The 63,532-nt window shown below is 45.6% G+C and overlaps 3 protein-coding genes across 5 annotated transcripts; 1 reads left to right on the top strand and 2 right to left on the bottom strand.

The window, feature by feature from the left end:
* The first annotated feature begins 17,359 nt into the window (after positions 1–17,359).
* On the top strand, positions 17,360–22,136 carry LOC310882660 (homeobox protein NANOG). 2 transcript variants are annotated; one of them, XM_083801691.1, is made up of 5 exons: positions 17,360–17,498; positions 18,547–18,662; positions 18,838–19,106; positions 19,837–19,926; positions 20,374–22,136. In XM_083801691.1, the coding sequence occupies exons 2-5, from the start codon at positions 18,581–18,583 to the stop codon at positions 20,788–20,790; spliced, it is 858 nt and encodes a 285-aa protein (XP_083657817.1). In that variant the 5' UTR covers positions 17,360–17,498; positions 18,547–18,580; the 3' UTR covers positions 20,791–22,136. The 2 variants fall into 2 exon arrangements, with proteins under 2 accessions (XP_083657817.1, XP_083657816.1); XM_083801690.1 differs by having other exon boundaries at positions 17,386–17,498; positions 18,411–18,662.
* Positions 21,430–32,019, bottom strand: LOC310882666 (homeobox protein NANOG-like). 2 transcript variants are annotated; one of them, XM_083801710.1, is made up of 4 exons: positions 31,682–32,019; positions 28,927–29,201; positions 27,803–27,892; positions 21,430–27,329 (listed from the first exon to the last, which is right to left on the bottom strand). In XM_083801710.1, the coding sequence occupies exons 1-4, from the start codon at positions 31,860–31,862 to the stop codon at positions 27,051–27,053; spliced, it is 825 nt and encodes a 274-aa protein (XP_083657836.1). In that variant the 5' UTR covers positions 31,863–32,019; the 3' UTR covers positions 21,430–27,050. The 2 variants fall into 2 exon arrangements, with proteins under 2 accessions (XP_083657836.1, XP_083657835.1); XM_083801709.1 differs by having other exon boundaries at positions 21,430–27,334; positions 31,682–32,016.
* Positions 32,020–49,627: 17,608 nt separating this feature from the next.
* LOC310882645 (solute carrier family 2, facilitated glucose transporter member 3) lies at positions 49,628–60,542 on the bottom strand. The gene is made up of 10 exons (XM_083801667.1): positions 60,392–60,542; positions 57,533–57,628; positions 55,924–56,084; positions 55,416–55,656; positions 55,064–55,226; positions 54,227–54,414; positions 53,739–53,843; positions 53,232–53,333; positions 52,787–52,990; positions 49,628–52,343 (listed from the first exon to the last, which is right to left on the bottom strand). Exons 1-10 carry the CDS (start codon positions 60,404–60,406, stop codon positions 52,122–52,124), a joined length of 1,497 nt encoding a protein of 498 aa, XP_083657793.1. The 5' UTR covers positions 60,407–60,542; the 3' UTR covers positions 49,628–52,121.
* Between the last annotated feature and the right edge of the window lie 2,990 nt (positions 60,543–63,532).

The raw sequence follows: 63,532 nt of genomic DNA, 5'->3' as shown, positions 1-63,532 counted from the left end.
ATAAACCAGTCTTTAAACCACAGAGTATATCTATTTATTTTCTCAATGTAAACTCTGTGTATATAAAACCACAGAAACTATCTATGCTGGTTGCTTTATCAGATTTTCTATTGAATTTATGTAAAAGTAACATTTAGCTTTGTTTGTTTAATTATGGTAAAGGAATAATATTTTTATTCTATATGATTCCATTATTATGTCATTAAATAAACAACGGAGAGAGACAAGAGGGGAATCACAGGCTTGAATTTTACTTTTTCTCATTTGAGGTGCTAAAAGAGATGTATTTTTTCTATTTCTGTTATGTTATTTGGAAGTTAGTGCTTATTAGCTTATTTTAAGCTTGTTGATCATCAAGAAACACAAACGCATATATGTAACATAATATAACACACACATATATGTATGTGTGTGTATATATACAGGGAACATAGTGACAGTGTCTGAAGTTCTGAAGAAAATAGATTGAACTCAATATACAAGCCAAATCCATTCATCTAGTTCTTGCAGAAGGTCTATGCATCATTTTGGAAAGCATCATTACAACATATTGTAGAGATTTGTAGAGATCTGATTTATGCAAAAGTATTTCTAGCTGTTACCATCTGATTATAACATATAGACAAGGAAAATTTTTCAAGTCTTACTTAAACTCCTGCCTGTGTCTTTACTATAAAATATTGCACTTTGGCTAAGCTATTGCAATGGGTGTCCCATGCATATTTGCAATGACATAAACACATTTCTTTAGAACAATCTTGCATCACAGTAATCTTCGAGCTATAAACACCTTAAAGATATGTTTAGACAAGTGAAATTTGTTGTGTGACCAACTTAATACAATATTAACAAAGGTCTACATTGTTATAAATATTTGCTACAGATGTAACTTACTATTTTTTGAAAAGTATATTAAGTGAAGTTAAACAGGTCTAGCAGAAGGACAGACAAGAAATTTACAATACATCATAAAATATTTTGACACTATAGAAATACACAGAATCCCAGCAACTATTCATTCACTTTTCTCCTCAACCCAGGTAAGAAAATGCTTAAAATGAATTGTGTGTTTACAGATAAATTGCCCAAAGTCATGCAATCATTTTCATTTTTTATTTTTATTGCTATTAAAAACAGTCCTTGCTGTTCAGCATTGTTATATACAACAGGTATAAATAGAACCTAACTAAAAGAATAAATAAATAAATAAATAAATAAATAAATAAATAAATAAAGTTAAGCACTTAGTAGCTGGTTCCTTGACACAAATTTGAGGTAAAATTAGGATTTAGTAAATCCAAGAAATAGTCCCAAGCCCTTTTACTTTTCTTTCTAAATTTAGTCCATTAATCTCACAAAGATGGACTTGCAACACTTTCAGAATTTAGGAGCTAGAGAGAAATACACCAAATATAAATACTGACAACATTTGAGAGGTGAATTGCACCCAAAAATGTTTAGAAGATTTGGGGGAGAAAATGGTAGAGGGATGACAGCCATACGTAACTACCTTCTTTTTTTTGCCATTAATATACAACAGCTATATAATTGTGTACTAAACCTTGAGAACATCTTAACTGATTACAATTATATTTTAAAATGTATTTTTTATACTTTCACAATTGTCCCATCATTGATAACTTGAACAAGAATGTAATGAATTTATTTTATAATATTCTAATTTTGTGAAAACAGCTCCTAAATTAAATAGAATAAACTGCACTTTTACAGGTATTTAATAATTTTCCTTCCTTTCCCTAGCACTTTTTATTACACAACATTTAAAGTTCTACTCATTGTAAGATAATAGTAGTAATTATGATAATATCTAAAATGTATATTTTTCCTCCACTGCTAATGCTTTGCAAAGCTGATGTATTAGAACTTTTTTTTCTGTATTGGACAGAAAATGTCCGATCTGACATTTACTGTTAATGTTGTGGCACAGCAGCCTTTTCAAGAGCCACAACCGGTTAAGCAGGGAAAAGGCACTTTCAGATGCTCTTGTTCCCCAGCATTGGGGTGAGCCATCTCCTGCCTTTGCCCTTCCCTGCCCTGCCTTTACCCATCTTCATGAGTGTCATTTGTTCCTTTCCTTGCGATGCCTCCTGTGCCAGCTTTAAGCCTTGCCCAGTGACAAGGCAGGGCAGCAGGCAGGGGCTTCCCCAGCACATCCAGACCTTGGTGCAGCCCCTCGCAGGCACAGGCAGCGCCCAGCACAATTACTTTTGGAAGCAGGGCTCCTCCGCAGTTGGGCTGGCACAAGCAGCGTGCTCACCCTTCCAGAAGCAAGCCAGACACTTTGCACAGATATAAAGCACACCCTTGGAGCAGCAAAGCAAGGGATCCCCTTCTTGTGGAGCAATGACAGCACAGAGCTGAATCTGAGATTTTCTGCCAGTAATCTTTTTACCCTCAGCTTTTTCTTGTAGGTCTTCCTTCCCCGTGAGCTCTCTGGCACTGCTCTTTGCTTTAGGTGCTCTCCTTTCTGTTTCTGTTCTTGCAGGGCGAAGCTCCACACTCAGCCCGTGACAGAGAACGCCCGCAGGCTCAGCTCGGGATGATGTAAGAGGAAAGGCAAAAAACACTTTGACCTCAGTTGCTCCCAAGTCGCAACAAGACTTTTATGCACCTGCCCTTACCAGCACTTCTTCCTCTCCCTGTAGAGGGTGAGTGAGAGCTGATACATGTTCCTGGTTAAAAACATAATAACTGGAGTGTCTCTTTGCAGCCCACTTGTAAGTTTGAAAGGGATGGCAACACTTAATTGGCAGGAAATGTGATTTATTTTTCTGTTCAGAAATACCCTCCAAGTTTTGGAAGGGCAAAGGCAGGAGATGGCTGACCCCAATGTTGGGGAACAAGAGAATCTGAAAGTGCCTTTTCCCTGCTTAACGGGTTGTGGCTCTTGAAAAGGCAGCTGTTGAATATGGCACACCCAACTTTCCTCTGAAGCACCTGAAGCTGTGGGAACAAAGTGGAAACCTCACATACAGCAGGATCTCTCGATGCTCTCAGAGCTTTGCCAAGGTTAAAATGCTCAGAAATACCCCTGATGAGTGAGTAAACTCATAAGTTACCAGCAAAGCTTAAACATCTTCCCTGCCAAATCCAGAAAGATGAGAGTTCCTCCTCTGGAGGAAGAAAGACGACCATGTGTTGGGTGCCTTGCAGAAGATATAATATCCAAGGATTCGATCTCTAACAGACCATGTCTGCTCTATTGGGTCTCGTGCTTAAGGACTGAGAAGCTCTGATAAAACCTGTAACTTATAATTGGGAAAGGTAAACTGTATGCGGATCACAGGATGGAAGGTCGAGATCCTGACCAGAGACCACTGTACATTGAGACAGCGACCCACAAAACAGTCAGCCTGAGTAGGTGCGGGTCTGTTCTGCACTGCACAAATCCTGTTGCTGCAGGGCAGCCTCAGGCAGGCCGTGGTAACAGGACAGCCTGCAGGCAGAGCCCACCTGGCACTGGCCTTGCCTTTACCTGAGGTGTTCTTATGTGCACTTCCTTTAGGAACAGAGGTGTTTTGGTTTGGTTTTGGTTTCATGTAAGAAAAATATTAACTCGAATGACCAAAATGTGGGAGCCTTCCTTCACCGATATGAACTGTACAGCATGCCATGGGAAAATCCATCCAGGATCTGTGCTACACAAACACGGGGTGCCCGGCATCTGAACCTTTACTCACTGCTTATATGCTTCTTTTTTCTGTGTTAAACAGCAGTTTTATTAAGCTATTTGTTGTTGGGCCTTTGTTACTTAGCTCCAGAAAGCTATGCCGCACTCTGCGCTGGCAGCACTCCATGGTCCAGGAGAATAGGGTCACCTCAGGCTCAACCCTGCTTGGACCCACAGAGCCAGCTTTGGCCTATTACAGTGACAGAGCTCCAGGTCCCTACATGAACTGGTCTTGTTGTTTAGTTTATTGGTTGTTGTGCTTTTTTTGTTTGGTTGTTTTGTTTTGTTTTCCCATTACTTGGGGTATTGCAAAACTGCATGAGTTGGCAGGATGAGGATTTTGATCTCCGTTTCTCATTTTACGAAGTACCTGAACAAAATTGCTGAGCCCTGTCTTTTCTGAGGGATAAGTGCTTTCAGTGCTTTCTGAGTAGAAAAGAACTTCATCCCTTAGCTCTGGATGTCATCTGGAGGAGACTTAGCAAGAAGGCTAAGGATGATGGTGGTTATTCTGGTGCTGGGGATGTGCTCTGACCATTCTAGGTGGACCCTAACTAAGACCAAGTGGGGCTGTGGGAATGGTTTCAGAGCGGAATGAAAATTTTGTGGCATGGTGTCTGAAGTTCCCATTTGGTTTAAGGCTATTTTGTGATCAGTCTGAGGCCACAAGAGAGAGGAAACTTCCAGGAACAATGACATTCTCACCATAGGGAGGATACCTTGTGAAGAAAAGAGGTAGGCTACTGTGGCTTTTTTTTTTCTTCAGTATTCCTGTGAGAAACCAAATAGCCAGCAATCAGCAATCAGTCTCCTGTTTTGGTTTGGTTTTATTACTATTTGTTTGTGTTTGTTTATATGGGTGTGATCATCTTTAAGGGAAAGATAACCCCAGGAGAATGTCACTAACATGGGTGCATGATGTTGTTCAGTGTGTGCTCTGTCACTCACTGAAATCACTTGCAGGCCAGTCTCACTTTTGAGAATTTGTTGGGTCTTCCCACCTCCAAGCCCCAGTTCTGGTGCCTGTGATCTGAGCCCACCCTGCCTTGGGACTTTGCCTTTGGCATCATTATATGAGATTTCCAAAATCCAACCCAACAAACCTGTACCTATATCTGTCCCCACAGCACCTCAGTCCTTTCAGAGCAGCAGCAGTTTCAGAAATCCCTTAGTAGGCACACACAAACATTGTAACAACAGTAATTTCCTGGGATTAGTCAATTTGCCTCTTCCTCTCACTCACATTCTCTACATCATGCAATCAACATTAGTAAATGTGATAAAGGTATAGAACTGTAACACAGATTGAAATACAGGAATATTATAGTTCTAAGGTCAGGCTCTCTTACAGTCTTCCAAAGATTGCTTTTCTTTCTCCAGGTTTCACAATCTCCTATGTACTGTAACAGCAACATGGTGATCTGGATGAGAAAAGAGATGCTTTTGCTGTGTTGTGACAGGTTCACTTCATTTTGCCAAGCCACAGGTTAACCTCTGCTGAGCAAGCTGCCAACAACTGACCAGATGTTGAGAGCTTCTAGTTTCCAAACACCCGGAGCTTGAACTACCTCATCCTGCCACTGCAGTGTTCTAGGACCAGATGAAAATGACTTGTTGCACTTCTGAAATAGCATTATCCCTCTGAAATAGTATTACCCCTCCCCACACACAGCTGGATGGCTTTATTTAAAGCCATATCCTGGGATGGTGGTTGCCTTCAGAAACAGCCAGACCCTTCCTGGGAAGCAGCCCAAACATTTGCTCTGTGCATCCTTGCAATGCACAGCATGAGCCATGCTCAGTACCACCTGGAACACCAACGTCTTGCATTCAGGGCATATTGCTGGCACATAATCACAGCTGGGGGGAGTCAGCAGAGCCCTGTTGGGATGTGGCTGTGGGCCCACACCTGAGCTAGAACAAATCTGTGGCACCAAATGATGACCAACAGAATTGCCTTTGTCTGGCACTAATGTTGTAGCCTCACAGGAGTCTGATGAGGTTATAGAGGAAGCAGATTAAGTAATTAGAGTTGTAGACACTAGGACAGAAGAAAACTGATGATATGATTGATTTGATTGATATGCTCACAGTCATTTTGCCTTTTGAGCACTCTGTCCGTATTTGTTATTTGGTTTAGAAAGACTGGATACCACAATGAAAAACATTATGTGAGATCATCAGCAGGTAGGTAAATTAAACAGTAATACAAAACATCTTGTTCTGACTGCTTAGCCATGGAACATATGAGTCAGAGTGTTTAATGATTTAATTTAATTTATCTCATTAAATATGATGCTATTTATATTTGTTGTTATTACTCAATGAAATGGAAACCATAATATAACTGCATTTCTGTGCCTGATTTACATTTTTGAAGAGCTTACAGGGTATGAGGGAACATTTCCTATGCACATATTGGATGTTGGTCTCCCAATAGCTGTGGCTTTCTGTCCCCATCTTTTGCTTGTGACTGTGAAGGAGCCTTTATCAAATCCCAGAGCTGAATAGGACAGGAGAAGGTGTACAAGAAAACAAAAGTCATGAAAATCAGTGTATCACAAAACTACAACATTCCTTAGCACATCTCTCTCTAGCACCTCAGATGTTGTTTGCCTTTGCTGCCAGGTTGTTTACCTTCTTTACAACCCAGCTCCTCTAACTTCAGACTTCTGTCACAGTCACTGATCCGATATTATATATACATCCAGGCTCCTGGGACAAAGAACAGGAGGGACAGTTCAGAGCTTGAAAAGCAGAAGGCAAAAAAGTACCCCAGGAAAATTGCTGATTCCCTTTTATCAAGCTTGTTTCCTTGTTTTGTAGGGCAAATGCTGCCCTGGTGATTTTCAGACAATTGAATACTGGGGGCACACAGTTTCGATTTTGAAAGGTAGTGTCTGAGGGAAGAAAAAGGGAATGGGGAAGGTAATTTCCTCACTTGAAACCTAACCGTTGCAATAGGATAAAAGATTTCCCTTTCTCCTCAAGAGAGATCTCTCTTTCCTGCATCATCCATGTGCCATCCAGACACCCCTCAGTGGTAGCTGTCTCTGATCTCTGTCCCAAGGTCAGTCTTGGATCTCTGTGTCTCCAGAAGGAAAATTCAAGCTGCAGCAGTAAATAGCAGATGAGTGAAAGGAGATAGGGGGATAGAGATGTTCTCTAGGGCATGGTGGCTGTGCAAGGTGTGGTAGGGCCAAGGGCTTTGGCACAAGACCATGGTGAGGGAAAGAATCTCAATTCATGTGAAATGTCCTGAGAGACAGAGAACAAAGAAACATCCTTTCCTCCCTCTCACCATAGCTTGTCCTGGGTCTTTAGCCATAGGAAGATACAACATGAGAGCTTTTTCTTGACTTCAAGAGACAAACTGTGTCTATACTGAGATTTTGTACTGATGGCCAAATGAGAAGGAGCAGGGTGAGCTGTGAAATGGGATCAAGCCCAAATCCCAAACCAACAACCAAAGTTGCTTTTTGGGAAAATTGCGTCATGTCTTTGTAAGTAGTTAGAAGCAGGATGGCTCCACTTACTAAAGCACAAATTGTTCATAGGGCTGCAACAGGACTGTTATTATCCCTGGCTGTTTGTTACTGCTGTTCCACCCTGCTAGTTACCACCCTTGCACTGGTCTTCCTAGGAAGGACAGGACAAATGATCCTTTCTGTAAATTTTTTAATGTTTAAATCTAACCCACACAGTTCTGCAAGTGCTTGGACAGCAGCTCTGCAAAGGAACAGATGGATATTGGCCATAAATAACCAGGCTCACAAGCAAACCAAAAAGGGAAGAGGCAATATGATACAAAAAAAACATAACAATCTTGGGAAGTTTCATTTTTCCAGAAATACCTTTCCTGGCATGAGTTCAACTAAGCTCGAAGACAGCTAGCTGAAATTAGTAGTTCTGTTTCCTGAAAAGCATCACCACGATGACCTGGGTTTAGTTTCACTCACTCACAACTGAAACAGGGTCCCCTCCTTCCCTTCCCTCTCAAAAATTCAGTGACTTCTCACCTGCATACTGTGCTATCCTCTAAAAGAGCTCATAGTTTGTGGCATTCAGCTGAGATGTCATAGGATTGATTACCTAATTAATCTCCTTCTTTTCAGCCTGGAGAAGCTTTCCCAAGGGGAGGGACATGGGGAGTGAAAACCAAAACTTTCTGCAGAAACCTCTTGCAACCTTTCCCCATGTAAAGCCAAATGATGATAGCTCTCATTCCTTCATGCACTGCTGTGTCTCCAAGCTAGATAAACAAGTATCATAGAAACTGATGAAGGAAATCATATAATGAAGGAAGTGAAACAGTCATGATGGAAAAAAAAATCAGAAGACCGTTTAAAATGGGAGGCCACCTGGAGAGCAGAATGAACAGGAAAACGTATGAGAGAAGTAAAAGTAAATGAGATGACAAGAATAAACAGCAAAATCTGAGGGGATATCAGAAATAGGCCAAGCACAGAAAGGTGCTTCTGGAATTTCACAGTTGACCCTGTCTGTGTGAGGGGAAGAAGATGCTCGGTATGCCAATGTTTGAGACTTGCTTATTTCATGTGCAGAGAAGAAGGAGCACAGGAGCATGATATGTGGTGGAGGGGAAGGAAATCTTTCTCCCAGCTTAGCTGAGGGCTTTAGTCTTGTTCAGGTTCACAGTAGCTTCTGGATGTCCTGTGAAGATATCTGAAAACGTCCTCTCAGGAATAGCTTTCAGCAGCCAATCCTGTTGTGAATGAATAGGCAAAATGAGAGAAGAACAAAGGAAGGAAGCTCATGGCTCTGAATTCCTCGTGATTTTATTCATGTGAGAACACTCAAGAATTCTATGAGAGAAATACTCAGTGTTCCTTCTACCTAGAGGAGATGGACTTCATCATTTGGATGATGTTTCATTTGTCCTGTCCCTCAGCTGCAGCTCAGCTCTTGTTTAGAGGCCTTGGAAAGAGTCATTTGTGTGTTGGAAGGGAGGCCCAAGTTTGCAAAAGACCTTTCCAGTTCAGGCCTGTCTCACTCTATCAGTATGGAGCAGCCATTACGGAGATCTGTGTCCTTGGTGCCTTGCTGTGGTGTTCATAGCAAACCAGTGACCAAGAGGAATTTCTCTGTCACTGGGGCAGGGAGCAAGTATGGAGAGCATCCTTAGAAGGAAGGTGAAATGGTGAGACCTCAGGCACCTCTGCCACTGTGATTGTTTAGTAAATATAGCTCTTCTCTGTGAAGTTACCAGCTTGAGATCTCCTGGAGACTGCCATTCAGAAATGGGAGAAAGGAGACATGGAGCAACATCACCCCACCCCCCAGTGTTTCTCAGCCCCTTGTCTCATGAGATGCTGAGGCATTAAAAGTGAGCCCCTCAGCCCCTGGGCCTTTTGTGAAGGAAGTGACGGGCATGTTTTTTCACTACATGCCAGGCAGGTGGGTCATCCACCTTTTTTCAGCCTTGAGCCCAGCTCCGAGTGGCTCCATGATTATAATAAGATCTCTGCACCCATGCTCACACTGTGCCACCTTGCACTGCTCATGAGGCGCAAAGAGGAAGAGGATACCCTACCTCCATTTCGTCTGGCTGCTTCTGCCTTTTCCAGTCCCTCAACTTTTCTCTCCTCATGCCATCATTTCTCTCTCCCACGGCCACAGACAAGCCAAGCAGAAGCCTCCTCCCACCCCTCCAGTAGAGGCAGGGGGAGAGGAATGAGGAGGTGAAGCAGCACCCTGGAACGTGAGATGTGTGACGAGATTTCAGCAAGCTATCCTGTCCTGTGGAGAGCAGGCAATTACCCTAATCCAACTTGTTTCTTCACTGGTTCCATTCCCAAAGCCCTCTGCCTCGGTTTCCTGACAAGTGAAAGCATTAGCTGTTACCCCCTGCTACATGCTCTGCCGAGGGTGGGCAGCGAGGTGGACCTGTTTGTGGGAGGTGGTTGATTACTGCTGTTTTGTTGTTGTTGTTGTCAGATATACTGAGGATATGTTGTGTTATTTTCAATCTTTCCACTAACCTGATAATTTAGGTCACACCAAGTTAGACCATGGCTACATCATTTTGCCACAGAACTGCCCAATGCAAGTGGATTGCCTTGCAACTTGCTTGCAGTTGGAACTCCACTCATTCAGGTTACTGCCAGAGTATCTAACCAGAACCTCAGATGGGTTTTGCAGCTTCTTACCTTGACATTGCCCAAACTCCGTCATTATAAGTAACCAAGACACAGTGTTAAGTGCTGGCTTGCTGATGTACCCTAGAACTATGATTGCTGTGATAAGGTAAGTTCTTCCGCTGAGAATGAACGCTGCCCGGAGCTGAGTCTGCTGACCGTGGTGATTTTACTCAGGTGGGCAGCTGAGCTCCACCACAACTGTTCTCTCACTCCCCCTCCTCAAAGGGGAAGGGAGAGAAAAATACGATGCAAAGGGCTCAAGGGTTGAGATAAGGACAGGGAGATCACTCAACAACTACCATGATGGGCAAAACAGACTCAGCATATCCAGCCAATCCTTACCAACCGAGTGGTCCATCCATCAAATTCATATCTCTCCAATTTAGAGACAAGAATATCATGGGAGCCAGTTTCAAATGCTTTGCACAAGTCCAGGTAGATGATGTCAGTTTCTCTTCCCTTATCCCCCAGTGCTGTAACCCCATTATAGAAGGCCTCCACATTTTTCTGGCAAAATCTGCCCTTAATGAAGCCATGTTGGCTGTCAGCAATCCTATCCTTATTTTCCATGTGCCTTAGCATAGTTTGAGGGAGGATCTGATCCATGATCTTTCCAGGAACAGAGGCAGACTGACTGGCCTGTAGTTCCTAGGTCTTCCTTTTTTCCTTTTGAAAATGGGGATTATATTTCACCTCTTTCAGTCAGCAGGAACTTCAGTGGACAGCCACGACTTTTCAAATATGATGGATAGTGGCTTAGCAACTACATCTGCCAGTTCCCTCAGGACCTGTGGATGTGTCTCATCAGGTCCCATGGACTTGCGCACTTTCAGGTTCCTTAGATGGTCTCATACCTGACCTTCTCCTACAGTGGGTGGTTCATCATTCTTCCAGTCCCTGCCTTTGCCTTCTGGGGCCCAGGCCAGATCAATCATCTACAGCACAGAGACAAGGCTGCAGAGTGTTTCTCCACGCCCTGTTGACTTGTTTTTCTTTATATATTGCCCACATCTTGTAACTGATGCTGCCCCCTGCTTGCCAAAATCACTGTCCAGTTCATGGTCTCCCCAATGCAAACAGCAGCCTCGGATCAGCACAAAGAGATTCCTCAAAGCTCTGGAGTCAGCAGTTGTCATCAGCTGGCATCAGCAGTTCCACTTCACTGATACAGGGACACCCTCTAATCCTGTGAAGATCTAGTAGAACAGGAGGCAGAATTGTCTCAGGCATCAGAGTAAGGCAACACATGGCTCAAATACATACAGCTGTGAACACATTATGAACAAGCCCCCTGACCAATCCAACTAACCCAAAGTGAAACCCCCATAACATCTGCAATTATTTCCCTGCAGATAGGTTAAGAAAGAGACAAAGAACAGCATGTGGCAGATCTGAGTCAGGGCACCGGAAAATGCTCAGACACCATAATGATGAAGGCAATCTAGGAACCTAGACAAAATAGACTAGTTTTCTGTTCTCTTTCTCTTTTTTCCTCTCCTCTACTTAATGTGGTCCACCTCTTTCTCATTGTGACTGACTTTATTTATTTGTCTAGGAATTCATGTTTCTATTGCATTTAAATAAGGGGTCAGATTATGCACTTACAAGAAAAATGTCAAACCTCTAAAAGCCAGTAAAGTCGACGTAAAACTGCCTTTGACTATCATAGGGCCAAAATCCTTCCTTGTTGAGGAATTATCCCAGTTACAGAGGGAACAAGAATCAGCACATGGTCAGCCAGGCTAATTAATCCCCTCTCTTTTGGTTTTAACTTCAGCAGGTTGAAACTAGATGCTCACGTGTTTTCTCCACATAAGAGATTTTAAAGCGAGGAAGAGAAAGTTATATAGAACAGCCTGATTCTCAACATTTTCATTTCCTCCTGTTTCATGATGCTAGGAGACTGCTGTTCAGTAGGCTGCCAGCAGACCTTGGCATTTCCATGACTGCGTCATTCAGCACTGTGAGGGTCATGTTTAGGTGCTCCAAGTGGCTGTCTCAAGTCATCGGGGTGTCAATACCTGAAAGACACATTCAGGGGACAGGTGTTGAATCCTGTGGTTGGTGTACCCCTATTCTGTGGGGATCAAATCACAGAGAAGGAGTGCTCCAGTTGCTCATACAACAGGAGCAGACCTTAATCACCAGGCTTTGCTAGGAACATGCTAGCGAATAGGTTGCTCTGGCTGCAGGGCACCACCACTGCCTTGTCCTCATAGTAGGTGCAGCTGGTGGACAGATCAGAGATCAAACCTCCAGATGGGGCCAGCACATGGGTTTGCAGAGCAGGTGGATACTGATAGAAACTGAAATCTTCAGTGGTTTGTGTTAACGTGCTGTCTGTGAACTGCAGTGACTGAGGAGAGATGAACTACATCCTGCTCGACCATTTTTGCTGCAGAAGCGGGGATTACTGGCAGCTGCAGTAAGTGAAGACAGACAGCTGAGGTGTTAACCACGTCAGAGGGCCCTGCTGGATCCCAAGTCAACACCTGTATGTTTGCACCAAAAACATGCAACACTCTGCAAGGTTATTTTGCATCTGCAGGTGCTTTAACACTATTAATAGATTGTTTTCAACTATAGTGAATCAATTCAGTCATGAGTGGGGTTAAGAGAAGGTGTTCCCAGGCCTGTCTTATCCCCAGTTTGCATGCAGTACACAACTGAGGTTAGAACTGGAATTTTTTGTAAGATGTTGTTCCCAACAGTCACGGCTGCTCCTCCTCCTACTTCATGGCTAAATTGTGCCAGGGAAGCATTATTATATTGTCACAGCTCAGTCTGAGCGTTTGCGGGTCTTTTGCCACAATTTTGTGGCTTTTCCTGATCTTATAGACAGGGAAGAGACCCAGTCAATAATGCAGTCTCTGTGATTATTTCTTTGCTGTCCACAAAGATGTGCTTTCGCTGCCTGGTGCGAGCTATTTCTCCCTAGACAATCGGAAGGAAATGAACAACAAATACTTTTTACTTTTATACCACTAGCTGATGTCAATACTATGCCCTGCTCCGCAGCCTCCAACCTCCACTGGATTCAATTCCTAGACAAATGACATCCAGTGGAAAAAAAAAAAAAAAAAAGAAAGAAAAAAAAAGAAAAGAAAGAAAAAAAAGAAAAGAAAGAAAAAAAAAAGAAAAAAAAGCTACTGCCTCTCACTGTTCTTTTCTTTGTCTCTTTTTCTTTCCATCTCAGTCACGTCGGCCACCTAAATATTGTTAAACAAAAGCAGATAAATCTCTTTCTTCCGTCAGTCCCAGACAAAATCCACTTGCAGATCCCGTTCCACAGCACTGGGTTTCACGGGTTACCATTCAGATGTAGAGTGGGTGCCAGCCAGGGAGCCTCAGGCTCTAACACTTGCTAATCACTCATGAATGCATGTGCAACAGCCAGTCTTGGAGGAAAGCAGAGGGTGGACTGGTGGGGGTAAGGGTCAGGTAATGGGGGAGTCCCTGTCGCAACCTGTGATAGATTTGAAAGAGCAGCACCCTTTTCAGTCATCCCAACATTAATTGTAATCAGACACTCGTCTCATAGGTGATCTGCTCTTCTGGGGACTTTCTGGAGCTTAAAAAATCTAGATGCCGCAGAATGGGCACAGTGACACACTTGAGAAGTATGTGCTAACTAGAAGAGTGTGGTTCATGAGATGTATTAGGAACACAAAATTACTCACAGGCTGTGTGTCCATTTATGGCCTGCATGTATAATTGCAGTCATCCACTTGGCACATGATCCTCATTAGTTCTGTTCTGATATACCTTAACAATTGTGAAAAACATGGGATCAGCCTCAGGTGAAAGATGTGGAAGAAAACAGGTGCCACAATACACAGGGAACTCAAGAGAGCCTTCAACACATGTGATCTATCTAACATTTCAGTGTCCTGCTGACTGTAGGCTCCCACTAGCTATGGATTTTTGGAGACTCCCCACTGAGTAGGTTGTTTGAAATTGTTCCTATCAGAAAGGGGAAGAAGAGTAAAGAAACCTCAGGGAGAAAAGCTTCTGTTTCATTTCAAAGTGGAGTGTGTTTGGGGGAAAAAATGCAAACTGCGTGGTATGGAGCATCCTTTGGGAGGTGACTCATTTTGAAATTACATAGGGCCTTTGTACGATGAAAAACACAGGACTTGGTATTCCCCTCTAGTGGTGGAAACGGCAGAAACTCAAAGAAAGCAAGCATATGAAGACAGTGATCTCTATGCCATTTGTTTTTAATAAGAGGACATCTAACTGAGCCTATAAGAACAACTGCACTATCACTAAAAGGAAGAGGTGTGAATTTGATCAGAGAGCCCCTTTGGAAGGTTTTTGCCCAACAGTCTCTTCACATTCCCCAGGACTGTGCAACCCTGGCTCCAAGCTGTGGGGCTCTCAGTTCTTCTTCCATTGGGCAGACTATTCTATATTCCAGTTTATAGGCACCGATAGGGAATGCTTCCTGAAACAAGTACTTACAACTACACAGTTTCAACATCGTGTGCACGGCAGGCATGGGCACAAGAAAGGGCCGGTAAAGAAGGAATAGGCCCATCATACCTTAGAAATCTGGGTTGGCACACTAGCCTTCTTACCGCCTGATTTTGAAACTCAGGTTTTCCTGCCCGTGCAGGGAGTCAGTTGGTTTTATGCCGTGGCTCCTCTGTCCCAGCCTGCCTCTCCACAGCTAACAAAGGGCCACATCATCCAGTAATTCTCAGGTGCTTGAGAGACTGGGTTGCCAATGCAAAGGAGAAGCTTTGTCCTTTTCTTGACCTGCTCCCCTAAAGAGCCAAGAGAAAGGAAAACCGTATTGTAATATGAATGAGGGTCTAATTTTTGTTATTCTTTCTTGGCTGCCTTCCCTTCCACAAACGCGGCATCTTGAGCCCAGACTGTGAGCTGTGAGCAAGCCACGGGGGGGCAGGCTGTCTGGAGCCAAGGGCTCGGTGAGTACCGAGGGCTGCAGGGCAGGATTATTTTTCCAAAGTTTAACTTGAGGAGAGTTCAATGTAAAAAAATGTCATAGGTGCCTGCTCGCAAGGAAAGCCAGACAAGCTCAGCAGAATACAAGGGAGGGATTTCTACCTGCCTCCCCCTACCAAGCACATGCCTGACTGGGGATGATGGCACCCAGAGAAATCTGAGGAGGAACAGGGCTCAGGCCGTGGTCCCGTTACCACTGCCAGCTTGCTGAACACCAAGAATGTGAGCAGAACAATACAGGAACTCTCAGTGACACTTCACAGTATTCACCAAAACACAACTGTCCCACGTTTAAGCTAGCAACAGGAGGACAGAAGAGTACCTATCCTATATAAAATTTGAGACTACCTCTACCAGTATAACATTAACCTGCTGGTGAAAATGAGCTTAGCAGTGCTCTGAGGTAGGAAATCATGGCATTTCTGATCCAGTGGTATAAGATCCAGAGCTGGATATACACTACCAGTCAGCTGCTGCTTCCCCAGCTCCCATATATGTTTGTATCACTTCGGTGCGAGCTTGAGCTCCAGCCCTCTGAAGGCAGAGATTGCACTGACACTAACAGGGGATCCCTCAAAGGGGAACTGGCAGGATGAAAACATCTTCCAGCCATGGTCCTGTCTCACGTGTGCTTAGGCCAAGAGGCCAAGACTGCTTTTAGACCTGAGGTTCTATCTCTACTCTGGAAGGACTATGGAAAAGGCTCATTAGGACATGCTTCAGCCCAGTGACTGGCTACATTCACTTCCACATGCATAATAAAGCAACTTACGCTTACTTGACAAAAGCTCCATATTTGGCACATAATAAATTGAGGACTGCCAAAGTGGGCAGCGGCCACAGGATGAAGAGGGAGGGGGTCACAACTTTCAGCTTAAAAACGAATTGCTGCTGCTACTTCACCCTGTTGGGAAGAATAGGACTAAACCAGATCTGTATCATGTTGCTGTTCCAGCTGAAAACAGCAACAAAAAGAAACATGAGTGGAAACATGCTTATGTTCTAGGAGTCATTCTCAACAGGTATTTTTTAAATACACGTCAACTCTACATATTCATGGGTAGTATATCCAATTTGCAGGCTGATGTTGTCACATGGCAAATGTCCCAAACCTTTGGCAGCTTCTCAAACATCTACATCTTGCTTCCTATAACATCCTATGTGCTTGTGAGACTTACAGATTTACCTTCCCAAGGCATTTTTATGTATACAATTTATTTGGGGGAAAACAACTGGATTTCTTTTCATTAAAAAAAAAAAAACTGTCTTTAGATGGTATAATTTTATACACTCACACAAGCTTAATTTCTCCCACAAAGACATTTCAAAAGATATGTCTGATAATCTGATAAGAGGTATGGTTAGGGGAAAGAGCAAACTGATGTCACTAGAGGGGGACATATGGAACAGAAAATAAATTGGGTAGTTCAAGCATAAAAAAAGGGGGGGAATGGAAGACAAAGGAGATGAGAAAATCAAAAGATGAACAAAGACAAATGGAAAAGGATGGGTGAATCAAATTAGTTCTATGCAGACTACAAAGCAGGTCTGTCTCTGGGAGAGAAACAGCTCAACACCAAAAAATTGCAAACCGTGAGCAGTTCAGCTGCATTTCGCAACACACACACACCAAGGGAAGATGGGATCTGATGGTGGAGGTAGTGTTACTCCATCCGTAAAACGTTAGTCCTTCTGCTGTGGGTGTTCCTAGACAAGCTGTGTCACTTCTCTTGACTCAGTCTGCAGCCTGTGAGATGGCCAAGAGTGCTTCCTGGAACCTCTCAGCGTTGGGCACCATTGTCTCCAGCCAGGTGTCCTTGTCAATAAATACCAGAATAGTGTTTATAATTCCGCTTGATGTGCACTGTAGAGGCAAACATGGAGCTCCTCAAACTGTCATTGCCAAGAGACAATCAAACAAGTGATTTGGCTTGCAAATACAGCTCCCTTGACCACAGAATCCTGTGCTTTTCTCTGTCTTTGCAATGGGCTGTTGCAATGAAGTCAAACACTACCTTGCAGGTAGCACACATATCTCCGGGGAAGCCCTGTTAGCACAGGGACCATGCAGACCAGTGGCTATCACTTCCATAATATACCATTGCACGACAATTCTTCATGTCTGACAGAGAAACCCTTTCTGTGCATGCATTGGCTGATTATTGCCCATGGCAATAAGCAAGCAACCTCCATGAAACCCACAGCCTAGAGCTGCAAGAACAGGGCAAGAGCCCAAGAGCAGCAAAGATCCCAGAGCTTGCACTGCTTGCTTCAGGGTAAGAAACTGACTGTATTTTATTCCTCTTACCCAATTATAGTCACTTTTCCCTGTATTCCCAATCATCTCTCTACCCAAATCCTGTCCATTAAATTACAATTAATTAGGAGGTTATCAAAAAATGGGCCCAACAAGGCCTCCTCCAGGTGAGCAGCTCTGCAAAGGCACCCCACTGTGAGCTCCTCAAGGTAAGCTCATCAGCCCCAGCAATTCCCAGCAGCTGCCCAGTAGCGCAAGAGAAAGTGGGCTTAGAGTAACACCTGGGGCTCGTTTCTCATGATGACTCAGCTGGGGTGGAGGAGATATATGGAAGGAAAGGAGGCCCATTTCTATTATCTCTAGAAGATTATTAACAGTGTACTAGCCTAGCAACTATTCCCCCTTCCTTTGGGTACAGGTAGGTGCCTGTGTCCTGTTTCTTTCACTGGGCAAGATGGGGAATTTGATGCGTCATGTGCCTTCACTTCTACCTCTCCCTGGAGGTTTTCCAGGTTTTTATAGTTCCTGGGCAATGAGATCATCCCGATAAACTTTTGATTTCCCTAAAGGAAGTGATAATAGTTTATTTGTGGGGTGGTGTTTGTTGTTGTTGGGGTAGGAAGGAGGAAGTAGCTTAGTTTCCCTGAGCAGACTGTAGGCCTTGGCTTTAAGTGTTTAAGACCTATAAGACTCTTTTATAGGTGTACAGCCCTCAGCTCCATAATTCCCATCTTTTCCTGGTGTGTAGTAAAACCAAACTTTTTTATAAGCTCTGACTTCTTTAAAAAGCTAGGAAAAAAAAAATGGCAAATGGCTGAGGAAAGCAGCTTGAGAAGTACCACATCTGTGTCCCTGCAAGACGGGCCGGCCTGCCCCAGCCTTGGGTCAGCAGCTGGAAGAGCTGGGGAGCGGTTCATCTTTCCTCGGGCCCCCTTCCCCGCAGTACAGGGTGGGCGCTCAGGAGAGTCGCCCCCTCCCCTGCCCCCAGCCCGCATTGACCGGCGGGGGGGCGGAGTGCTTATCTGCCGGCCGCGATGGCTGCGATCTGCAATGCAGACGCGAACGTGCCCCGGGGGAGGCTCCGGCCTCCCCTCCATTCTTCCCGCTCGGGTGGGGGCCGCTGGGGAGGCGTAGGTGGGGAGAAGGAGTGTGAAACGTGGGGGCGGGGGCGCCTGCCCTGCCCTGCCCGACCGGGCCGTCGGGCCCCGAAGGTGGGCGCAGGGTCCCCGCAGGGAGGGCTGCGCTGCCCCCGTCCCTCAGCGCCCCCAGAGCCACTCCCCCGCAATCAACCGGCTTTTAACATGACAATGGCCGTGACCGTCCCTTCCAGCCGAGGCCGGCCTGGGGAGGACATAAAGCACCCCCCGGCCCCGCCTAATGGGGTATCTGCGCGCTGGGGGTGCCGGCCCGGCCATGAGCGCCCACCTGGCCATGCCGCCTTACCCGCCCCACGCCGGCGCCCTCAGGTACGGCCACTACTGCTGGCCCTCCGCCGGCAGCATGGACGGCGCGGCCGCCGAGGAGGCCCCGGCGGCGGACCTGCTCTCCCTGCCCGCCGAGCAGAGGACGCCCAGTCACCCAGGTACGGCCGGGGGGGCGGCCCCGGGGTCCGCCGGGGGCTGCCTGCTTCGGGCGGGGGCCGGGCAAGGCCTCCGCGTCCCGGCAGGGCACCCCTCGCTCCCCGGCATCCGTGACCCTTTCGGGAAGGTGGAGGTCGAATTTTAAGCGCGACTGCTCACTGCTTCTTTCCTCCCCAGATGCCTCTCCAGCTTCCTCCAGCTCTGGGACGCTCGTCCAGTACACCCCGGACTCTGCCACCAGCCCCACCGCGGAGCGCCCGTCTCCCCATCCCAGTTTCCAGAAGGCCAAGGAGAAAGGTGAGGGCGGAGCGAAGAAGGCCAAGAGCCGCACAGCCTTCTCCCAGGAGCAGCTGCAAACCCTGCACCAGCGGTTCCAGGCCCAGAAGTACCTCAGCCCCCACCAGATCCGGGAGCTGGCAGTGGCCCTGGGGCTCACCTACAAGCAGGTGAACATCTTGCTCTGAGCAGCTAAGTTGCACCCCCGTTGTGGAGTGATCTTGCTAGCGCAACCAATTGTTGTTTTGTTGGTTTTCTTTTTTTTTTTTCCTCTTAGATCCCCAGAGGAGTGTTTTTAATTATCTTACTTATCTGATTGCTTATATGAGAGAGTAGAGGGTGTGAAAACTTATGACTCAGTCTTCCTCTTAGTTCCTGCACTATCCACCCACTGTGTGCAGGTGTTCGGAAGCAGAGGGCAGTGCCATTTAGTCAGGTTACTGCTCTGTATGAATGTATGTTGCAATATGAAAACACAGATACTTGGCACCGCTCTTCTTATACGGAGTGGCACCCTCAGTCTTTAAGAGGTGGTCTTTTCCTTGCTATCTACTCACGTGTGACTGAGGCCGTGAGTCATTACTGAATCAGCACTGATCTTGTCACAGCAGTGAGGTGCTGCTGCTGCTGTACAAGCAATGTTTCGGCAGTTGTCTTGTCTGGCCTGTCTTTCAGGAAGGGTTTTTGGTATGTTGAGCATGAAAGATCCCATGCTGACCTGAGCGGTAAGTGTGCTAGTCTCAGTTTTGCATCTACTGATGCATAAAGTTAGCTGCTGAAACTATGCACTGTATTAGGACCCAAGCAGAAACTATTGTAGAAACTAACACATCTTTAGGATACGTACTGAGATTCAAATAAGAAAGAACATCAGAAATTCAATGTCCTCTTCACTTCTAGGTGAAAACATGGTTTCAGAACCAACGGATGAAGTTTAAACGTTGCCAGAAGGAGAGTCAGTGGGTGGAAAAAGGGATGTATCTGCCGCAGGTGAGAGAATCGCCCCTTCCCTGTGCTTTATTTCCACCAGTCAGGGATCCTCTGTTCTGTGTTGAAAAGTGCATCATGTCTAAGACAGTTGTATTTCTCATCTTTACAGCACAGGTTTACAGGTTTTACAGCAGCATCTATTCTAAGCCTGCCCTGGCAACTGACATAACTTTATCCACTTATTTCCAGGTTAAGAATTGGCCGGAGAGGGCCACCAAGGCCTACTCATGCTGTTTTTATTCCCAGCATGGCGTTCCCAGACATGTTGGTTTGGGGATTTCTAACTTTAGATCTTATGATCTCCGCTATTATATATCTATAGTGAGGATGATGTGGACTGAAAATAACCGATTTTGGAAAGGGTGGAAAGGAGGACACATCTAGAACAATGGGCACAGTTGGTGTGCCTGCTCTTAACTACTGAACAGCTGTCTCTGTCTCTCCTAGAATGGGTTTCATCAAGCTTCATACCTGGATATGACCCCCACGTTTCACCAGGGATTCCCCGTTGGTGCCAACAGAAACCTTCAGGCTGTGACCAACGTGCACCAAAATTACAGCAGTGGCCAGACTTATGGGAATGGGCAGAGCCTGTACCCATTCATGGCTGTGGAGGACGAAGGGTTCTTCGGAAAAGGTGGGACAAGCTGCAACACCCAGCAAGCCATGGGTTTATTAACTCAGCAGATGAACTTCTATCATGGCTACCCTACCAATGTGGATTATGATGGCCTGCAGTCAGAAGACAACTACAGCTTCCAGAGTACCTCTGATAGTATCACACAGTTCTCAAGCTCTCCTGTACGGCATCAGTACCAGGCCCCTTGGCATACCCTGGGGACCCAGAGTGGTTATGAGTCTTAGACTAAAGTGTTTTTTTTCCCTCTTCCTGTTTTCTGTCATGGGGTTTCTAGGGTCTTGACTCAGAGATCCAGTTTTTATTCCTTTCTTTTGCCCCTCCTCAATTCCTGCTTTTACTCCTGGTGGGGCTTAGCACCCTGCTGTGTTTGGCTTCTTTTCTGTTTAAAAGAATTTGTCTGTGCATAGTTAACCCTTGGCTAAGGGTGTTTCGTGTGTAGATGGACAAAACTGCATTCATGGAGGGGAACGTGCAATGCTACAGCCAGGAGCAGTGGAGATGGTGAAGGTTAATGTTTACTGTCCAAGACCTACTCTGCTGCCTCTTTAGTCAGTGATTCTCTGATCCTTGCCCTGTGTTTTGCAGCAGGATTTTGCTGGAGAAGACTCTTCTTGCACTTCTGCAAGAAATACCCACTGTAACCCAGCATCTATCTTGCTGTCTTGCCTTCGTTTTTTTGATACCTCAGACAGCTCATAAGTTCATCTGGCTCCTCTCATCACTGAAAAGCTAAAAGATCATCTGATTTCAGATGGCTTTGATCCAAAGTTACTTTTCCTTTCCTCCTCCTGGAGAGGTCAGCACCTGTCTATTCCTTGCCTGGTACCTTCCTGTGTACATTAGGGCAATTGAGAGGAGGAGTAAAAGAAAGAAAAGTGGAGAAGAATATTTCCCATAGTTGAAATGGAAATTTCCTCCATAGTTTCCAGAGCTGCTAACTTCTTTGTGCCTGTCAAATCATTCACAATGGATCTCTGGGACTGTTCCTATGCAGTTTAGATCTTGCCTTCCTTAATCTTTCTGCTGAGATACTGTTGGTTTGTCCCAACCTGAATATCGCAGCAGAGGGTATCCGAAAGTGCTATTTCTGTTTGAGGTGGTAAGAACAGTTTACTTACCTGTATGTCATGGTTCACTAGCACTTCATGAACACAGTGACAATACCATGGCAGTTTTCTCAGGGGTAGAGATGGCCAGCTACTTAAAGGCATGCTAGGTGGTAGAATTGTAGAAGCCTGTCTGCCACTGCCCAAGAATACAAAATGAGCTGGCAAGAGTAAATTGTAAAAGCATAAATAACTTTTGGTATTTTTTGTCACTAATGCACATTTTTTACTGCAATCCTGTGTTTTAGCGTATGCATGAGGATTGTGTGTCATAGCTAAACTCACTGCAAAGGAGATGAATATTTGTTGTGTTCCAGTTTCATTTTACTAAGTGTATTTTCTTGCAGTGATCTTGAGCATGTTCTTATGGTATATGCATGTTGTCTTTTATTACTTTGCATCTGCTTAATGTTTTTATAAACTTGTTTGAATTGAAAATAAATGACTTTATTTTAATGCCTAAACAGTGTTGCCAGCTTGCATCTTTCACCAGAACAGCATTTTAAGGGAATGGTGGTTCCTTTCCTCTGGAAGCACTGAGGAAAGGAGGGAAAAATCCTGTTGTTTCTCCCAGAAGAAGTAGGAACCAGCAGCTGCTTAAAGGGAATAGGTCACAGGAGTCATCAGCCTTGACTTCAATAAGCAGGTGTGTTGCCTAGTGCAAGGGGGATTCCAGGAGTAGGCAACTGGGTTGCTAGCAATGATTAAGAGTAACTTTAGGTATGAGGGATACTCAGTTCAGTTGGGAGTTAGAAAATGCATTTGGAGACTTGATATCTGCCTGCTTCTGCTGCTCCAGGTATGGTCTAGAAGTATTTCCTTATTCAGACTGCAGCCCTCTGGGGATTCCTGTCCAAACCTTATGCATACCAAACTAATATTTTTTTTATAGAAGTAACTGAATCCTGCCTCCAGCACTGAAACAAAACTTGCTTCCTTCCCCTCTTTGCCTCAAGACTATTTCTTGCTCCTTAGCAACTGGGAGCTGGTACACATGGGGCTCTTGCACTGGAGCAGTGTTAGCAGCTGGCAGTTTAGAGGCTCATTGACCCTCTTCCTGCTCAGTGAGTTTCAGCTGGCTGTTGAGCATTACTTTTCCTACATGACTATTAGCTCAAACATGTGCAAAACCATCTGTGGCTGAGGTATGCAAGCTTCCATGGACAGTAGTGCTAAGGGGGGAAAAAAGCACTGGTCTGTCTTCAAACCCTTATGTTACTGCTGTATTAGGATAGGCAAACTCCTGTTAATGGCCATAGTTTAAACTAGCAAAAGCGGTCTGTTTGGGTTCAATTCCAGGCTCCTTAATTTACAATATACCACCGATGCTTTTCATCTGCCTGAAGGGTAGTTCAATATGTATTTCCACTGAGCACAGGAGGGTAAAATGGCAGCTGACTGCTCAGACTGCCACAGGTCCTTGGCTGCGTAGAACCCGCTTGTTTGTATGGGTGCCAAAGCATGTGTAATTTCCTTTTGCAGTGCTGTAAATCTCTGCTTCCAGGGCATAAAGTAGAATATGTGCAGGAAGGTGAGGGATTGGATGTCTGAGGCTGTAGGGAAATAAAGGCTGAGTTGTATGTGTATGAGCTGCTGACCTTCAACAGCAGAAAAAGGCAAATCTGGCCAGCAAGGAGAAATGGCAGGCTTATACCACTCCCTGTATTACACAACAGATCCTTCCAATTCTGACTTGAGTCTTGTTTTCTAGCATGTTTAAGATGAACTCTGGACACTGCTCTGGTAACAGTGTGAATTTCAATGATAGCATTGCTTGAAAAAGCAGACCTGAACCATGCATCTATAGAAGTCCTAGCTACCATGTATTTCATCTTTATTTTTTAAGGTGCAAACCTAAGGTCTAAGAAATATACAAGATACACAAGTCTTTGTAGAAAGATAACAGCAGATGCTTGCTACAAATTACCTGTAGTGTTTTAGTATGTTTTTCCTCCATGTTTCTGCCCCAAGGGTAAGGAGGTGAGGGTGCTAGTAGACAAATAATCGCTAGTAGATGTCCTGCAGAAATAGGTGAGATTGTTCTCAGCACACCTATTGCTTAAATAGCTCTGGGGCTGGTTGCTCTGCATGCTGTGGTTTTGTTACTGCATTTACCATGGAATTGTTCTGCAGAAATGGAATGTTCCTTCATGGGTACGTTCTTCCCTTGGTTGCTCACCCCCCAGGCTGCGTGCAGGTTTGGCAAGTGCATGTAGTTGCAGAGCTAGAGGGAAGATGCAAAGTGGCTGTTGGAATTCTGGAATGTGGGCTGGGAAGGACCCAGGATCGGGTAGCTGTGGAATGACACTGGACTTGGTCTTTTCATGCTGCTGGAGGTCTGTTACCTTGACATGCTTGAGTTACCCCAACTTGTGAAACAGCTGCACAGGTAATTGCAGCACTACTACCAAAAGTAGTGGAGATATAACTAATCCCTCGAGACTGGTATTTCCTAACAGGTTTATAGTAGCTCTTCAAAGGAAGTAAGTGCATATCAAAAAAAGCCTTATCTTTGTGGGATGCATTACATCTCTGCTAGCGCTGCCGCAGCTTCTTGTGGCTGTGCTGTTTAAACGTGACTTCTGCAAACATGATTTGCTTGCCAGCAAATCTTACTAGGATCAAGCTGTAAGCTCACATGGAGTGTTGAGAACAATCTCACCTGTTTCTGCAGGACATCTAACAACAAATATCTGGCTGCTGGCATCTTCACCTCCTTGTGAAGTTTGATATGTATTACAGCATCTGGGAGTAAGCTGCACTTTCAGTATCTCTGTAGTGCCAATGCTCCAGTTTGTTGAACCCCATCCAAACTGAACAAACTAAATCTAGTGCAAGCTGTGTAGGCTAGGTTTTATCTCCTAATTTACTTGGTCCCAGCCTTAGCTGTCCTATAGGCAAAATACCAAGTAGGTAGTGTGGTGCAAGCAACCTCATTCCTTGCTCTCTCTGTCAATGTGGCCTGCAGCTATGTTTTACAAGCTACATATTTCTTCTGAGTGGCCCATGAGCAAGGGCTCACAGCCCTGGTTATCTCTGCAGCGCAGATAAAATGTGTGACCTTTAATAGGTTCTTCCCTACAGGCATTAGTAAGTGTTATATTTAGTCATCCAACTGCCCTGCATGACTCAAATGCTGAGCTACCATAACTTTGGAAATTTTCAGTAAAGCATTGGCCCACATCTCTTGCTTGGCCCATCATAAGTAGCCAAAAGCATCTTAACCAATACTGGGCACGTCAAGAGGCACAAAGGACCCAAAATCATGGCACTGGACTTAAAAGCTTTTCCTTTCTTGTAAGGGCCATAAAAGCTTTTCCTTTCTTGTAAGGGCCATGTTACCTTTATGCCTCCAGGGTTTTGAAGAGCACTCTTGTGTCATACCTGTGGATTTCTTTCATAAAAAAAAGACTAGAATTAATTTCTCATGTTTAATGGAAGTTCTGCTGCTCATGCACAGGGCACGTCTCTAGCAGCTGGGCTGTATCTGAATCACTAAATCTTTTAAATATCACAACACTGGCCCTGCTGCCTGGGGTGAGCACTAAGATGCAGGTGAGTGAACCATTGCTAGAACCAAACCAAAAGTGAACCATTGCTAGATAATGAGGAAAGACTCAACTTTTTCACCTACAACTGCGTTTATTAGGATGGTATGGAAAGGTTCCAGATCATATTCATGTTAGTACCATCGGGCTAGCTGCAAAGGAGCTGATAATTGATGTTATTGTACTGTGCCCTGAGATGTTAACCAGCATCTTAATGCTGGTTTTCAGTTAAGCAGACCCAATTGATCCCCACCCTTCTGATGGTGTAGTGGTTGAAAGAACAAGTCTTTCTCGAGCATAAGCAATTGGTGGGAGCAGGACAGATGTGGGGTGTGGGACTGTGCTTCAAAATGAAATGAAATGAAATGATCTGAGTCAAAATCGATCTTCCAGAAGGCCCTATTTTTCCCAATTCATCCAGTTTACAGTACAGCCCTATAAACAGTGTAGCTGTACAACTCAAAGGGTCAGAGAGTGGCTACATGACGGAATGGGGGTAGGAACAAACAACCGTGAGGCATAGAAAAGCAAAACAGCAGATGGCCACACATATTATTCCAGTGTCAGACAACAAGTACTTTCATCTTATACTTATTTTCTTAACCGTGACAGCTATTTCACATTAAGATAAAGTCATTTTCATCAGAGTCTGAGAGAAAACCTTTGACTCAGGGAAGTAGGACCCTGCTATTAAACATACTTTGATACATACATCCGTTTTTAGATACTTTGATATCTATGTGGTATTAAAGTTAGAAATGATGGTACCACAGCGTCTTAGTCTGGTCCCATTATGAAATATTGCTGGGTAGGGAAGATTTTTAAAGTAGGTGGGGGTTACCATTCTGGCCCTTTGACTCTAGATATCTGGTCTTGCCAAGAGCTATGAAGCTGATCCACTGATAAAAAAGGAAAAATATCTGTTTGTAGTTTCAGATTCAAATCAGTAATAACAATAGAATATGGTTGCTATGGCTATTTATTCTGCATCTGGGTTTCACTGCCTGGATATAATGAGAAAAAAAAATGCAGAAAAACACATAATCCACCTGAAAAAGTATTTTATTTGCCAATTAAACGCACTTTTATTTTTTCTCAAGAGGAGATAAGGAAAGATAGAAGAATGAGCTTATTTGTCATTTTGATGCTTATAAGATCATCTCAATACCCCCTCTGCAAGCAACCTGTCAAATCTCCCTTCATTATACATTTCTTCACTTCTGTGACTTGTGGCTAACCTACAGAACTGGTGGTCTAACCATCAGATGGATGCCTGTTGCGTGACAACAGCTTATCCACTGTCAATGAAAAGTGTGTGACTAGCACCTCTACATACAGCCCGTGTCTTTGTGTGTTATGTATATACAGCTGTACAGTGATGTGTGTACATGAGGTCCCCAAAGGAATCTTTGCCTACTCTGAGATAAGGTTCTGAGGTCCATAATTTGGAAGATCTAGGAGACAGTCTAGTCAGCCAGACCTTGGGCATATCAGGTAAGGGAATTTGGCTATATTTGCCAATAAAGAAGGGTGTGTGCATGTGTATGTGTAAAGGCATATGAACGAAGGGCTGTATGTACACTTATGTGCTAGCACCTGTGTGTCTGGGCATGCCTGCAGGCAAACATTTGGATGCCAAAATTGGTTCTAGTTACATGATGCCCCTGAGTTGGAGATTACATGAATAATGAAGGAAGAGATGAGAATAAGATTTGCTTGCAAGGTGCCCAAGTTCCCCACATGCACAATGCTTAGGAATGATAGAGATGGTAGCCAGCAGTGGTTGGGAATGATGCCCCCATGGGGGCTGAGTGGTGAAAGTTATAGCCATCACCTGTCTTCGTGCCCGGATATTCCACACTGCCAGGACAGCTGTGATAAAAGTCTACTTTGTGCTGGGCAATGAAGCCCACTGTCTGCTGGACGCTGCAGGTGCCCCCGCCTTTGCCAAAGACTCCTCCATCCTCGCTGGTCACAATCGTGTAAGCATTCTGCCCTGCTCCGTAGTGCTGGCAGGGAGAAGGCATTGTTTGGATGTTGCTGGCTGCATTGATCGGGTAGCCCTGGTGGAATTTGGGGTGCACATCCAGGTAAGTACTTGGTTGGAAGCTGTTCTGAAAAGGAAAGACAGTGAATCAAAACACAACATCTTACACTGGTGTCCACACACCTGACACAGAATCACAGAATCATAGAATGCTTTGGGTTGGAAGGAATCTTAAAAATCATCTAGTTCCAACCCCCCTGCCATGGGCACAGATACCTTCCACTAGAGGGACTTCTGTCCCTTCACATTTCACATTGTTTCTTGATCAGCAGCAGTGGGATGGCAGGGCAAGAAGAACCATATCCACATCCATAGTTCAGGAATGGATACACAGTCAAATGCAATATTTAATATGCAATATTTAAGGAATACAATCATTCTCTGGAAGCATGTAAGTTGCATAGTCAGCCCATTGCCAGGATACCAACAGAACGTTGGAGAGTCATGCCAAGTCTGTGCCTCTGTGCTGAACAAATCAGAAGGCATGGTATGCTGTACCGGTACCTATACGGTTACATTGTCCACGTGTTCTTACTTGTGTGAGGCACTGAGCCCGAGCAGTCCACAGGATATGCTTCTGGCACCTTTTCAGCTTCATCCTCCTGTTCTGGAACCAAGTCTTCACCTAGATGGGGAAGGAAGAGCAGAGAAAATATCAGCAGAGAAGAGGGAGTAGTGACTGTTATCAGATTTACAAGCAACAAAGAATCAGGGGAGACTGGTCAGATGGCATAGATATATGGGGAGCAGCGGACAAAGCCCTTTAAGTGTTCCCTGGGGTTATTGCTAAGGGAGATGTCCGTCTAGCAGCCTCAGCAGGTGGCTAGTGCATCTGCATGTGGGGAGGGGGTGGAGGGGGCAGCATTATAGCCCCCTGACAGTTACAGTTGTGACATACAAACTCTGCAGCCACAGACAGCAATGACTGCTGCAAATTAGACCCACCCTGGTCTCCGTAAGCCCCCTGCACTGCAGGAAAAATTCTGAAACACAGTTTCTGCAGGAAACCAGTGTATACTTGTGAGCAAAGTGAAACACTTGCTTCTTGTATCCTGTAGTTTCTGGAATTCAAAGCTCCTAGCTAGGGTGAATTCCAGACCATTTTTCCCCAGGGCTGTGTCTGGGCTCTGAGAGCAGCCATTGCAAGGATGTTGATTGAAGGAAATAGCAGACTGTCCCACCAGCCCTGTCCCTGACAGAACCAGTTCGGTATGTGGGTGCCTGTGTGTGCATACACAGTGCATATATAAATATTTTAGTCACAGGGCATCCAGGGACATCCAGGCCATTGTGCCTAGTTCTGATATCCAAATTCCAGGCAGATTTTGGAGTTGTAACTTCATGTAATTATATGATTACATGGTTTGTTTGTAGCAAACAGCGTATTGATAACTGCATTTGTAATTCTACTGCAAGTGTTGGCAAGAGTCCCCTTAAGTGACCCCTCACTGGGGAGGCCCAGGTCAGATGCCACTGACTCTCCTGTCCCCCAGAAGTGCTTCATGTATCTGGGGACAACTAGGCAGGGCAGTGACCGGTATGTAGCACCTTTGCCTCTGCCCTCTGCTGGCGACTTGCTTTTCCATCCTGCCACTGCTTTATGTGACTATTCAGCCACTGTGTAACAGACAGACCATGGGTCAAAGCCTCTGTGTTCACCTGCTGGTAGGTGAGCCCCAGGGCCACTGCCAGCTCCCGGATCTGGTGGGGGCTGAGGTACTTCTGGGCCTGGAACCGCTGGTGCAGGGTTTGCAGCTGCTCCTGGGAGAAGGCTGTGCGGCTCTTGCCTTTCTTGACTGTCCCCATGACATCATCTCTGCCTTTCTGAGACCTAGCAGTAGGCTGTGGGGATGAGGATGCTGAATGTGGACTGGTGGCTGAGTCTGGCATGAACTGGCTGAAATTACCAGAACTGGAAGAAGGCGGGGAAACTTCTAGAAATAAAAAAGACAATGGCAGAAGTTATATAAGACATAATGTACAGCTGAATGGGTATGAGCACATTCCCTACGTGTTATGGCATGAGATCACTACTCCTTGTCCACCTGAAAGAGGCCTTCTTCAAGCAGAGGCCTGTGTCACACTTCTACCTTCATGGATCTGTGAGACCAGACAAGCCTACTGACAGTGAACAGTTTTCCAGCCCAGACTTCCAGGATGTCCATGGTTCCCTTTCATCAGGTGAAAAAGCCGGAGCACGGAAGAAAGAATGCTGCACATTGGCTCACAGTGTAATTATCCTCCTTCAAAAGGCCCCAGTAATTTCTCAGATTCAGGTGGGTTTAAAGAAGTCTAGTCACGACTGTAGATAGAGATTTGGGTTGGTAACTGGCCTCCCCAAAACTGTCTGCCCAGGAATCTCAAGGCACTTCATAGGCAAAGAAATCTCCGTTCCCAAGGTGTATGTTCGGGCAGAACAGGCAATGCTTACTGCAAGGGGGGGTTACAGGTGGAGAGTATCAGAGCCAGACCTTGGATATCATATCACTCCAGTGGCTCCCACTGACAGACTGTCTCAGTGCTGGAAACAAATGTACAGATGAAGATATTTGGTAGGGAGCCCTATGTCAAGAACGAAGGAGAGAGATTTGACACGGAGATGGGGTAGGAGAAAGGAAAAGTGGGTGTGTGAGACAGGGGAGAAGACTCAGAAACCCTGTATTGGAGACATTGGGGACAAAATTCAAAAGTGCAGAGGAAGCTGTCTAAGCCCCTTCCCATTTGTCCTGTTAAAAGTCCTAAGGGGGTCTCTGCTGAAGGACAAAGCTAAGATAAAGATCTAAAGGAAAAACTTCCTAAACAAGCCGGGCCACTTTTCTAGACAAAAGCTTCCAAGATGCAAATTCATTCAGGCTGCCTGAATAGGAAAATGTTAACAAGAGAGATTACCCCCAGCATCTTTCTGTCAGGTGCCTGGTTGCTGAGGCCTGTGACAGGCTGAGATCTTCTCGAGACAATCCTGACTGGCTGTGATGCCAGTCTTCCCCCTTCCCATACCTGCAAGGATAAGTCTGTCCATTTTGCCTTCCTCCAGCAACTCCTCTACAAACCCTTCTGCATACCACATACCCTCTCTTCCTACTGACATTTCTGGAGAGAGGAGCTGCAGTGAATTTGCAGTGCAGTTTTCAGTACGCAGCCTCTGTCTACTGACCCCAGTAGCTCCCGGTCTCCTTCCTAGCCATCTTGAGAGCTGTAACTTCGGATCCCATTGAGACATCCTCCTCATCCTCCTGAGCACACATCCAACCCAAACCGCTGATACCCTCCCGAGGAATGGGCTCCTTGGCCTAAGCTGAGGGGTTACTAAGCAACACTAAAAATTTTCTGGGCTCCAGAAGGGAGGGCCGTGTCTGTGGTATCTTTTCCCTTCTTGCTCTCCTGACAGAGACACAAGCTGTCCTCCCAGGGCCTGCCATTCCACAAACAGCTGTGGAACAGACACAAACACAAAAACTTAAGACAGGCACAACTTCCACAAGCCCTTGGCTTATGTAGGCCTTTGCTTCCAGACCTGGGCTCTCTCTGAAGAAAGAAAGGAGAGTGAAGGAGAGTGTTTGAACCCAAGTAGCCACTAGAACCTCTGCCCAAGGCTGTAGCTCTCCGTGGCATCTGACAGCTCGAAACAGGCACTCTGAAAACTCGCTCCTCTCTTCCCTCTCACCCATTGCAAGAGTGTTACCCTGTTGACCATACAGTGGGGCTGGGTGAAGATCTGATTTTATCAGACTTTTATCAGCTATTCTGTTGCCACTCACCAGGGTGGGAAAGGAACAGAAAGAATAGAAAATGCCACTGAGGTGGAGCGAGCCTGGAACTTTTTTCAGAGAGGGAGAGCTAAAGAGACAAGAGCACAGGAAGGTGAGGGGAATAGAGAGAGGAAAATGACAAACTGAAAGAAATGGAGAGGAACAACATTTGGTGTGAAGGGACCAGATTTCCTGGCACAGTGATTCAGACCGTGACTTGGCAAAGAACAAGCTTAATGAGCACATGAAGGGCACAAGGATTTTGTAAGAGGCCAGGGGACTCCCTTAGCACAGCTACCTTTGGGATGTGTTACTCCAAAGCACATGACAGCATTTGTCTAAAAAGAGGCCCAGATATTCCTTCCCTGATAGGCACAAACTAACACGAAACCATGCCTTTGCACTGTCTTAGCCCGGAGCACAGAACTGCCTGTACCTGGAGTCCCTGGTGAGGTTTAGGAAACCAGTTCACAGACACCAATGAAATAACACTGCGTAAAGGTGAAGTGACAGCCAAAGGCCATCCTTCTCACCTGCCACACGGCTTTTTGCCCAGCTCACGTATAAGAAATCCAAGGCAAGGAGAGAGAAAAAAAAAATCTGCTCAAAGTGGTTAAGCAAGTGGCTGAAGTGGGGCCACAGGTATCCTGACAGAAGCGTCTTACCTGTTGCCTGCCTGTGCTCTCCTGCCTCCGGAGACGGACTGACACCGGCCGCTGCCGCTGGCCCAGCCGAGGCGGGGACATGTCCTGCCTCCCCTGCCGAGCTCCAGCACAACTCCAGGTACCCCATGCCGGACCCGCCGGGGTAAGCCTGGTAGGGGGGCAGAGCCAGCTGAGCACACATGGGGGGGCAGGTGGAGGGGTGGTTCCCCTGCCTCCCAATAGATGCCACCTCCACTTAGGGGGCAGGTGTCACCGGCAAGCTGCCGTAGCCCCGAAGTATAGACAGGCAGATGCCTTTATAGCTCACTATCCCCTGCCTGGGACCGCAATATCTATCGTCGTCGGCTTCTCGAGGCCCTTTGTCATGCTAAAGAGGGCTGATTGGTGGGGTGGGGACAGAACAAGGCAGAGGGAGGGGGAGGAGGGGGCACACATGGCATCAGGGCTAAAATATGTCCCCTATGAATTCTTCCCATTCTGCAGGTCCCTCAGTCACACCTGAGCAGGTCTGTGATCCAGAGCCCCAGAAAACCCCCTCCTGTTTGATTCTTTGGGCTCAGCTTAAACCATCCTATCACAAAATAATGCCAAGAGGACGGATGTCCTGTGGAAGAGAGCTGCTCACTACGTTGGAAGAACAAACTCCATCTCCACCGCAAAGGAGTGGATGGAAGGTAGATCTGGTGCTGGTCTGCAGTGCAAACCCAAGCCCAGATTACAGTTTATGTGTGTGTGTGGGGAGGGGGGTGTCTGAGACCTTTGCTTTGGGGCTCGTGCCACACTGGCATCCCTCCAAGACACCCACACCCACACTCCCTCCTGACCTGGCAGTACTTGCCAGACTTTCAGTGTAGGAGTCTCAGGGGGACAATCAGAAGAGAATTTTTCACAATTATATGGAGATAAAGGAAGGTTTAATACAGGTGAGGTCCACAGCTAACACATTTGCTCCCCCATGGCCCTTCAAAGGCATATCCTTTTATTTGCATAGTCTTCTCTGTGGCCTTTGTCAGGCTGTCCCAGACTGGTTGAAGTAAAGAGGATGAAGTGGGTTCTCTAAGGCAGTGTTAGCAGTTTGCTGACACGCGGCTGATCCAAGGAAGACAGGCACCTGCAAAGCTGTTCATTAAGTAACTAGAGGTAATTGAGTGAGCCACAGGACACAGCAATGGGATAGTGGGCTGCTCTGCTCTATGGGCTTGATCCAGTCCTTCACCCTCCACAGGTTTTGGTCTACCTAAACTTAGGAAGATTTGACTATTTCCATCTCAAGCTACATTGGAATTCTTTAGCTAATGTCTGTATTTCTCAATGCACAGACAGAAATTCCAGGGCTAATTCAAATATTTCTTGCTGGAATCAGCCCTGCTTTGGCATAAGGACATGTGTACGCCCGGCTTCAGCTCAGAGCTGAGGGTGCAGTTCCACAGCAGTGTAAAATGATTTAAACCCTATTCCCCTTAACACTTTGTTGCTCCACAGATGTTTGTTGCTGCCTTCTTCCTGAGCCTGTGCTAGCACCCAGTACCTGCCCAACAGGCCAGAGAGGGGAACCTGCTTGCTGTGACAGTGTTCAAGTATCAGCAGGGAGAAGAGACAGACAAACAGGGATGAGCAAAACCGCAGTAAATGAGAGTTAGATCAGTTTAAAGGGATATAAAGCATCACTTCTACCAGTATTTCTGCCACTGCTCTATGTCCCTTTACAGATTACTATCCCAGCTCCCGTGTCTGTACAGCAGGGGTAGCTGAAGAGCATTCTTCCCTGAATGGGAAGCTAAAAGTTTCTGCAGGACTGGCCTATGAGTGAGCTTAAAAATCAAAGCAGCTGCTTGTGAAACGTCATGGACAGATCATTCAACACACTTGCTACATCACTGAATATTTCTGCTGCCTTGAGACCATCTCTTTTCCCATGAGGTGCAGACTGGAGGGAACTGACTAGAGGCCTGACTAGGCTCTCCTTCCTATTGACATTCAGGATTGTGTTTTCCATTTTTATGAAGCACTGTTTTCTGTGCCTACAAACTGCAGGATCTAACTTCCCTCTGCACAAGAAATGCAGTTACAAGTATGAAATATAATTGTAAAAAATGAAATACAAAAGGACTCTTGAACACATCTGCCCCTACAAAATCCCAAGAACATACCGAATATGTCAATTACACTGCAACAGCCTCTACATCATGGTTTTGGTTCATGCCTCACATCTGAATCACTCCATGTTTCAGAGCTGCAGTGCCATAAGACCTCAAGTCACAATGGTTCATATCTGCCCTCAGGCTCTAGCTACCTAAGCAAAGGGAGGGACACCGATGACATGAGCTGTACTGAGCTTGGGACCCCACTGGGCAGCTCCAGTGCCAGACCCTCAAGGAGAATGACGTGCTCCTATTCATGTCTGGCCTATTACAGTATCTTGGCGTTCAAATCTGGTGCAGTTAGAAAATGAAAACAAGTTAGCCAACCTGGAGGATATCAACATATCTTCTAAGATTTAATTTGACATTTTGACATAAAATATGGCAAATAACTGTGGCTTCGCAGTATCTGTTGGGATACTGGCTGAGTACTTCTCACTTGCTCTTGATATCAGCTACTTTTCAAGGTGTCAGGGATCCTTCTCACAAAGTGCCCAGAGGCCATAATAAATTATCACAGCTGCACTACAAAGTCCTGCTGCATAGAAGCCATGGGAGGAAGACACACTGCTCCTAGGAGCAGAGACACCCACAAGACTGGACCAGTGATTGCAGCACACAGTGAGTCACTTCCCTGGGGAGTGGGAGTGGGACTGGGACTGAGGCGCAGAGGAGATGAACAAACCTCCAGGCTTCATTCGCATGGTTTCAGCACAGCACCACCATTCACAGAGCAGCTTATCTCCTCCATGCAGCACGTGGCGCAGCTCAGGGACCAGCTCCCTGAAACCAGCAGTGAGTGCAGCTAACAGGACGGATGTGGTCTGGCCTCAAACTGAGCCAGACTCTGGTCTGTTCGGTGCTATTCCAGACTAGGCTCAGCTACTTACTATGTTCCCATAACGACTGCCATGAGGTCTGCCCTTCCCAGGCTCGTGCTTTTGGCTCAGAGGAGTTTCTAGTATGTAATAAATAAATAAATAAATAAATAAATAAATAAATAAAAACTTTGCCTGTTCTTCAGTTCCATGAAGCTGAAAGCACACTCCTATAAGAGGCTAAATTCTTCACAGGCATGTTAGTAACATGATTTTTCATCAACAGCTAAGTTCTTTGCTTTCTGTGAGATGGGACTGAAGTATGCAACAGTCATAACAAATGAAACAGGAGCTTGTAAATGATAAGGTTTCCTCAATAAAGGCAGTAAGGTAGAAAGACTGGTGGTTAGACTGGGAGGAAAGAGAAAAAGAGAAGTCCTTACTCTCTGCCCCCATGCCCTCCAATGTTTGATTGTAGCTCACACTGCCCCGAGACAGCCACAAGCTAGTGAATGCATGTGCTACTGGCAGTGTAACTCCAGTGACATGGAAGGCAGGACAGGCTGCAAAAACCACCTTGAACACTGGGCTGGGATTCTGACTGTAATTCAGGACATGCACAACCAGAGCAGAAGATGGAGAATATGCTCATGGAAATGTTTTCTTTAACCGGCACTGAGCACATATGTGGAACCTGGAAGTTAGCACGGACAGCAGCCTGACCAGACTCAGGTGTTCAATAACAGCTTGAGTCCTCATGCCTCACCACTTGGTACAGCTCTGCCCAACAGCCCCTTCAGTGAAGAAACAGCTGGTGGCACCAAGCTGGCTTTGAAAAAGTATGCTTTTCAATCCTTGAACACATTCAATGTGGTTTTGGCTAAGTATTCAAAGAAAGTTAGCACCGTTGCTATAAGAAAAAGGCTTTGGCCATCTTGTTTTATAGTATTTTTCCCTTCTTTGCTGCTTTAAACAAATGCCCTTCTTTGTTTTAAGATTTGCAGGGATTTTGTGATTAAACTTGATGGTAATGGCTTAATCTAAAGAAAATTTTTGAAAGCAAAAAGTTGGAACACTAATACAGTTTGAATGATAGAAAGCAAAGTAGTGAAAACATTCCCACATCACAGCATTCTCATCCTGTCCCCCTGCTAACCGCTTAGTTCAGCATATTAGTTACTTAATTGTAACTTCCTCTTGAATTTACTTCTCTTAAAACACCATATATTTTTTCATTGACTTTTCATTTTGGTGATTGAATGTTTTCTACACTTTTAATTTGCTTTGCATGTGACTGCTGGAATCTAGTCATATCCATTTTTAGGCAGTTTTCACAAGGGCCTTGTCCTCCTTTAAAATTCTATTAATGAGCCTACATCAGAAGAGGAGTTTTTCTTTCCCCCCACCACATATTGTTTTACTGTATTAAGGATAAGCAGTGGGAAGGAAAATGGATTAAAAAAAAAAAAAGAGTAAATCATAAACATAGACTCACTCAAGTCCAACATGCTGCTGTTTTTGTTTGTTTGTTTGCGTGTGATGCTGGGGCAAGAAATTCTGAAAGAGCGAAATATATTCCCAGAGAGGGTATATGATGAAGTTTCAATTAGGTAATAAAAAAGGAAAAGGAGCCTCTCTCTCTTCTCTAGGTTATTCTGAACCTAGAGTTAAACTGGGTCAGAGCTGGCACCTCATTGTACATAGACGCCATCCAGAGCCACAGAAAAGTAAGTTAAAAACTCTCAGTACTGAGAGATCTAAAGGGACCTACTGTACCACCAACCTATCAAAGACTGGGTGAGGGGCTAGGACATCTGTAAATTTTAAATAACATTCTTTTCATTTCCTACCTGCTTTCTATCTGTCCTCTTGTAAATGTAATTTAAAAGCCAACTTCCCATGTTCAGTGTGTTTTGTTCATGAAGAAAGAAAACACTCCGCAGAGGTCCTACCTCTTAAATTATAACAAATATATCTGTTATATAATATATATATATTATAAAGTAACAAAAACATGACTTATTTTGCTGAACAAAATTTTGCAGTAAAATTGGTGAAAGTTAAAAGTTAAAACCACACCAAAAAGTGTGCTACACAAATACATACTTGTTTTTAAATCCACTTCCCCAAAACCCATTCCCCTGCTTTTCTCTCTTTTTTAATCTATCCAGTGAACTAAAAGTAAGGGACACAAAATGAATGGGCTTAGTTTCCAAGAAAGTTGTTTAGGGTAAGCTGTTGATCATTGTAATGTGATGGATTTTTCTGATTCATATATCTTTCCTGAAGTCCTTCACACAGTGAGGCCCTCCAACCAAAGCATAATCTGACTCTGAAGCCAAGAGAAGGGTAAAATCAGAAGAAAAGAACTCTGCAAACATTGCCAGCACTCTCACAGCTTCCTGGATCTCACCTTTAGGCTTTTACGTCTTTGAACTGCTAAAAAAATTGTGATGAAAGGAGGCTGAAGAGAAGGCCCTGGATAGTGTCACCATGTCTACTACAATTAGCCTCATTCCAACACCTCTTGAAAAGTAGAGCATTATTTCCCTGCTCTCACTCATACTGAACAAACCTTTTTCTGTCCACATTCTGTGGACATCAAACATGATGCTTAAAACACATCCATGGCTACTGGCCAAGGAAATTTTTCTGACTGTATGGCTATGAGCTTATGGGCAGTGTGAGGTAACAACAAGTTCTCAGCCAGCCTAATACTGCTCTGTGTTTTCCAGTTCCAAGAGTGCCTGTTCATATCATATATCCTCTAGCAGCAGAAAGCGGTGCAAGTGCCCAGCATCAGAAATGAAAGGTGCACTTTCCTTCTTTGTTGCTCTTCCTCTCCCAGTTCAGAGTCTGTTTAGTCTTTCAAGTTTGCACATCCAGTAAAAACAAGTTTATGGTCCAGGTCCACCATGACTAAATCCTCTAGAAGAATGAATCTTAACTATCATTAATGCTCTCTCTCATATATTTTCTTCTTAAAAATTAAGGGGATGAGGAATTTTCAAATACTTTTTTTTTTTTCCAGTACTTTAGCTGTTTTCCCTTCTCTTTATCAAATGCTATGAAGATTTTTAATGGTGGTTATTGCCATGGCACCCAGCTGCCTGAGATCTTGAAATCTCAAATCATTCTTAACTGTTTAATGTACTACCAAATGCACACATTACAAAATCCTCTCCTGCCATTGGATATCTCACTTGGTCCTAGGCAGATGTGGTCTCTGTGTGACTACACCCCTACACCTGTTCCTAGGCAATTCAGCCAAAGAACTCCCACCTAAGCCCAGTTTGCAAGACTGTGGGTGTACACAGACATTCTTCCAGCTCAGATGTCAACACCTGGGAACCCCTCCCATTCATCTGCCGATCTGATCGATATTAGGCTTTAAACTTAGGCTAAATCCTAGGCTTTTGACCTAGACTAGGCTGTTAGGCTAGTTTCAAGCTAGGCTTTCAATGCTCTTTTCATGGTAGTCATCCATCATGCTTTGTGATTAGTGGATCAGCGAGAGTACTCATAAACTCCTAAATATCTTGTGAGCAAAGGGCATGCGAATAGTGATGAGTCGATAGGGAACTCTGTCCATAGAACAAGGCAGGAAGAAGAGGAAACTATGTTGGGACACCTCTGCAAGGGATTAAATTACAGGGATAGCAGGTGATGGATTTTAGCAGGTGGAAGAAAGTTAGAGCTTTCTCAATTACATTAAACGCAGATGAAGACTCTCTTAAGGGACTAATGAGCGCTGGAACACCTAACCTCACAGACTCTTCTGACGTATCTAGGAGTGGGAGAAGAATGCAGCCTGCTCCTTTTCCAGTTACCAGCTCTGGTATCTGGGATTCCACCAGCCCAAATGTGCCAGGAATTAACTCTCCCCAGACAAACAGAGATAACATAGCACAGCTCTGATCAAGGGGCTGATATCAAAGAAGCAAATCACTCAGCCCGAGGGTTGAATCATCAGGGCAGTTTATTCCAACCTTTTCTTCTCCTTTCAAGCATCAGGTTCAATTACAGCAGCAACAGCACAAAAGGCTGCGTCATTCTAGGTGCTGCAGAGACAGGGAAAACACAACCAGGAGGAATGGAATTCACAGGTGATACAAGGCTGGGAGGGTGTTGCAAATACCACAGAGAACAAAGAAATAATGTAAAAGGAACCTATCTTGCTTGAGCAGGGAGGAAGAAGCAAAAAATGAGAGCTAGTCATGCACCTGGGGAGAAAGAATCCCAAAGGTAAGTAAATATCAAAGGGAGATATGTAGAAAGCACAGCATGAAAGAAAGAAAAAAAAAAAAGAGAGAGAGAAGCAGAAGAGATGCATGTTTACTAGCTGAGGTATACCCAATTCAAGCAACAGCTTGACTTTTGCAGGCATGCAAGCACTTGACAAAGATCCATATCGTCTCATTTTCATGGATGGGGAAACTGAGGCAACATACAGGCTCAGTGAAGGGCCTGTTGTTGTGCAGCACTGGCCACACCTTGGCTAGGCAGAAACATCAGGTTGTCAATGCAGAAAACTTTAGTTTTAGAACTAAAGGATGGTGTTATACACAGTTACGGTGAGATTATGCAAAGAAGGCTACATTCTGTTTTGTGTGTGCCCTACAAAACGAGAGGGAGGGAGAGGTCCCAGGGAAGAGTAGCAGGCACAGGAGTATTAAAAAAAAAAGACAAACAGCTTTTCTCTGCCAAACATACTTGCTTGGCAAATTCAGAACAGAACTGCAGCACCTTATCCTCTCTGCTTCTCAGCAATCTGTGTATCTAATCTCTGTTTACACTTAGGAGGAGTTTTTTTTTTCCTGAAGGCGTTCCCACTGCCAGCTCCTCTCAGGTTGCCTTTCCCATAAAAAAGGTGAGGACGGGTGGAAAGGGCTGAACTGGCAGACAGAGACGGGGCAGTGATTAAAGTAAATAAGATTGCATGTCACTTTAGTTGTCAGGTCTTCACAATCTCACTTATGTACCCTCCCAGTCTGGAACAGAGATGGGCCAGGTCTGGCCCTCTCTCTCGTCACCATTACCAACAGTTACGTTGGATGATCCTCCAACAAGCTTTGCCAGTCACATCATTGCTGCATCTTGATAGGCAATGTTATTAATTGGTCTGATTCCTTCCTGTGAGCTGTGTAAGTTCTGCTGGGCAAACAGGAGCAGATCATCAACTCTGTAGAAAAATCCATTGATCCCTGAAGGCTGTAGTTGTGGCTCAGGCGTATATTGGGGTGTGGTGGGGGGTGGCACAGAAGTGCTGCTGAGCAGTGTTATGTTCTGGGTTGTGAATTAGAGTGTTTTGTTGTTGTTTTGGTTTGGTTTGGTTTGGTTTTTTGTTGTTTTGTTTTGTTTTGAGGGCGGTGGGGCACTGTGTGTATGCGTTGGATGTTTTGAGGAAGGGTGGCTTGGGGTTCATATTTCAGAGCAGCCCTGTGTTTTGGTGTGGGCAGTCAAGATTTGCTTCTTTGAGCCCTCAGGTGGTCTAAGAAAACGTTACTGATAATTGCAGTGCAGATTAATCTAAACTTTGCAATGAAAATTTGTGGGTGAGTGGTTGACAACCATCTATATGGAGTAGTCGCTACTGGCGAGACACCTGGGAGACATACATGCTCCTAGTGTGTTGCCAAAAAAAAAACAGGCATGTTTCCATGCTACAGAGAGGGTAGCACAGTCAGCACCCTCCACTGAGGGCACATGGTATCTGGTCTTTCCATGTGGCTGCTGCGCTCTAGCAAGAATGAGACTCCCCGGGAGGAAGAAAGTAATTCATGGCCCAAAGGCAATCATTTTTGGGGGAGGTAATGTTAACTTGCTGGGAAGACAACGCAGTGGTAGGCAGGCAGCCAGTGGAAATATCAGCATGAAAAAGGCAGGAGAGCTTTTAAAAGGCTGCATTGCTCATGCTGGGACGTGCGTGAAGGAATACCTTTTGCTCACAGCAGCAAAGGCACGATGCAAAAATCTTCTGGGATGACCACAGAAAGCAAAGCCCTCGGGTGTCCCCACTCCCCAGGGAGGCCGCGGCCTGCTGGCCTCCCTGCACCACCACATCCTCACCCCAGCAGCAGCAGTGCTCGAGGGGTGGCCTGGCGCTCCGGGAGTACTTGGTGTGCACAGAGGAGGCACTAGGAGCACCCTCGGGTCATGGTCATCATGCAGTCTTCATTGATGTAATATCCCCACAGAGAAGTGGGGTAGAGCAGGAGGAATGGGCTGAAATATCAGGGAAAATATGGAGAGGCTCCCAGAGGTGTAAGGGATTGGGTCACTCTCAGTTCTGCTGGTATAGAGGCAGATCCAACAACACGACAGAGACAGAAGGAGCTACAGGGGAAATGGGGGCATCAGAAAATGCCACGTGGTAGAGGGAAGGACCATGTGGAGGTCAAGGTCACAAGAAAGTCCTTGAGTTACAAGAGAGAGCCCAGAGCCAGATAGGTAATGCAAGCCAACCTCCACAAGGAGGCTTGCCATACCTTCATCCATGCTTTCAGTTCATCCATACCTGTCCTTCCTAAAGTTGGGAGGAGATGTCAGCCACGTGAAAGTGGACAGTAATTCCCAAAGGTATAAGTTGAGAGATGGATATGTGAGGAGCCTGTGAAGAGCAAGAAAAGCCACTGCATGTTGGGAGGAGGAGAGGAGGTTAGCAAAATTTGGGACCCCTTTGCCATGCAGATCCCCACAGGGCGTGGTGTGGGAGGTAAGTCATCAGCGAAGCTGGTGAAAATGTTGATTCTCTCTACTGCATGGCCAGGCACAGGTGCGAGGCTGTGCAGTGATTCAGCTTTTGCCCTACTTTCCCATGAAGGTCTGCGTTTTGCGATCAATAATGCTGATCTCAGAAGACCTCCCTAGGCCACATCATGAGAGCTGGCTGGCTGTACGGACATTTTGCACCTTGTCACTACACTGCTGGAGAGAATCAAGCACACCGTACCTATGCAACTGAATTATTCACACCCACAAACCACACATCAGATATGTGGTCCTCATGGCCATGCTCCAAAACCTTCTAGGGTGCAGACAGTTCTAGGAGCCTGGTAGCAGGGCACATGGCACCTTTGGCTCCCAGAGCTTCTCAGCCACCACACACCTCCTGCAGCCCCTGGCGCTGGCAGCAGGAACAGTATAAATCACTTCCCTTGGTGCCTCTGTTTCACCAACTTGCCCTTCCACAGCAGACAACAGCAGGGGATGATGAACTAAAAGCTGTGCTGTGCTTCCACAGACTCCTTGGTGTCAGGACACTGCACAAGCACATACACCTGACGTCTGTACATCTGCTGCCAAGGAGAGTTTCTTTGGGTGTGCCCATTCCTGGATCACTTTTTGGCTTCAGTCTAGGAAGGACACCCTGGGGACTGTGGTCTTTCCCCTACAGTGAGTGATTTTAGTGTCCTGCCTGCTCTCCTGTTTTGGATTGTAGTGGCTATGAGCTATGTATGATGAGCATGAATATTATTCCTGTATCAGAATGAGAAAAAGGTCAAAGAGTAAAGGTGCTCTTGATGCTGCTCACTCTGAAAAGCTTTTGACTGGGGCATGAAATAAGGAAGCTGAAAAACATTTAGTTCAACATTTCTGCAGTAACAGTTTTTCGGAGATGGCTGAGCCCTTGCAGATTTCAAAGCAACCATGTTTTCTGTCAGGACTGGGCTTTGCTGGCATATGTCTTGGACAGTTCTCTTTCTCAGGACCTTGTCTTGTGTTACCTAATGGTTGAGGATAGAGCTTTATACTTTTTATGAAGGGAAAGGCTGCTTCTGACACACTACTCAGTTAAGCTTTAGTCTAGCTGAGCCAGCTGCTTTTTATATGTCCACCCATTCTTCCTGGCTGTGGCAATCAATAGGCCTGCATTTATCAGTTTTCCCTGAGCTATTTCTGCAAGTAGCTGACAATAAATCCCAGCTGTTCTTACTCTGTGAAAATTGTGTGGTTTAGTCATGTTTCTTCTTAGCTTCTTGTGAAAACCCATTCTGCAGAAAAATGGGCATCCTAATTTCTACTCTACAGGATGTGAAAAACTTTTTGCAGAGGCTGCCTTCTCGCATCCTGTGGGGCACTTGCAATCAAGCCTCATGGCTGGTAAGACACAACCTTAAAGATATTGCATTCGTGCCTTCGTGAAAACACAGCTATTGTGTTCCTATTGGAAATTGTCTAAGGCTGCCCACCTTCTCTCACCATATCCATTTGCCTTATCAGTGGTCACCGTTAAAATGTGATGATTTATCAAAGCAAGTACAGTTTCTGTGGGAACACAATGCAGTAATACAGGTGGAGATGGGACCAGGACAGATCAGGGAGTCCCATGGTAAAAAGAATTGAAGTGAAAAAGTGTCATGCCTGTTTGCAGAAACTCAGTGGGAAAGAGAGAGTCTCCTGGAAAGGCACAGGCAATATTTGTCCATCCTCTCCTTTCAGCAGTAACTGCCAACCTGAGGGTAGCTCTGTACCCTTTATTTGACGATGTCAAGGTTTAATTTAGATGGGCATGAGCTCTGGTCACTGCCTTCCCTGGGACCATCTTGTTCATGAAAATATCCAGCTGCCAGGAGGGGAAGTGGTTTGCTCAAGATCAGCAGCAGAACCAGCGAGTTCCTGGTGCTTCAGGCACTGACCAGGAGGTGGCACTGTCAGCTTGTCCTGCTTGAAGCTGCCGAGGTTTTCGCACAACCAGAGGCCAAGGTTAGCAGTTTCAGTTCGACTCCGGCATGCAGAGCACCACCTCGTAGTCAGACCTGGGTGAACTACCTCCTTATGTTTTCCTGAACTTTCACCCTGTTATCCCTTCTTCCAATGAGGCCTCTCAGGGTAAAAGCCCAGATGAGAAAACACACACCATCACAGCATTTCGTGGCACTCAAAATAGCACGTATCACCCCTCTCCATTCAGTCTCCTCCAGGTTTCCCTTGCCTCTAATCTTACACCTGTCAGAGGTGTGCACATGCTCCAGACAACTGATGTCTTGTGATCTTCCTGTCTGCTTTTAACCAGCAAACTCGCCCTACTGTTGCTCACCCAATATATTTGCCAGCACATTGGTGTTACCCATCCTTCTCTCAGCTGAACACCAACTGCTCTCAGAATTCAAGCTCTGCTTTACCCACAGATGCCCTAGTCCTGTATCTGACTGATAGAACAAGATTATCCTTCAGTACACACATTACTCCAAAGCTGCCTGTAGTTTTGGTTTTTTTTATTCCCACCGTCCCAGTATTCTTGGCAGCCAGCTTTTGGTAACCACAGAGTGCTCTTGGATGGGCATGAAAGGACCGGTTTGGATGGAGCGTGGTGACAGAGACAAAGACTGCTGGGAGGCAGCATGTACTGAGCTACAGTTTGTTGTAGGAGATAGAATAGACTTTGTTTCCTCTGCCTCACACCTATCTGCTCCCAATCCACCCTTACAGTCATGATCCCATGAGGGAACCCCCAAGAGTGGGGTTTTGTACTAAGCCAACAGCTAGCTGACACTACCTACCAACCACTCCGCCTTGCTTTGTTAAGCTCTCTTCAGCCATGCTGCTTTCAGGGATTCTCACATATGAGGCCTTTTTGATAACTTTTGCCTTCAGGGACCTGACTGTTCAAGGGCAAACTTTACCACCTTTTGAACTAAAAGTACAGCTATGTGGATTAGCGGAGAGTGGTTGATGTAATATACACTGACATGAGTTACTCTGTAGATATTGTCTCCAAGATCATACTCCTTTGGAAGGTGGATGCAAACCACTACTCCGCATACTGGGAAATGGGAAGATGTAAATTATCCCCATAAGGGAGAATGGGATACTTATTATACAGCGTATTATACAGTTACCCACACTGGTGTCCTGGCACGGTGACATTCTACAAAGAGTGCCCTGTGCAACCCATCACACTCTTCAGCACTCTGACACAGGGTAGGATAAATAAGAAAGATTAAACATAACACCTATAATAGTTGACTGTGCGTTAAAATGTGCCGTAGCAATGGAGTTTCAGCTGGAGGCAGAGAAGAAACTAGACAAGTTATACAAAACCATAAAAAACTGGCCAAATATTGGCAGATTTCCTTCAACCACTATGAACATCTTAAAATGGAAGTGGCATACCAACCTATTTGTTTTGCCACCATGTATTTCTGATGTTCTGCTGATGTTCTGCAGATGTATATCCATTGAATATTATTTTTCTAATCCATAGGGATGCATTTGTCCATGAAATACTTGGAAGTTGCATGAGACCAGAGGATGCGCCAGTGCAGAATTCATAACCTGGCAGATAGAGTGAGGAAGAAAGGTTGCAAACTAGCTTCAGCTCATGCAGAATGGTCACAGGCTGTTCCTTAGGAAACATCCAACAAGCTTCTGGCTTGTGTGGTGATGGCCATGGAGGATCAGCTGGCAGGAAGCCTCAGAGTAGAAGGCAGGAGCTAAGACAGAAGGCCATAAAGGTTGCCTAAGCATTCTTCTATGTACTGTGGCACAGAACAGGATAGAACAACACTAGAAAGGTGGATCAGTCTTCGAGAGGTAAAAGAGAAAACTGCAGTATGTCCATGTCTGCAGGTTAGTATGGATCTGGACTAGCTGGAGATGGTTCTCCAGAGCAGTTATTGGTCCATTTCCCAACCCCTGAGAAAGAATAAGTCACTTCTTCACAGAGTAAGTCACTGTTGATTCCCCATAGCAAGGAAGCCCTATGGTTCCCTGTTTTGGTTTCCATCCCAATCTACTGAGAACGAGGAGCTAGCATTAAAGGTATATACAGGAAATATGGAGAGGAGGGCGTTTATGGCTCCCATTCCTAGCGTGATGATGGTAATGGGGAACTTCAGGTAGCAGGACAGTTCCGAAGGAATTTTTTGAGGAATGATTTGAGAAGGCAAATAGGGAGAAGGAGACATAGTGGGGTTATAAGTCCTTTTCAATGTATATTCACTCGTATAAATCTACCACCTGTCCCTCTCAGGTTCTCCGTCCAGAAACACATTTTATTCCTTATGATCAACACAGACCTAGCTGCTAAAAACTCTCTTCCAGTCCCTCCTCATTCCCTGAGTCACTGCTCCCTCTTTGTCTATGAGACTACTGGTCATAGTAAAGCCACCTGCAGCACTGACCCCTAATAGCAGAGGGTTTACACTGAGAATGGTAGCAATAGTTATGATGTCTTGTCTACCTTCTCCAACAGGTCATCAGCACCTCAGTCTCCAGAGTTTTGTAAGAAGAGAGAAAAACAAAATAAAACAAACAACCACAACAAAAACAACAAACATCCCTGAGTATTTAATTCTTGTTTTAGCAAGACCACATCTGGTTTTCACTGTCACATCTGTTTATGCCTGAGATCTCTAAAACCTTTCTCAGGTCTCCCATGGAAGTGTTCTTTAATCCTAGATACAAGATTAAAACAGTGACTGTGCAGCTATATACTGCTACCATTTTTGCCTGCTCCCGAATTTGACAGTGGCATAAGGAAGAACGCATCTCCTCACTGGGTAATCGTATCCTTTTAGAGAGCATTTATTTTTGAGACTTCTGAGGGCTGAAGAATTGTAATATCCTGATGCATAAAGAAGCAAAAAGTGCATGCTGTAGGGGACTGCTGCCTTCAACAGTGATACTGTGATTCACAGCCCTGTGTGTAATGCACCATCCCTTTAGCAGCCAGTCCATGTTCCTGACAACAATGAGAAAGAACACAAGAGGTCTCTGGGCAAAAGGGGAATGGAAGTAGCAGAGGAGGGATAGCAGACAGAATCTGCATGGCTGGCCAGCCTACTGCCAAGGAGCCAGGGACAGACAGAAGAACACTGTTTCAGATTATGTTATTTCAAAAACTGGAAGAGAGAGGAAAAGGTAGGTTTAAACAGAGATACTTTTATCCCTAGTAGATTGGCTTGTACTTTTAATGCCCTACTTTCAACAAGAAAACACTGATTGTGTGCAGCTGAATTGTTCACATCCACAAACCATACACCAGATACTTTTTCTTCTTGGCTGTGGCAATCAAGTACCTAGCTTTTGACACCCTCCTTCAAGAAAGCAGAAACCAAACTTTGCAGACCAAGAGTTTATTTCCCACTGCTAGGAACTCTGTTGCTCTAACATTGCTGTTTGTTTCACCTGCAAAGTTTCCCATGAGTGTTCACTGTAGAGAGGACACCTGTATTTCCCTTTAACCTCAAGAATTGATTAACTTATGCCCATGAGTCATAAGCTACAGTACATGTGCAGTCAGTACATGATCTGCAGTGGTCCCACGCTAGATGTCACAGTGACTGGTGCACCAATGTGACTGCCACACACAGCTCCATGTGACCATTTGCTAAAGAAGAAATGGTTGTGCAATGCAAGCAGAAAACAAACCTAACAGGTCAGTCATATGTCTATCAGACATGCTGAGGCTGTGTCTCTTGGAGCAGCAGAAGACAATTCATGTAAACTGTGTATTTTATTGGTATACAGTGTAGAATCAAGGTCTAACACAGCAAGCAAATTGTTTTAGAAGTTACACAGCCTGCCTACGTTAAAGGTTGCATGCTTTTAAGTAGCACCAAATTAATTGTGTTATCAAGATATATTTTTAAGAAACAAAACTATTTTCTTCCCTCATCTAAGCAAACCTAATGTCACTGAATTATACTGTGAAGACAATTGTCTTGTCTGGTATCCCACATTGTAAAGACAGGGCCAGGTTAAACAATGTTAAACAGTAAGCATGACAGAGAGGAGCCATGCACATCAGGTTTTCCAGTAAGCATCTCAAGCATCATCAAAGGGAGATCTAGTCAGTCTCAAAATGAAGAAAACCTTGGAACTGTGTCCTTGGTCTAGTCCACAAAAACAAACAAACAACAACAATAAGCAACAACAAATGGGGGAAAAAAAGGAAAAGAGAGTCATAGAGGTGTGTCTTTTCTGTGCAGCTCAATATGTGTTTGATCTACCCGTTGGCAGGACCTTCTTGATTATGTGTACAGCAGGAAAGAACGTTGTAGAGTGGTACCTTCTCTTGCTCCTCCATCATGGTCCCACAACAGTAGCATCAGCAGACTGTTCATGCAGTACACAGCACCTTCCTTCCTCTCCAGCAAAACTGATGATGTAGCAATCCCCTCAACAAAGTGACAAATATTCCTTCTTTTGGGAGTTCTGATGATCTTATCCACTGAAGAAAGCAAAGCTTAGCAGCTTTGCTTGGAGGTAAGACTGCAGCATTGCTTGGGCTCTCACCCTGGAGCCCTCCCAAAGGAGAAAGAGCATCCCCGTGGTCTCTCTAGCTAATAAGATGTCTGGAACTTAGAACATAAAATCAAATGCAAAGATACGTGCAGAGGGCAGACACCTGTGAAATTTAGCTCCAATAAATTGTGTTTTCACATTTCTTCTCACAAAAACTGGTTTTCTTGTCTCGTATACAAATGAATTCATCAGAAATAACACACAAAAAGTGACAAATATTTGCAGTGATGCCGTGACACACTTTATCTTGCTCCAGCTTGTAAAATAGCACAGAAACCTTTGGTGTGGTTGGTGTAAGTGCAGCTTCACCTGTGACCCTTAGGGACCTTCTCTTATCTATTCAGCAATGGTTTCTGAGAAGGGTTCTCCAGTGATCTCTCAGTGATTCCTCAGTGATTCTCCAGAACTTGTTTCTCATTAAAGTTTCACTTCTTCCATTACCTCACTATTCCTTTGTGTTGTCTTCCTTCGTTTGCTCCATTTCAGGTCCAGTTAGGGAGGGGGATACAAAGATTTAGAGTATTGTGCTTCCCACCAGAGCTGATACTTCACCAGCTCTGAGTACCCCCAAGAAATAATGTGGGGATAGTATCACAACAGCATCTACTTCAGCTGAACCTTAATCACACACACTGCTCTGGGGACTAACCATTTTTAGAGGCCTACACTATGCCTTGAAGGTCTCTGGACCATCACATGCACCAAGCGAGCCAAAACAAATCTCTGTGTGCAGTCTCAAAGACTTACCTGTCCAAGTTGACCTCTGACACCTGTGACCCCTCTCAGAGCTGAATGACTTTTTTGTGGGGGGGTTGTGGCAGTCATGAGAACTGCCTACACACTAGTTTAATGTGATGAACATTTCAACCAAGAAGAGCTCACCTTCCAGCACTCAAACCACTTGATGTGCACACTTTGTGCAGCCTGTCTTCTGACTCTTGTCATCGGACAGGTTGAACTAGTCCGATTCTAGCTCTAACACATCTTGTGTTGTCTTCGTTTTCCTTTTTCCTCACTTTCCTCCATCCTCTTCATCTGAAGGATTTTATCTCCATACATTTTGATGAACTGTTCTTAGTTTATAGTTCCATGGAACAGATACAGACCCCTCAGGCTGTATGGTGGAGAAAGAATTGCACTACAACCGGAACTTATTGCCTCATGGGAATAGGTGGGGTGCTCAGTACTCCACATGCAAGAGCTGTGGAGATCAGCACAGACTTGCCACTGTCAAGAATGCCACTGCCCCTGAGCCAAGGGAGCAGTTTCTGACAAGTGGCCTCTCCCCAGGCAGTGAGGTTAATTCTTTGCCACCCTCTGCTCCTTCCACATACCCACTGTGGAACAGTGCTTAAAACAGTGTTTACACAGGTAAAACCAGAGTGGGGCATAAAGGACCCTTGCCAGAAGGAGGGAGGCATTTCTAACCTCCAACCACTCTCCTCTCCACTTGTTATTGAGAAAAACTGGCGAAGTATCACTGAAGGCCCTGCTTAGGGGATTTGGGATAACAAGAATCAGAGAAACACATCCTTAACTACTAAGAAAAAGGAGTAAGGGAATTCATTAAGGTAGTAAGCATGAAGCAGCCATTACCACTAGAACAAAACAGCAAGTCCAAGATGCTGGGCTAGCCAGAGATTACCAAGCAGAAACTTAGAACATTACAGGATGCAGCCTAGGATAAAGTAGTAGGAAACAGAACTAGAGGGTACAGATAAAACCCAGAACAGGTATTTAGATTGTAACTTTTATTTTAAAAACATTAAACAGTCACAATAAGCTTATAAAAACCATCCAAAATATCCACAATGCCATTACAGAACAAAGAGATACCATGTGAGGAAGACCTACACATTTTGGTCCAAGCCAACACATCTCTAATGCAAAGTGGGGAATGCTCTTATGCACAGCTGTAGGGGGAATTTCCTAAAACACAGATGTCCATATGGAAATATCTCTGCAAGTGCTGGAGGCTTAAAGGAAGGGCACAATCTGTATAACAGAGCCAAAATATGAAAGTTGGAAGTGAGGGTAGTCATATAATACCTCTGAGAATAAATACCTGATAGAGAAGGCTGATGGAAAGCAAGGGAAAATTGGATGTAATAGGATAACATTGTGCAAAGGTGGGAGTACTTTAAATAACATCACAGGTAGTATTTCACAGCAGCAAATTTTACTGATCTCTGCAACTGTTTCTCATAAGGGAAGGTGAAAAATCTCATCACTAGTTTCAGAAAATGCCATAGGCACTCCCAGAATATACTTTGATGGGAACTTTAACCTGCTCTAAAACGATGTTGTCAATGTTTGGGTTATCCATGCTACCACAATTTTGCTGTCATTTCTGCCTTTGAGCCTTTTTTTCTTCCTCTTACCCACCTTGAAATCTGGGGGTCTGCTTCTTTTATAGGATGTCCAGTGATGAACTCTAGTGTGAGTTTGCAGGTAGACTTCAATTTGATTGAGACCACAGAAAATGCAGGTCTAAGAACAGGAGCTTGAAACTGTAGCTACCCCTTTGCTAGTTTTTAGATAGCTTGTGCAGGCCCAGACTCAGAACACTGCAGTCAGAGAAGCAACGGTCCCAACCCTTGATAACAGAAGATACTGCATGCATTGCTTTTTGCCTTCCTAAAATGAGCTGTGATAGCTTGCAACTATAGCTTGATAACTGTGTATATACATACACTTGATTGCCTAGCAATGAGACAAAGGGAAGACCGTTACTTACAATGTACCATTTTTGTCTGCCATATCCCATCTAACAGGCAATATTAGACAGTTGCACACATCTACACAACACACTGGACAACGGTGGGCATTGCAACATCATGCAGATCTTCCAGAGGACACAAGGGGCAAAAACATTTGGCCTACAACCAACCAGTGGACTGAGTACTGTAGACCTTTCAGACTAAGCTAACATATTCCAGTAGCTCTGCTGTCTACTCCTGCATCTCTATGAACCTACACATGCTGTAACTGACCAGTTGTGTCTACAAGAGTTACATTATGTGCATTCCGTATTTATAATTGTCACATAAGTCATATGAGGTTAAAAACTATATTCCAAAGATGTTTCACAATCTGCAATTTTCAAACTTCCTGGCCTACTGGAATATAGCAGAGAAGTCAAAAAGGCAAGGCAAAAAAAAACTCACCTTCTGGTTTGCAGTTACCACCCACAGTCATCCCTAATGCTTAACAGATGTATAAACTAACAACATCCCCTTGCTGCAATACCACACTTTCCAAGTAGCACTTCAGAACAAATTTTAAAATCACCACTCAAAATATCCCAAATGACACAGGGATTTTGGTTGATAAACAAATTTACGTCTTCTCACCAGTACTGATCAATTATTTGATTCTTTCCAAAGGGCAGAAATAACTTTTAAAGGTGATGTGCAAAATTGGCTCTGATCTACCATCTAAAACACCTGTCTTACTGTTTGGTACTGTATTTCTCCTTTACAGTTTTATTGCACCTCAAGTCTACAGCATCTTCCATTAGAATAGCTATGTCTTAAACATTTTCGATTTCTTTATCTGTACACTTTTGTACACCATTAAAAAAATAAATATTTACAAAGTGACATACAAATAAATAAACTTAAGTAAAAGTATGTTCCCGGTCTGTCTATACAAAAAATAAAAGAACAGGAAAAAAATATGCATGTAACTTGGTCCCCTTTTTCCTGAGGCTGAAAAAGTGCACACTGGATAGGAAAAAGCTAGGAGATGGCTTTTTGGTAGGCTTGTTAAATTCCAGTGCACACTGCACACACACATACAGAGTAGACTCAAAGGGCAGGGGACTTGTTTAGTGGGTAACTTTAACTCACTACAAAAATAGTATTTAAGTTACATTATGGTCACTGCGTGCACAAGTATGTTAATCCCAAATAGCAGTTACAGGTGAGAAAAGTAAAGATACTGCCAGCTGTTGTCCATTCACCTGATGTTTGTGGCAGAGAAGATGAGATTTTTGCTAGAGTGCCAGGCACCTTCCAGTATTTTGACAATGAGATTTGATATCAGATTTGCTTAACGCTGGTAAGCCTGGCAGAATAGCCGGGGGGGGGGGGGGGGAATATGTGGGTGCAAAGACAATAGCAGCAGTCAGGGGGAAAAAAAATCGTCCCAGTTCTCACGGTTTCTTTGCTCATTCCTTTAATGACTCTTTGAGAATGTAAGAGTCAAAGATGGGGTGTGTCATGAATCTTAGGCAACTTCTTTGTCAGGTTCTATGCTGTTCATCTCCACCATGGGGTTTTTCTCCACAGGTGATGAGGTTGTGGGGCTGGTTTCTGCTTGTCCTTCAAAGCCCCTGGAGATGTCTTCAAATGTCCTGCCCTTGGTCTCTGGCACTTTGAAGTATGTGAAGACAAAAAAGATGACCAGGAAAACAAGGAAGATAAGGAAGACATAGGGGCCACACAGTTTCTGTAATGAGAACAAAAGCAGGCGGCTTTAATTTGCAGAAAATCTTAAGACTAAATAAAAAGCCATTTTCTGTTGACATGTCCAAACTCCAACACCCTTTATTGAATTGTCCTCAAACAAGATCTTTTTCTACAGATCAGGTTGACGTAGGCTTCTGAAATGCTTTAACACTCTTGAAGTGACCAAAATAAAGGCTTTTAAAGGGAAAGCCTTTAAATTAAGATGGCTCTAGGCTACAAGCAGTAACCAAGCAGGGCATAAGGTTAGCCACACTCTAAATCAACAACAACCAGAACACCATGAAAGATTATCCCAGCCCTCTGGCCAAAGCAGGGCCAACTTCAAAGAGATCAGGCTGGTAAGGGTAGAGATTCTACAACCACTCTTGACACCTATTCCAATGCTGCAGCACACTTGCAGTACTTTGCAAAGCAGATCCTTACCTCTGCATAGGGGAAGAGCATTCCCACCAGGAAATTAGAGGTCCAGTTAGAACAACCAGCCACTGCCATGGCTGCAGGCCGAGGGCCCTGACTGAAGAGTTCTGCCACAATAAACCAAGGGATAGGACCGGGGCCAACCTCAAAAAGGGCTACAAAGCCAAAAGTAGCAACAATGCTGATGTATCTGATCCACTCCACAGTGTCCTGCAAGGGAACAAAACACGATAAACTTCAATTTGAGAAGCAAACATGGCACAGCATAATGCAATGTCCATTAACACGGCCTACTTTCATAGTTGTATTATGAACACAGTAGCACAGTTCCAGTAAGAATGCTGTACCCCTACCCTACCACATGCTCCACCCTACCTCCGCCCTCTAACACAGCTGTAGTCCTAAAGGTCCCCCACTGGGGTCAGTCTGGACAAAAACACCAATTACTCACCTTCAGAGCTAAAGCAATAGTCATAACAGCAGCACACACAGCCATGCCACCCAAACCAACTAGATGGAGTGTCCTGCGTCCTGCACGCTCCACCAGGAACAGCTGGAAATGTGACAAAGAAAAGTCAGTGACTGTCAGCAAGAACAGAAGAGGCTTCCTCCGTCAGTGTGAGCTGCACTACTTCTTTTTCATCTACCTGTAGCCCTCAGTGTCAGCAGTGATCTCAGTGCAGTTTATCAGGCTGCTCTCTCTTCAACACATTTATCCAGTTCTTGCTACTGCCTTTTTTCCATCAATCTCCCTCTTCCCCTCAAGCACTCCTCACCCTTCACTACCTTTCTCTTAAGAGATTTTTCTTTTTTTCTCCCATTTAATGCACTCTTTGCTTTTATATGCAAATGGTTAGCCCACTGTTTTGCCACAGCACAGCTAGTTATCTTCAACCACATCCCCCGAAAGATCACATGCAGACAAGTTATTTCTCTCAGAAGGACCTGTTCTACTTACCGATACAACAGTGAAGACTGTGTTTACCACACCAGCTCCAATGGTGGCATACACAGGCTGTGTAATACCAGCTCGTTCAAAAATCCCTGTAGAATAATAGAATACCTACAAAAAGAAGCAGAAGTCAGATACCATCACAGTTCTAGTCCTTATGAGTGTGTTCCTCATTCTCTGCCTAATGAGACAGTCTCAACAGGCACTCAGCAGTATAAAAGCACTCAAGAGCACAGAACAGCATGCTTCCAGTCAAGTTTCATTCACTTGATGCATGGCTGCAAATGTCTTCCCATGGTGTCTGGGAAAAATGAAAGCCAATATAATTGGTTTCATTTTAGCAATTTCTTGCAGTATCACATAAAAAGTATTTTCCAGTCAAGACACAAAAGAGGTCTTTGCAAGCCTAGTTCTGTCACAATCAGTGGTACACAACTATCCTGAACCACAAGGATAGCCAGAGGCCCAATAGATGAGAGAGAAAGATAACTCACAGCATTGATGCCTGAGAGTTGCTGGGACAGCTGTAGAATTATGGCAATGATAATGGCTTGACGATAGTTTGGAGAACGGAAGAGCTCTGGCACAGTTGCTTTCTTCTCCTGAGACATTTTAGCACTCTCTTCTTTCATCTCCAGGATGTCTTGAGACACATCTTGTGTGCCACGGAGCTTCTGGAGAACTGTAGGGACAAATCCAGAAGTGGAAGGTAGAATACTCGCACAGACAGGAGGTTCCCCCAGCCCCTACACTGCTGTTTCAGGGAGGGCACACTTGGAAGACAGAATCGCCTGCCAAGTCAGTGTTTGGTCCTGCTTTGTGGGAAAGAGCCTCTACGCGTAGCTGTTGCTCATCTTTTCAAACCAGAATTCAGGGTGCTGCAATCACCATGGAAACCAAACCCAGGCACTGTTCATGTAATTTGTGCTCCTAACTTACATTTGATCCCTAATTCTGTTCATACACTTTCCAGAGCTGATTTCATCCCTCTGTGGTAGGGGAAGGAAACCCTCCAATCTCACTGTTAAACATCAGTTTATTCCCTGACACTCAGGAGGAGCTGACAGCTGCATCAGCAGGTCCTGCTTCATCCCATCAGGCCAGTTGCCACTCCTAATTTCTTAATCCTACCAAGAGTCTGTTGGGATGCCAGGCTTCTCAAAATTCCTGGCATTGGTGCAATCTAAAGGATGGGAAGGTAGGTCTGGTGCCCTCTGGGAATCACACCCTTGTCTACCACAGGCTCTAAAGGCAATCCCAGCCTCCCACTCAAGCTCAGGGCAGGCTAGGAGCCACAACAAAGCCCTGCCCCTTCAGAAATTAGTTCTTACCTGCTTGTGCTTTCTCTTCCTCCATCTTGTTGATCAACAGGAAACGGGGGCTCTCAGGGCAGAAAAGAAGAGCCACACACTGCAGGACTGCTGGGATGACGGTGAACCCCAGAAGGAGTGGCCAAAGTGCTTCAGTCCCCATGATTCCCTCCAGGCCAAAAATCTACCCATGAAATGGAGAGAAAAGATGATTTTATATCTGCTAATTCCTTACCTCTATGCCACAAAGCACGACAGGACAAAATATTGTACTCAATGGCAAATGCAGCCCACTTCACAAGGTCGCAGTCCCACACAGCCCTCCCTCACCTGACCTTTCCCCTAAGTACAAGATCAAGTTTGTCAAGCCTACCTGGGCCACCAGGATGCCTACAACAATGCCCAGCTGGTTGAGGGTTCCAAAGGCTCCACGGAGGCTGGTGGGCGAGACCTCACTGATATACATGGGTACAAAGCCAGTGCAAAGACCACAGAAAAGGCCAATAATGAAGCGCCCAATGATCAGCATCTCCACGGCCTTTGCAGTCTTGGATAAGGCCATGAGAGCACCACCAGCAAACGCCAAGATGTTCACCAGCAGCATGGAGTTCCTCCTGCCAGGGTAAAGATAACAAGGCTGAGCTTTAACTAGCAATAGAGTGGGAAAACCACGGGGAGGAGGATAAAGCTACCCATGACCCTCATCTTGAGAGCAGGAAAAGAACAGTAATTCCCATTCAGCTCCTGCCTTGACCTGCAACCATTCCTTTCTTTTCACAGCCCATGCATTCTACCTCCCCCTTCCTCTCACCTCTGCCTTCGTCTTCCCTAGAACTCCACTGCTAAGTCACTAATGGCTCGGATCCCTCCTCCCAACTTACCTGCCAAATCGATTGACGAAAAGGCTGACTGAGAAGGAGCCGATCATACCTCCTACTGAGAATATAGCCACAGAAAGGGACCATAATGAGGTGAGAAGCTCTGGAGAGACAGCCTCTCCACTCCGTTGGGACAAAGTCCTGTTGAAGAAGGCCTGGATGATCTGCAAGAGAAACCAGGGGGGTAAAGTGGGTTACAATCCTGTGAGAGGCATTTTGCACTGGGTGCGGGGAGAATATTTCTGGAGTCTTCTGTTTTCATGGAGTCAAGCAGCAAGAATAGGACAAAAGATTAAAAGGATGCAGCAAGTCAAGGCGGCACCCAAAGCAAAGATCAAGATAGAAAAATGAGGAACTAAAAATTCAACAAAAAGTTCAGAGACTGGTAGCAGAATGATGAGGGAGGGATTGCTTCGCTGAGCAGAAAGCATTGATGGTTAAGGAAAGTGGCTTTATGTTCTGAATGTTTCTTGATTTGAGTCACTGCTGATGCTTTTTAAGGTTGAGATGGGAGTGAGAGGGAACAAGAAAAGCATGACCAGAGAATGGAGGGGAACATTTATGGCAACAGCAAAAACCTAGCAGCTCTCTGCAATGGAAATAATTTGAGACATGAAGTTTCACTGAGGCAAGCCTGAAAACTGCAGCATTATACAAAACAATCCTTCATTGTTCCTTGGAACAGAATGAGAACGGATATAACAGTGCCATTTCCAGTTTGAGGCATGCTCTTTGATAATGAGGAGAGGAAGGAGATGCAGCCTCAGAGTGCCTGCCCCCAGCAGAGGGCAGCAGGACATTAGCTAGGGGACACCCTCAGCGCCTACCCCCCCCACCAGCGTGTGATGTGACATCTATTCCTGGAGATGGGGTGGATGTGGTATTAGTGACTCAGTTCCTGAGAGAGAGGAACCATCTTAGTACAACAAAACCACATTTCTCATTTTCTTCATCTTTTCTTTTTTTTTTTATGGTGTAAACATATGATTTTGTCAGAATACCCCAGTCACAACCCTTTTACAAGCACTGAATTTGCACTTGAACTGAAGGAGTCTGAGAGATGGCCCCGAGAGAAACCAGAGCAACTGTAGTCTCTACCAACCTTCTCAGCTCATTTCTGTACACTGCTCACTACTTGCCTTCTGCCCCAGCTGGCTCATTCTGACTCAGAACATCCTGCCTCATCCCCTGACCTGTACAACAGTCTAGATAGTTACTCAATTTGTGACTGATTGGAGAGCAGGGTAGCACAGGGCAGCATTTAAAATAGAAGAATCAAATTATGTTTCCTCTCCTCGCATGCCCAAAGGGGAAGGAGGGGTGGGTCAAAACTGCTAGCTAACAAAATGACAAACCCTGAAGTGGCTGATGTTCCACAAAATGGCAGATGGACCCTTCTTTATCTAGGCAACATTCTGCACTCCAAATTAATACTCTCTTTCTCCTTCCTAGTAACTTTCTTGTCCTTTGAATCTCTTCCTTCCATGAATTCAAAAACCAGAACCAAACTGTTAGCTGCTTGATAGACAGCTCCCCCCACCATTCTATGCCTTTTTCTTTTCATCAGCCTCATACCTGTATTTTTCCCCACTTCACCCATCCTCCCGCTTACCTTCTCAGGAGCATTGATGACACCAGTGTTGTACCCGAATTGGAGAGATCCAATAGCAGCAATAGTAACAGCATAGATAAGGGGTGCAGTAATTTTCTGAAGGAAGAGACAATTGTTTGGTTAATTTATTTGTGCTTTCTACACAACTTGAGCACAAACAGAAGATGCAGCTGTACCTGGAGCTATGGGAACATGGTTTTATCTAGCAAGGGTATGCACCAGTAACAGAGACCCTGGAAACAGACATGCAACTGGACAGCAAAGTTTGGTGACTACAAGAAAGGCCTGACCAACGTTTATAAATCCTGACATTCAACTATTCTCAGCTCATTAATAATGAATACACTGGCTCCATTAGTGGCTGTTATTTTGGGCTGATCTGCTTTATAGAAGAGATTTTGCTGATCATGAAACACGGGTCAGACTCTTCCTCATGCCAACTGAGAAAGCCACTGCCCCCTTCTTCCCCCCCCCCCCAATACATTCTCAGGTCTGCACCAGATCTACACTGGCAGTCACTCAAAAGTTAAAACTTGCACTCTTCAGCAGCAGGTCTGCTTTTCCCAGGCTAGAACTTCCCAACCCTGCCCCAAGGCACATAAGCACAGGAGCCTAGGCTGCCAACCTTCTCCCTTTATTTGTCTTGACACTGAGTCAATACTTGAGGTTTTTTTGTTTGTTTATTTAAAAAACAAAAACAAAGCACAGACCCTGGAATTTGAGGGCATGTAAATTTTATTTATTAGAATTCAAAAACTGCTGAGCCCTCACAGCCATAAAGGAAACAGCTCCAACCTGCACAAGTCCCATAGACTGAGAAATTAAACTGTCAGTAAAAAGCATCTAACATTTTCCTTTAAAAAAAAAATCCAACATTTAAGCCAGCTCTGTTAGGGAGGCAGGGGGGAACAAGTGACTCAGGAGTTGGAACTTACCCAGCCAGTGCTTAATTTGGCACTATTTAAAAGCACACGCTTGTCTCAAGAGGGACCGTAAGCTTTTCTAGAAGTTTTAACAGTCCCCCCCTTCCCTTCCCAAGACTTTCCAATTATTCTCCTAAGGCTGGCAGGGCAGAGATGCGAGGCCATGAGGCCTACTGTCACAGTTCCTCCAGTTTCTCATTTTCCAGCTCGCTCCAGAAGCAGCAGTTCCCAAGGCTGCCAGCGCTCACACTACCCTTTACCAATCTTTTAAGCCAGGCATGTAGGTGCTTCTGGCCTGCACACTCCCACAAAGCTACCAGCTAGGCCTCAACAAGCAGAAATTAAGGGAACTGCTCTCATGCATGGCTTCCCCTGCCTACATCATTTAAATATCTCAGTTTGAGGTCGCTTCCTACTAAGGTTAATGCTGCAGGCAGAGGACACAAGATCCTATATTCTTGCATGGGGCAGATGATTCCCATGGTACAATTCACACCTGAACACACCCCAGAGGATCCAAGCCTTTTCTCTGCCACCCTGTGACTGCTCCCCTCATTTTAGAGGACGAATTGTGGCACAAAGCCACAAGGACACAGCTCTTCCAAAGCACGTGGATGCCAATAAAAGGCCGTTAAGACACCTAAGCGCTTTTAGGACTCCAGGCTAGGTGCCCCTTAGCTGGTACACCGAAGGGGATGACAAAGCCCAGCTGTCCACGCTTCCAACACAATGACTCAACAGAAGAGAATCTTCCCCCTCATGGCTCTGCTTTGTCATAGAGGTCATGGTCGACCTTTTTCTTCTGGGTGCAGCAGGGTCTACAGGGTAACTGCTCTGGAGGCACATCTTGCCCACATGGCGCCTACATAAGCTAGTTACGATGTCGGTTCTACTACCACCTTTTGCAATGCATTTTCTGGAGTGCTGCCGCTTATTCGCCTCCGTCTCCTGCCCAGCGTCACACCACCCAAGACATCACATGGCCTGACCCAGCCTCCCCAGCCAGCCAGACCATGAGCTAATGTATGGATCATTTGTTACTGCTCGCAGTGCCTCGCTTCCCAAAACGCAGGCGGAGATCAGAAATAGTACAGCTACACCCACCCCAACCAAGGCTGAGGTCTACAGGCCGGCGGAGAACTCCAACCGCCACCCCTCCCCTCCGACCACAGGCACCGTAACTCCCGTCCCCTTCGCCGCAGCCTCCGAGCAGCACAGCTTGTTGAGTCCTCCCCGGGATGCCTGGACGAGACCCGAGCGACCTTGGCGGGATGCTCGCTCCTTCCCCTCCTCATCCTCCCACCCTGCCCACCGCTCTCACCAACATGGCGCTGGGGGCCCGCGGCCTCCCTCAGGGCGGCGTTCCCGTTACCGGAGCCACCCCTCCGCACCCTGCCCCGGGCGCAGGCACCGATCCGCCGCTCCCCTTCCCCACCCTGCCCCCGGACGCGGCGCCCACCCGCTACAGGGCCCCACGGCCCCCGGAGGGGAAAGGAGGAACCGACCCGTGCTGCTCGCTTCTCGGAGCCGAGTAACGGTTTTAACGCCGGCCGCGGCACCGCCACCGGGGCCCCTTCACGGGCAGCCCCCGTCTGGCCACCACCCCCCCTCCGGCCGGCAGCCCCGGGACCAGCCGGGCGCACGTTAATTGGATCGATACCAATTAACCGCGGGGAGCGTCACGCGGGGACACGCGCACGGCGGCGAATCAATCCTCGCTCCCCCCCCTCACCCCCCAAAATAAAATAAAAATCAACCGGCTTTCACAAACACACTACCACCCCCCCCCCAAAAAAAAAAATATTAAAAAATGATAAAAACGCAGCCTTTCCCAAATAAATAAATCCAGCCTTCCCCAACACGCCCGCCGCCGCTCCCTTCCCGGCAGACGCGGCCGTTTCTCCGAGCCGCCCACCCCCCCCCGAGCGGCGCCCACCTTCTTGTCGGCCATCTCGGGCGGCAAACGGCTCCCAGCGCCCGCTCGCCCCGCGCCTAACGGAACGCCGGCCCCGCTCCGCTCCTGCGCTGCCGGCCCCGCCCACTGCGACGCCCGCGGCCCACGGGCGGCCCCGTATTTATGGGCTCCACGGCGGGGCGGGGGCGGGGCGGCACCACGCCACGGGGAGGGGGCGGCCGCGGGCCCGGGGCCCGCCTGAGGGGCGAGACGCTTCTGGGTATTTGGGCTGTTTTAGCTTGTTTTGCGTTATATACAAGTGTGTGTGTGTATATATATATATATATATTTACTACACACCTATAAACGACGGGGGCAAAGCACGAGGTGTGGCTGCGTTTGGTCTCAAAGCCCGTAACCCCTCCGGATCAAATTGGCCTCGTCAAACAACGCAGGGTTTTGCTGTATTCGGAATCGCCCAGATTTTGGAAGCGGGAGCGGTTCGGGTAGAAGCGAAGCTGGGGAGAAAGCCGGCACCTGGCATTTCTTCAAAACAAGAAAAACTGTCCGGGGACCCACCGTCCCCTTCGTCACCCAGTTCTGAGGAACTCGAACGTCGACGTTTTTAATTCCGTTTCTGCTATTTTTTTTTTTCACGGTCGCCTGACCGCAGACCGGCTACCAGAAATGCGCGGTTCGAATGAGGTGACAATGTCCCCTCACGGGTGCTTTCTGTGATGTTGTTGTTGAAGCGGTACTGCCGACAGCGGGGCCGCCGTGTAAAAGGACACGGGAAAACCGCGCATTCCTCTTCCTTAGGCTAGGTGATAAAAGCTTGTCCTCACACCCACCAAGGGGCACCGGGAGACAATGGAGGTGGGAGAGGGGGTTACACACAATAACCCCCCGCCCCGGCTGCTCCCGGGGCCATCACGGCAGCCATCAGCCCATCAAAGGCCCATCCCCAGGCGCGCGGCAGGGGGGGGAAGGCAAATTAAGGTCTGGGAGGATGTGGCACTGCGGCTCCCTGCCGGGCCTGCCCCCGGAGAGCCGTCAGCCTCATTGTCCGGGTGTGAAAGCCATCGGGATGAGAGGTGCCGGGGCGCCCTTCAGAGCGGGGCAGGGCGGTGCTGCCGTGCACAGGGGCACGCAGGGTGCGGGGGGAGCGCTTGGGGTTCGCACGGCACTCGTAATGGGAGGTTAAGGAAGTAGTCAAAGGTGGGGAAATGGAAGAATCTAGGTCATTTGGGGAGGAAGGAGCGCGGGAAAGCGGAGGGATGAGGAGAAGAAAGGTTCTGTCCCGTGTAAAAGAGCAGGCTGGCTGGCCGGTACGCTTTCCCTGTGCCTCATCAGGACGCTGTGTCCTTACGTGCCATTAACCCCAATTGCTAACTCTTTTCCTGGGTGAGGAGCTCTCCACTTTGGGTGTGTACATGGGGTGCCAGCTCATGGAGAGGGACCATGGGCCACAGGAGCCCGCGTACCCCTGGTCCCCTGGAGTGAGGTGCAGGTGCGCAGGGGAGTGTGTGAGCGCTACTGAAGATGCAGCTGAGCCAGCTGGTAAGCACCTGAAGTGGCCTGGGAGCTGGCGAGGAGGATGTTTGTAAAGGAGCACTTGCTTTTTGGAGGGACCGGGGAAATCCCAGAGAGCTCCCAGAGAGGCCTTGGTGCCAGCAGCTGTGGAGGCTGGGATCCAGAGGGAGACTGAGCGTCTCAGCTCGTGTGCTACCTGGTACGCACACACATATATATGTATTTATATGTATTATCACAGAATCACGGAATTGTAGGGGTTGGAAGGGACCTCATTATACATATATTTCCCACTAGTGGACTTCCATGCTGCTCAGTCAGGGAGTGGAACAGAATGAAGTGCTCTTTGTAACTGCTCTGCGTGTTTGTGTGGATCTGTGTAGCAGTCATGTATATAAGTATATATGTGGTGTATATGCATGTTTTCATGCGTGTGACTATTGAGAATACAGAGTTAGCCTTGTTTGTGGCTGCACCTGGGAGCAAGGAGCCCTGGTAGCCTTGCTTTTACCAGGCTGCCAGATCTGGTCCTAATTCCTTAACACTCTTTGTCTGACTGATCTTGGCTCACATACATTTTTCTTTTCTCCTAGCTTGTTTTCCACTTATCTGCAAGCATAACAAACTCCACCTTGAATCTGATCACTCAGATGTCTCAAACCCTGGCATTAGCTCTGAATATATTCAGTTACTGGTTAATGTGGAAAGTTACCATATTTGGAGAGGCTCAAAACATCTGCAAATTTCAGAGGCAATCTCTGGACAGAAGAAAAACAAAACAAAACAAAACAAAAAAACATTCTTCTGGAATTGCATCACTCCTACGTTATTCTTGTTATTCTTGACTCTGACTCGTGACTCAATTGCAAGTGCTGGGAAATCCAGACTTGAAGATTAAGTTAATCTAATCTTGAAATTTGATTAAATTATATTAATCTAACCACATACTTCACTGCCAGTCCAATTTAGAAGCAATACAAGTTTAGCTGAAATTTGCTTCTCTGACACAAATGCAGAACACGGTGACATTTCATTATCTTTACAGAACTGTTGGAGTAAAAAGGAGTAAAAAAGAGACACAAGATTAAAATCCATCGCTGAAAGCCAAATTTCCCTAAGAAATGTGGGGAAAATACCCCACCCTCCCATTTCAGCTGATTTTCCTCCAGTCTGTATTCATCTGCTGGCGCTGAAATATTTAGATTTGAAGCTTGCATCACAGTCTGTTCCTCCTAAATATCAGTTTTGTTTCTGTCCTAGGACACACACGAACCTCCCACATGACAGATTATTCCTATGAAGATCATCTGTTGAGTAGCTATGGGGGAAGTACCTTAATGCCTCCTTAGCAGAGTTATCTGATAGTGCACCAGCTTAAACTACACACTTAATCTGTTTCTGTGAATATAATAGTTATGCACATTATGCAATGTGCACAAGGATAGAGGCCCACTGCAGGTTACCAGTAGCCAGCCAGCCAGATTTTCAAGTGAAGGACCAGGCAGAACTTCATGCTGGTTGCCCCACACTAGGATACACCGGTAGTGTTACCAGCTATGTGAACTGGGACTCACTGAACTTGAAAAGCTTCATTCATTTTAGCTTTGAGAACTTTTATATTTCTAAAATAGTGCATGCCAACTAATGTTT

This window comes from Anser anser (assembly GCF_964211835.1).
Source record: "Anser anser genome assembly, chromosome: 1".
NCBI classification, from domain to species: Eukaryota; Metazoa; Chordata; class Aves; order Anseriformes; family Anatidae; genus Anser; species Anser anser.
Note: the sequence above shows the minus strand (reverse complement) of the source record. Positions and strands in the feature narration are given on the sequence as shown.

Coding starts and splice junctions, on each gene's coding strand:
- LOC310882645 (XM_083801667.1), bottom strand. Junction 54,415..55,063: donor GGAAGAGAAAGCACAAGCAG/GTAAGAACTAAT, acceptor TTGTCCCTACAG/TTCTCCAGAAGCTCCGTGGC. Junction 53,334..53,738: donor CAGTCTTCACTGTTGTATCG/GTAAGTAGAACA, acceptor TCACATTTCCAG/CTGTTCCTGGTGGAGCGTGC.
- LOC310882666 (XM_083801709.1), bottom strand. CDS start 31,862: ATGTGTGCTCAGCTGGCTCTGCCCCCCTACCAGGCTTACCCCGGCGGG. Junction 29,202..31,681: donor AGAGCACAGGCAGGCAACAG/GTAAGACGCTTC, acceptor TTTTATTTCTAG/AAGTTTCCCCGCCTTCTTCC. Junction 27,893..28,926: donor TGGGGCTCACCTACCAGCAG/GTGAACACAGAG, acceptor TTCCCCATCTAG/GTGAAGACTTGGTTCCAGAA.
- LOC310882660 (XM_083801690.1), top strand. CDS start 18,458: ATGGGGTATCTGCGCGCTGGGGGTGCCGGCCCGGCCATGAGCGCCCAC. Junction 18,663..18,837: donor GAGGACGCCCAGTCACCCAG/GTACGGCCGGGG, acceptor TTTCCTCCCCAG/ATGCCTCTCCAGCTTCCTCC. Junction 19,927..20,373: donor AAGGGATGTATCTGCCGCAG/GTGAGAGAATCG, acceptor TGTCTCTCCTAG/AATGGGTTTCATCAAGCTTC.